General features: G+C 41.2%; 4 protein-coding genes across 4 annotated transcripts; 2 read left to right on the top strand and 2 right to left on the bottom strand.

Annotated features, from left to right (window-relative positions):
* Positions 1 to 16,082: 16,082 nt before the first annotated feature.
* On the bottom strand, positions 16,083 to 18,891 carry cysltr1 (cysteinyl leukotriene receptor 1). The gene is made up of 2 exons (XM_054792392.1): positions 18,785 to 18,891; positions 16,083 to 18,119 (listed from the first exon to the last, which is right to left on the bottom strand). Exon 2 carries the CDS (start codon positions 18,082 to 18,084, stop codon positions 17,074 to 17,076), a length of 1,011 nt encoding a protein of 336 aa, XP_054648367.1. The 5' UTR covers positions 18,085 to 18,119; positions 18,785 to 18,891; the 3' UTR covers positions 16,083 to 17,073.
* A 10,285-nt stretch (positions 18,892 to 29,176) lies between these two features.
* lpar4 (lysophosphatidic acid receptor 4) lies at positions 29,177 to 50,408 on the top strand. The gene is made up of 4 exons (XM_054791887.1): positions 29,177 to 29,282; positions 40,051 to 40,364; positions 47,567 to 48,313; positions 49,510 to 50,408. Exons 3-4 carry the CDS (start codon positions 47,738 to 47,740, stop codon positions 49,996 to 49,998), a joined length of 1,065 nt encoding a protein of 354 aa, XP_054647862.1. The 5' UTR covers positions 29,177 to 29,282; positions 40,051 to 40,364; positions 47,567 to 47,737; the 3' UTR covers positions 49,999 to 50,408.
* A 177-nt stretch (positions 50,409 to 50,585) lies between these two features.
* On the top strand, positions 50,586 to 66,060 carry LOC129190333 (uncharacterized). Its single transcript, XM_054792927.1, has 5 exons — positions 50,586 to 53,995; positions 54,067 to 54,247; positions 54,557 to 55,392; positions 62,944 to 63,220; positions 63,294 to 66,060. Exons 1-5 carry the CDS (start codon positions 53,817 to 53,819, stop codon positions 64,092 to 64,094), a joined length of 2,274 nt encoding a protein of 757 aa, XP_054648902.1. The 5' UTR covers positions 50,586 to 53,816; the 3' UTR covers positions 64,095 to 66,060.
* On the bottom strand, positions 64,577 to 70,331 carry LOC129189795 (integral membrane protein 2A-like). The gene is made up of 6 exons (XM_054791888.1): positions 70,120 to 70,331; positions 69,756 to 69,893; positions 68,483 to 68,668; positions 68,295 to 68,405; positions 66,076 to 66,220; positions 64,577 to 65,675 (listed from the first exon to the last, which is right to left on the bottom strand). Exons 1-6 carry the CDS (start codon positions 70,186 to 70,188, stop codon positions 65,581 to 65,583), a joined length of 744 nt encoding a protein of 247 aa, XP_054647863.1. The 5' UTR covers positions 70,189 to 70,331; the 3' UTR covers positions 64,577 to 65,580.
* Between the last annotated feature and the right edge of the window lie 1,758 nt (positions 70,332 to 72,089).

Below are 72,089 nucleotides of genomic sequence, written 5' to 3'. Positions count from 1 at the left end.
TGCTGTTTTGTGGTTGAATTCGTCCTATTAGGAAAAAATATATATGCATATTTAGTAGACACCGCTATCTGTATCTGTATCTGTTCACCCATCTAAATGACCTGTATCTGTGCTCGGAATGGGCGGGGCACAAACCGAAAGTGGGCGTTGTTTAACCCGGAGATGGGCGGGGCTTAAATCAGTACATTATTTTTAGTCATTAAGTCTGAAATTGACATATATTGATCAGAAGTTGCTATATTTATTGTTTATTATTCAGCTATATGTGTACTATGCATGTGTATAAGTGACCAGTAACACATTCGTTTTTAATTAAATTACATTTTTTTGCGGATTTAACTCATACGCATCATGGCAAGCTACTGCCCTACATAATCACAGTGTGACTATGTTTTCTGAGATGTTAATTGTGTTGGTTAATGTGGATGTGCACTGCATTACCCAAAAGGCTTAGCGCTCGTGGGAAGTATACACTAGGTCCCCAACTTACGAACATCCGACTAGCGAACACTCGTGGATACGAACACAAGCTGACTGGTCTATATTTTATTTTATTTTGCCTTGTAGTCAGTCGCTCAATCAGTATTTATACTGCTACTGTACATGCTTGACCAGTAGAGGGCACTGTGACACTGCTAATGGGACCAACAGAGGAAGAGTTAGATGTTGGGGAGATACAGTGTAAAGCTACATGGAAAGCTAAATTGTACAACCCGGACAGAGCGTGTGATTAAAGTTTATGAAGAGTTAATAGGCCTGCTTAATTCTACACCACCCACAGAACACTACCTCTTTTAGAAGAGTCTAACCACGACAACGACTTGTCCTTTTTTTCAATATCCCCTCCTCCTCCACCACAACGGCGTATGCTCAACCACTCCTCTTCAAAGGTAAATAACATTTATCATTAAATATTATTATATCACTTTTATTATTATTTTTTTCATTAATTATCCTTGTTTAATATTACTACTGCATCCAAACTCATATTTACATACATACGCATATATGTATATATGTATACACGTACATGTAGTACCTATATCATTGGTAATATTACCTTTTCCCCTACTTAAGAACGATTCGACATAAGAACGGTCGTCGGGAACCAATTGTGTTCGTTAGTTGGGGACTTAGTGTACATGCTGTTGAAGCTATGAGTGAGTAATGGTGATCTGATAAAGCAATAAAGAGTTCATAGATATTACTGTACACCACTGTTCCTGATTTGTTAAACAAGCAACAAATTATAACATAATTAACTATTTGGATTTTAATTATGATGGTTTCAGCGGAGCAGTGTGTGTGTATTGGTGCAATACTCAGACACAAAGTATTGCAGAGCGCCTCTTGTCACAAGTGTTCCATGACACTGTCGATCCAGGGAAAGACCTCAGAGAGGAAACCAACAACAACAACACGACTTTTGTTCACAGATGGAGGAGATGAGGGTAATCACAAAAGTCACTGCACTTTCTGAGAGTGAATATAACATATTCATTGATATTGCGGCTCATGGTGCATGAGGAACTTGGCACAGAATAGGGGTTGCTCTTGTTGGGGATTAAAGGAAATCAGTGCTGTTTCAACAACTAAAGAACATATGGGATCACAGAAGGACACCAAGAGGGTCATACCAGCTTCATGACCAGCTTCAACCCAAATAGGAAGAGTGAAAGCAACAAGCATGCCATTGTGTGTATCTGAGTGATGTTCTGTGTGTGTCTTGGATGGAGGCCGTAGTTGAAGACAACCCTGATGAGGAGACTGTGACCATGAGGTGTCATGTGATGGTGGAAGGCAACACAATGCCCACTTTATTGTGATGGCTCTTTAAGAAAAATGAGTGTATAATTCTGCATGAAAGGTTTTCTTAAAACACAAAAAGGTTAGCAGACTGTTTCCACATTGTCAGGTGGTATGATAGCCCGAAATGAAGTTTCTTGCAGGACAATGCATGTTTTTACTGCTTGTTTTCTTTTTTCAGAATTTAAAGTTGTATAGGTTAATTTGAATGGCATTCAGCATAAAAATAAATTGATTAAACTATTTAATTTCTTTAAGTTACATGTAAGGATTATAATGTCGACTAGAAATTTGGTCTGAGATTAGCACATGTACAGCATAATTTTCCACCGTTAAAAAAAGCACACAATTTTAATTTTGTCCTGTCTCATACATTAACAGTTGGGGGAAGTGGAGGGCCGTGTGCCTGGCGATTCCTCCCATTGAGTACATCGAAGTCATCTGCGTACTCGAAACCATGAAGGGGTGGGGGGTGTTGGTGATCTGGAGATGAAGCTAATGTAATAATTACTAATGTAAAAATTGGAGGAGAACGTCAAGTAAGTAGGAGGGTTTGAAGAGGGGGTGCAAGCTATGTGCCAAAAATAGACATTTTTATGGGCGTCTCGACTACTCAAAGATTTTTGCCATTTGCTGATGGTCCCGAAGTCCAGGGTGTACCCCGCCTTTTGCCCAAAGTCAGCTGGGATAGGCTCCTCATGAGGATGAAGTAGCACTGAAAATGAATGAATGAATGGTGGTCCGGAGAGGTAAGCCCCATCAAAAGCAGGGATCTACTGTATATACACGGCTGAACCAAATTATATGACTAGGGGAAGAAACAAGTACAGTCATCCTTCGCCACATTGCTGTTCCGTGCCTTCACGCTATCACAGGTTTTCGTGGTTCAATATGGCCGAGGATTACTAAAAAAACATGCACATGTAAGCAAATTGTACGTATTTGTTGCCTAAATTAAGCATTTTCAAACATAAAACTGACTAAATAAACAAAATATCCAAATATAAGCCATTATAAAAGTCAATTCAAATTGTGAATGTATTCTACATTTTTTTAAATATTTATGTTATCTGACAACAGGCACAATAATAATAATAATATAATAATCATAATAATAACACGGGCTACTGTTGTGGCCATAACCAACAACAAGCTAAAACTCAACTCTGAGCCCCAGACACCACTTCCTGTCCGCCACCCATTCTTCTCCCCTACCTAGCACCGGAACACATTAACTGCAACACACTTGAGCGCGAGTTTTATTTATTTTCTCTGATTGTATATGCTATATTAAGTAGTACGAGTAACGGAGATTGTAAACAAGTTTTCTCTGCCATAACTCCGAAAATATTATTTTTATAAAGAAGAAATCTTACTTCGCGGAAATTCACTTATCACAGTTAGGTCTGGAACCAATTAACTACAATAAACAAGGCATTACTATATTCACATTTTATGCAGGTGGATTGTAACCAAACTGCAAGTAGGGCATTAAAATGCAAAAAGAAGAAACAGAAGCAAGAGACAAAAAAGTCTGTAATTGATTGAAAACTGCATTTAAACTCAATGAGGCTGTTCTTGAGCTGATCAAAAGTCACTTCCCTGAAAAAGTCAAAATCTGCACTCAAATCTTGCTTTCATGTCATGGCGCTCACACCGTCATCACTTGCTGATGGGGAAAGCTAAAAAGACTTTCTGTCTTTGACAAAGACAAAGGCCGATCCTCGACCCAAATTAAGTTAATTAATTAAGTTAAGTCCTTTACTGATTCTGTCTGCAGCCCAGTAAACCACGAAACCACATCTGCGAGAGAAGGGCTTAAAGACGGAGCTTCAAGTTGTGCGGTGGCATCATTTGACCGCTTGCTATGTGGAGATGTTGTAGCATGTGGTGATGACTGGACTTTCAACAGAACAAATCATTATTACTTTGCATTGACCATGAAGGAAATTGTCTTGGTGTTGATATTTTTTAATCAGTCAATATTTAATCAACATGGGGCTATTTCTTAAATCAACCATTTGAACGTATAAAATTACAGAGATAAAGAACTTGGTTTTATTGAACCACACTATCGTTCTGTGTCTCAATGTGCTTGCATCCTGAGGAACATCCTGCATGTAAAGATAACAAAAACACTTTACACTACACTACACTTTACTGTAGATATAATAAATCTTGTCACAGATAGACAAAGAGGTAATACAGTAAACGCCCCACAACGTAAATAATCTGTTCCGAGAACGTTTACGTTATAAGGTTTTTACGTTATACGCAGCGTAAAATACTTGTAAATAGCCTAATCCGTTCCAAGATCTTTCCAAATTCACCCCTTTGGCCCTTCAAAATATTCAAAGTCCACCAGATATGGTGGGAAAATATAAGAAAACGTTAGCATAAACATAGTACAGTAACATTCCAATATAAAATAAGGTAATAAATAAGATTACTGTCAATGAATAAAACTGAAAAACAAAAACAATCAACTCATTTAAGGGCGACTACGATGAGGATGGGAGGTTGAAGGGAGAAGCCTGTCTCTCACACAAACTCACGTACGCGCTGTATAAGTCAGCCAATGAGATGAGAGCGTAGGCGGTGCCCCGATAATCAGCCAATGAGATGGGAGTGTAGGCGGTTCCCCGATAGTCAGCCAATGAGAGCGTGAAGCGTCAGAAGGCGTCACCAAGTGTACTCTGTTAGTCATGGAAAATGTTTCCTTCTCTCTGTCGCGCGAGCCATTCAAATCGAATTTCTGAACTTGCACCGACTTGACGCTTTACGTTATATGGAATTTCTTACGTAATACGATGCAAAAACTTTACATAAATTTTTTACGTTCAGTGGAATTTATGTAAAAGGAGGTTTACGTTATGCGAGGTACTACTGTACATGCTTACCAGAGAATCTTCAAGTGGCTTTAGGATCAAGCATTTACATCTCCAATCTTCTTGTTATCTAACCAATGATATGCTGTTAGGCACATTCATACACAAACTACTCCATTTGATACATCAACAATAAGTCCCATCGTGGTGAAGAAAGAGGAAATCAAGGAAACTAATGTTACGAAAGGGGTAAAGGTGTTATCGAAATAGAGGTTGCAAACAATCTAGAAGTGGATCCCCTCCTCTCTCTCCCCTCGCCTCTTCCCCCTCCTCTTCTTGCTGTCATCGCAGAGTCTTCAATGGAGGTAAAAATGATGTTAAATGTTCTTTTATCCATTACCTTCATCATTTATAATCATTTCACTTTGTTTTCTGCATATAAAATTGTAAATGCAGTAATAATGAGGTGACAAATAGAAGTGATCTGCAATTTATTTGACTTTTATTTACAGGCGCAACAATATTCTGGCCGTTGTTACCTCCTGTTTTGTGGGCTTTGTGTATTTACCGATTACAGTGTTCCCTCGTTTATAGGTTCCCAAAATAGCCCTCAATAAGTGAAATCCGCAAAGGAGCCAACTTCATTTTTTTACAATTATTATATATGTTTTAAGGCTGCCCGTTACAGCGGTCGCTGTAATAAAAAAAAAAAAAGAAGCACAAAAGAATCCATGAAACAGCGAATCTGCAAAAGGTGAACCGTGATACAACGAGGGAACACTGTATTTTTTTGGTATTTTTATTCAATGTCCAAACCGATACCACTGTCCATTTAACAACTTTAATGTGTATTTATCATAACATTAGTCATGATACAATACATATTTTTACACAATGTAACCAAAATAGCCGCACGGTGGTCTAGTGGTTAGCATGTTGGCCAACACAGCAACAGCCTGGATATCGGGAAGACCTTGGTTCGATTCTCCCTTGGGCATTTCTGTGTGGAGTTTGCATGTTCTCCCCGTGGTTGTTTGTCTATATGTGCCCTGCGATTGGCTCACAACCAGTCCAGGGGGTACCCCGCCTGTCGCCCGAAGTCAGCTGGGATAGGCTCCAGCATACCCCCGCGATCCTAATGAGGATGAAGCGGAATAGAAAATGGATGGATGGTCACCAAAATAGTTTTATTGCTACCATTAGGGGACAAAGGTGCCCTTTTCAAAAATCCTAATAATCGTAATATTTTTCATATCTTTTGATCAACATCAGTCTTGATCATAAAGGTGACAATTCTGAAATCAATATCTGATATTTATGATCAAAACTAAAGTTGATTAAAAGATGCCTAAAAAAGTAGGCTGCACATTTCTTCTGCTGAGTGGTCACGTGACATGAATGGATCAGTTCAGTTTAAGTCACCCTAAAAGAAGTGAAAGTGACACATGCGCTTTTTTCATGTTTTAATTAGTATCAATACTTTATGTGAGTAATCGATAATCAATACTTGTTTGAACATATGTCGATAACACGGAATCAATACTCCTGTCACTGCGGGATAGGAGAGATGTTTGATATGTGGCTGACTCCGCAGCCATCCGTCTTTGTTGTTTTATGGAAAACATTATCTGTAAGTAATATCGATGTTAAACGCCTCTTTGAGTGATATTATTATTGTTTTGAATGTAGAAATGTCAGAAAAATTGGAAAAATGCTCTCTCTTAGTAAGTCTGTGGCTACAAACCTTCATTCAAGATACGCGCTATGTGTGGGGCAACCCTAAAAAGTGGGCGTTCCCTGTCAAATGACTGATGACTTCATTTTTCACAGACAACTGATTGGGCAGTAGTTGGTGCTTTTATCGGCTCCAATCCCTTATTACCGAACACAACCTGCTCTGGAGCAGGTTAGCTCTCCAGCACAAGTTACCACGGCAACAAATCAAGGATGTCAACCAGCTTCATAGTACGGTGAATACATATTCACCATTTAATTGTAGTTTTTGCTTTTGATCATAGTATTTGTCTTGTGTTGATAGCATCACGAGCGTGTTTAATTTACCAGCAACAAGAAACAAGTTGGTGTTCGATGGAGCTGAACAGTCATTCATGTCACAGCTTTCATGTTGTTAAAGCTGTGTATGTACTTGGTGAAGTTGGTCAGACCCTGAAGGAAAATCACAGACTACATCAAAACAACGTGATGTTTCGCATTACTGCTGTTTCAAACTAAAGGTCACGGTGCTCTACTTACAGTTCCCCCACTGGGCCTCGACAAGTGTGTCTACACAATAACAGAAGGGAATCTCCAAGGGAGAATTAAGGCTTTTAAAGACGTAGAATTTTAAATTATCTAGCTAAATATGCCTTAAAAGTCACTCCAAAATGTGGATGTCAAAGAAGCCATGAGTAACATGGCTCAAGACATCAGCACATCTTCAGCTTCACTGAACATCAATGAACATCTAAAGCAGGGGTGTCAAACTCGTGCCATGGAGGGCCGAGACAATGCAGGTTTTCTTTCCAGCCGGTCACTAAAGCAGGTGATGTTAATGAGCAACACCTTCAATTTGAGAGAAGGAGCTCATCAATTAAATCACCTGCTGAAGAAACCGGTTGGAGAGAAAACATGCAGCGTCTCGGCCCTGCATGGCACGAGTTTCACACATGTGATCTAAAGGATTGACTCCGCGACCGTTTTGTGCTTTTTCTGCAGCTGATGTCACCACAGAGGGTACCACTGTGTCAAAAGAGGCAAAGTGTAATGATGGCAATAGAACCGGAATGTACGAGTATGTAGAAAAGCTCAGTATGATGCTGCATGACAAAAGCAGTAAGAAAAAAAAAAGTGTAAAAAAAAAAAAACAGTAAGTAAACATCAATAAGCTTTATAAAGGAAGACCCGCTAAATGATCTGTCATGTTTTTGGAATGTGGGAGGAAATCGGAGTACCCGGAGAAAACCCACGCACGGGGAGAACATGCAAACTCCACACAGAAATGCCCAATGGAGATTCAAACCCACATCTTCCTGATCTCTTGACTGTGTGGCCAACATGCTAACCAGCCACCGTGCGGCCCACTGTGTTCCAAATTATTATGCAAATGATATTTTTCTTTGATTTTGCTAGATAGTCAATATAAATTAAAGGCATCATAATTTTGACGTCATCAGCCTTTAGAGTACAATTTGAATTTTATTGAACAAACCTCCCAATGATAAGAGTATTTTTTTCAAAAATAAAAACTTAAAATGCACGGTTCCACATTATTATGCAAAACAGAGTTTCAAAGCATTTCACTCGTTGTTAAGAACGAGAATGGTCATTTGTTGAATTTGCAGAATTAGTTCATATTTACTGAAAGCAAAAGCTATTTCAATCACATTTTACCAGGCTAAGTTACATATTAACACAAGATCCCTTCTCTGATATAATTGTTAGTTTTTCTCATACTATCTCGTTTTCTCGTTTTAGTTTTTCTTGATATCAGAATAGCCTCCCACGGCTGCTGTTTTGTTGTGATCTGCCTCCCACCCTCATAGATTTTTTGCTTGACGATGCTCAATCGGTTCTCAATTGGGTTGAGGGGAAACCAGGGGAAAAAAGGGGGCCAAACCATGTTTCTCCTTTTATGCCAATAACAGCCAATGACAGAGAGGTAGGTATTCTTTGCATCATGAGATGGTGCATTGTCATGCATGAAGGCGACAAAAGGTACGGTTCTTCATATTGTACCGTGGAAGAAAGTGCTCAGTCAGAAACTCTACATACTTTGCTGAGGTCATTTTCACACCTTCAATGACGATAAAGGGCCTACCAGCTCTCTCCTAATGATTCCGATCCGAAGCATGACTCAGCCACCTCCTTGCTGACATCACAGCCTTGTTGTGATATGCTGGCGATACTCTACTTCCGGACCACCCAAGGTTGCACGGCCCTCATCAGTAAACAGGACTGTTTGAAAATTAATCTTCATGTATTTGTGGGCCCACCTCAACCGTTTCTGCTTATGAGTATTGGTTAGGGGTGGCCAAATAGTAGGTTTATGCATAAGTGCAAGCCTCTGGAGGATCAAGATTGATCAAGGTTATGTACAATTTGGAAACATCTTTCCAAGTCAAACCTCAGCTTTATGAGGCTACATGACAGTGTACAGTGGGACATGTGACCCTTGATGAAATACATGCACTTAAAAAATGTACATGTGCAGAAGCTGATCAAATACAACAATATTGAAAATAACTACAAATTGCACTGGAAACACAGTAAGTAAACAAGACACAGCGTGAGTGAAGAATGCCTCAGATGACCCAGACTCAGCGCACATGACTACATTACTTCCAGTGAGCTCACTTCTACCATTTCCCTTTTTTTTCAAAGACCTTAATCCTAGCAAAGCTTAGCACGCACACACACACACACCTGTAGGCTTTTATTTATTTTGGACCTGAACAAAGAGTTTGCATAACTGCTCAGGTTTGTTGTGCAGAAACATCTATTGGCAGTTCCGCTTCTATGCTATTAAACACGAAACACCTTTCTGCAGGTTTTGCATCTGGGATAAGCACACTCTCTTTCCCCATCTTGCATTCTTGTGTGTGTGATTAGATGGGTTGTCAAAGGACCATTGTTAACAGAATGGGGAAAAAGTTTGTGAAACCTCTGCAGAGTATTTATTGGCTGTTGTGTACACTTTTAGGCTTGGCACCTGCACAATTTCATGTTGTTTGTGTCCAGATGAGTCTAATTGCTTCTGCTCCAGAAACCTACAAACCTAGTAAGACTATATCTACTATATTTGCAGTTTAATCCATAATGGTTAAATTCCTGACAAAGTTCCCTAAGGGAATTTAGGGACGTCCCGATTGGCATCTTTGGCCTCCGATCCCGATCAGATTTTTTGGTTTCAGCTCTCTTTCGAGTCGCGATCCAATACTTTGACAATGTTGTTATTGATTATCCGATCGATCGGCCACCGATCAAAATCGTCCGATTTCCGTGAGAAAAGCATGTGATCAGCATATGCCGATAAATGCCTTTTAATTGCCGATCACAAAAGTCTATCACCTGTGGCTTGTACTATTGCAGCATGCGGCCTGTAGTGAGCATCTCCCGCCACTTTCCCTCACACAGCGATGACTCAGGAGACATGACAGGGCAGCATGAAGGAGATTGATTGACAATGGTCTACAGCCAATCAGGATGCAGAAAACAATGGCTAGTGCAGACAGACGAGAACGGGAAGAGAGAGACACTCAACTTCCCACAATGCATTTTTTTAATGGGCCGGGCTCAGCCTGTAACAGTGTTCATAGCTGTAATAAAAAAAAAAAGCACAAAAAAAGCTTGTTAGCTCACTAGCTTGAGGGCTATAGCAGCCGTCTAGAGTCCCTGTACCATAATTCAAGATTCAAGAGAGTTTTATTGTCATATGCACAGTAAAACAGGCAGTTATACTATGCAATGAAATTGTTATTCTGTTCATTCTCCCAAGAAAAGAAGAGAAAGAAAACACAAGAAAGAATAAGAACATAAGAAACATAAACATATATACCAATAAATTATAATAATAATATATTATTTATATATATACATATATATATAAATATATAATAATAATAGTTGTGCAATCTGGTGTTAACAATGAATAATAGGAGTGTAATGGTGACTTTGGTGGCTAAAGCTTGTTATTTCATGTCTACAGGGCTATAATAATGTTAAAAAACGTATTTAGAAAGTCATGAACAGGTTTTCTTTTTTTCTGTTTTCATTTATTAACATTGAATCCTATATCGTGGAAAATTCATCTATTGCGTTCGGGTCTGGAACCAATTAACCGCTATAAACGAGAGACAATTGTACGTGTGTTTTAGTTTATTTAAAGATTCCCTTTATTAACCTATTTCAATATTCATTTTTTTGTAGTTGTCAAAGTCACAGACACAGTGACAAGCTTGACAGTTTGACGAGGTTCGGCTAAAATTTTGGATAAGTAACGCAATAAGTAAGGTCAGCAGGCTTTGAATTAAATCATCATGTGCCAATGTCGTGCAAAGCAACAACTGTGCAGGCAGTCTCAGAGGTTGGCTCACTAATTGAAGTCTGCCCTACCTTAGATGTCGTGACTTATTATTCTTCAACCAGCTCCAGGTGTCAATAGGCATTTTGTCTACATCACCTTCCTTCATCCTGAACTCAACAATGACCACCAAATCTCATTACGGCCTTGCAAGGTAAAATAATGAAGCTACATGTGGTCTTTTATGTTGGTTAAGTGGCTATATGTAGTGTATGTTACGCATGTAGATACGCTCGAACAGTCCCCGCGAGTACTCATTAGAACAAGCAGCGCTCAGCTTGTGGCTTTCATCTTCATTCTTTGGAGGTGACTTAATGAATGTGAGAGCTGTGTCTGAAATGTGGTTAGAAAAAAAAATACACTGACAAATAAAATAGACGAGGTGACGCGACGGCACACATTTCAGACACAATGTGTGATGAAAATAACAAAAAAACATGAATCCATATGTAGTTGCAACATAAAAATACTTTTCCTTCAGCTCACGTCCTTCAGTAGGGACTTAACTGACCAGAATGTTTCTCAACAGACACTGTCAGGGCTATTGTTGCTAAATTAATTCGACTTTCTTCCCCACTCCGTTTGAAACCCTTTCTTAAGTTTAGTATAAGTAAATTGGAGAAGCTAACTAGTTAGCTCGGTAGCTTGCTATGCTAGCGGTGGCCTACTGTTATGTCCCTGCAGTGATCCCGTAGCCTCTGGAATGTGGTGTAAACAAAGAATAATAGGCGTGTAAAGGTGACAGTAGGCGAGTTATTAACATGTTTTCTATGAAACTATGAAACTATGAAAATATTCGGGATTAATATTGAATCCCGGAAATTCACTTATCACGGTCGGGTCTGGAACCAATTAACTGTGATAAACACCCCCCGCCCCCATAGTGAACAAAATGTCCATTAATTAAATAAACAAGCATGCCATTGGAACGTGTACACCAAATGCAAATAAACAAGGCATTCACTGACAGCAATGAAATACTTTCCACTTTTTCCATATACACTGTAACTCTGCACTTGTCTAGCGTAGTAAATGCCATGTTTCACATACAGTACTATACTGCAATGTAACATTAAGAAGGGTAGGGGCAGGGATGCTGCTAGGAATTCTGGTCACACCCCCCCGGTCTGCTGTTGTCATCAGAATCTATGTATCTGGGGAGGGAAGCTTGTCAGTCAGGGGTCTTTGGAATTCTCCTAACCTTTCCTCCCCTATACGGCGCCCCTGGGAAGGGCACACAGACGTATGCAACACTAGCATTGTGTTGTGAGCTACAGTGCTAATATTACAGTCACATTTTAACAGCATGCAACATGATGCCAGGTAAGCTGATGATAAATAAATGATCGAACCGACACTTCTTCCATCCGTAGCTGACTGGCAAATATTTGGTACAGTAGCTCTCCAGGCCTCATTTTGAGATGTGTCGTGAATCTAGTCTTCCGTGAAGAGGTGGGCATATGCACGGGATGGGCTCGTTCTAGCTAAGGGCAAGTTGTAGGCGCTATCATGTCCATGAGGAAGGAGGTTTTATCTTCATGAGTTCATAAGAGCCTGGAACTTCAAAAAGTTGAGCCCCTCTCCTCTCAAAAGTGGAGCAAACAAGTGAAGGATTGAAGAACGTTCACAGGCTGTAGGGACACATATTACTGTTATATCATCATGAAAAAGTCAATGCACAATAGGGCACCTTTAAACATTAAATCAGAGTCATCCCTACACCTGTACTCTACACTGCCTTAAAGGAGCAGATAATGCACATTATGCTAATTGCCATAATCAAATAATAAGAACTAAAAAAAAAACAGTAAATGACTATAACAATTATTCTGCATCTTCACATTTTCAAACAACGTTCCCTTGCACATTAGGTCAGGGTATGTATTTTGGATGGGCGCCCTCTACACACGGGATACCGGTGGCCCCTTATGGCTCACATGAAGTGGATAAAACCAGACTGAGTAGTGAGGGGGGTGGGTTCACCGCTGGGCCTCAGCCTTCAGGCTAATTCAAAGGTAAAAAAAAGTAAATTACAACAGAAATTGCTTAATACAACAAATTTCATTCTTAATATTATACATATATTACAGGCCAAGAGTCTCAAACATATGTTATTTTACTATGAAAATGTTAAATAACAAAAAAGAGGGAATTGTGAGTCAATAGGAGTTGGTTTAGCCTAGATGAGAGTGGGGGATGATGATTAAGTTTCAGGAAAACATCATGGAAAAAGGGAAAATCAAAGCCATCGGGTGCACAATTTAGAAAAAAGAGGAAAGAAGAAGAGAAATGGGCCAAAGATAAACGTATGGAGAAACAGTATGTCATCGTATATCACAGTGGTTCCAGACCCCCGGGTCATTTGGTACCAGGCCGCACAGAAAGAAAAAATAATTTGCATTATTTTTTTTTCCACAAAATTTGTAGTCTTAATGCTGTTTTATTTTGAAAAGTGGCCGGATCCTCTCTATTGTGCGTGAGCTAACTTTATCTCATGCCGCACAGATAGACTACTACTGTATTTTTACCATTTTTCTTTCACCTCATATTTGGTGTCAAATGCTGATACTATGTGGGAATGCATGAAGGTAAGTTTTGATGACTTATTGAGTGCTAATGTGCACATTTGTCTCAAGTTCATTCATGCTAGCGCACTGCCTTTTACCACACACGTCAAACAGCGATGTAATAATCTCGCTGGAAAAAAAGCTTGAACTGGTGGATGGTGGGTTGGCATTCATTTTGTGCTTTAATTTGATGTTATTCATGTCTAAGTTTTACACAATACATAATAAATAACATACATTAAACTAGATCGCTATAATGTACCCCGGTCTGCGGGAGATTTGTGGGAACACAAGCCGGTCCGTGGATCAAAAAAGGTTGGGGACCACTGGTGTATCATATTATGGAATGGATGTGTAAAACGTTAGTTGGGAGCTACTGCATGCGATATAACCAGTGGAGGTTTCCGACATGTGCTGAAAGGGGTCTTGCACAGGGCACCATTGAATGTTCCAATCAACTCTTTGTTATCAGTGACATTAGAACATCTATCCCCCCATCCCGCAACCAATTATGACATAATATAATCCACAATGAATGTTTTGTTGAGTGACGTACATGGGAATTATGTGTAGTGAGGATTGTTAGTGATTCAGGGCAGGAGCATGTTTTTCATGGCCAGGCCAACTTTTGGCTTAAGACCTGAGGTCATTAAAGGAATTGGAGCTCAAAGAACCCAATGCTGCTCTGTAAGCCGTTTATATTGTTTTGGCCAAAGAATGTGTATTTAGCATCACTCTGCGTATGCATAAGATTCCACATTTTTAAAATGGTTTTCTTGTCACCCAACTGTGACGTAATGCATTATTTCTTTGGCAGTGCAATGCCATAGCTATTGATGTAAGAAGTTAGGCTGAATCCCAATTCTACCCCTTACCCCTCGTCTTACCCCTTACCTCTAGATTTTGAGCGTTCACGAGAGTCAAGTGGTGTCCCAATTGTCCTTAAACCGATGGAATTGGGATTGTCCCATTACATTTCAAGACCTTTTTGGTGTCCCCCAGAAGTCTCTCCATAAAACTTCAACTGGTCCAGAACTCTGCTGCCTGGATTTTAACCAGAACTGCCTCATTTCATCACAACACCCCCATCCTACAGCAACTTCACTGGCTCCTGGTCAAGCAGGGAATAGAGTACAAACTCCTCTTACATACCAACAAGGCTATACACAACCTCAGCCCTCCGTACCTGACTGACCTCCTCCACGTTGCCAGTCCAGCTCGCTCCCTCACATCCTCCTCCTCTATTTACCTCACTTACCCCTTTTCCACTGTAGCGAACATAAACTGCAGAAACAAGGGCGGTCTAACAATTTTTTCCATGACAGTATTTGTGGATATATCATTTTATATCATTGTAAAGAAGTGTGAAAAACCCAAACTTGTTTGCAAGGTCATGCTGCGAATGTTGCTGCACTGCACAGGGTATTCACACAATAACTTCAGGAATTCTCATGATATGATTTATGGGTTTTTTTGAGAAGCCCTGAAGATAAATACAAATATATGCCCTGGGTTTTTACGTATTTTTCAAAACAGTTTACATGGGACTTTCCTTTGTGTTTTTTTAGTTTTTTATGGAGAGACGCTGGAGTGGCCAAACCACCAGGGCCATCTGAAACAAACATCTTGTTGTGCAAACGGGGGAGGGAGCCAATCATGTGCTCAATATTATCTATTTATGAAGTGCTAAGACAGTGGTATTCTCTGTACTCATGAGCAGCCTCAGCAGGCTGATCTCAGGGTTATGTTATGTCTCTTGTTAACCTGTAAGCTAATAGTATGTCCAAGTACGGTCTTTATGTTGAACTGAAATTAATCTTTTTTTCTAGGAAATACAGCCTTCGTGGGTACAGACACAGCTGCTAAAGTATTGATTTTAGATGCATATTCCACATCACAGGTTAATTGGCAATTTTAAATTGTCCATAGGTATGAATATGTGAGTGTGAATAGACAAATTCAATTGCCGAAAATGATGATGATTGACCAAAATCTGCAGGGAAGTTGCAGTGATTGGAGAAATTTGCGGGGATTGGTTGAATTTGCGAGAATCGGTGCAATCGCAGCACCGCAAAATCCCGGAAGGTCTGATAATGTCCTGACTCTGTGGCTAGTTTAGTCATGCATGGCTGGGGAGATGCAAGTTAAGTGCCCTGAAGCTTTAGGCACTGATCCCCAATAAACTTGAGGATTTGTTTGCTGCAGGATTCATTCTACCAGTGACAACAGAACAAAAATATTGCACATTTTCAATGTGTAAACTTCTTGCTGGAAAATCATGCAGTTTGTCTACTGAATGAAGAGGAAGTGCAATATCTGTGCTGGTGTAACATCTAGTGGACACAGCTTGTAAGTCTAAGAGATAGGACACTACAACACATGCTGCTGCAGCCAAGTGGCCCAGACCCAGACCCTCATATGGTGACGCATGGGGTCCACGCTCTTCCCAACCTCATGGGTGCATGACACAGACATCGGAAAAAAACACATTACAATAATACACTTTCACTTAGCTATAAACTGTTTATATGTGTTTAATTGTGGCACTGTTAGCTCTGGTATAAGTTACATGACATGGAAATAGAAATGACTGGCACAAATACTTAATGTGTTTGGTCAGGTGTCAGCGAAACCCACAGCAAATAGTCATTGATGATATGATGATATAGTGCTGAAAAGTGCATTGGAACAAAAGTCTTAGCATTCTCACATACAGAGTTATGTGATACATATGTGATTCTTCAGGATGGAGGTACTCTGCATAAAATGTCTAACTCACTAAATAGTGAATGCCATCATTTTGTGAAACCTCTTACATTTGAGCCAAAAACTTATAGTTTAATCACGTTTATTGTTTTATTTAAAATCTATTGTGGTGGTGAATGAAGACAAAATCCCCAAAACGCTGGCTACATCTAGATGAAACGTTAGCTGCTGATTAATGTTATTAATGTGTGATTATTGGGAAAAACAGCACACTTCTGTGACACCTGTGGAGAAAATGAAGCAATTTTTCTTCAAATAATAAAGTACACAATTGGGGTGAAGACATACCACAATCAAATGGCATCCCATGAAAATGCTATACTTTACAATCATTCAGCCAGGCTTACGTCATTCATATGTATTTAGCTTTTATTCATTTCACTGACAAAAATTCTCCAAAAGCAGATTAGATTAGATCAGATGCACATTCTCAGTCCATAAAAATATCTATTTAGACACTAAACGCCTCCCTCGCACACGGTGCAACCAAAAATAACAAGTGAGACATGTGGAACATGAAATGTAACCGCACCACACGGACTATGAAATAAATGCTATATAAATGCTTATACACTAATATACATGTAAAACAATACTATTTTATACTCATGTATAACCCACAAGGCTTGCTTGCTGTGGTAGTGTGTACGTGGGCTTCCCAGCATGCCTTGCGAGTTATACATTTTTATTCGTTTGCATGTATATTGGCGTGTAAGAGCCTTTTTCAATCCCCACATTGTCTGTGTGATGCGGTTACATTGCGTGTTCAACATGTGTTACTTGTTATTTTTATTTGCACGCGAGTGAGGTAGGCCTTTGGGTTGATAAGCTCCTATTGATTTGTCATTTGTGAGTAAAGGTAAGTTGAAATTTCCCTTTCACTACTTTTTGTGTAACTGAAGCGTTATCACTACAGGGCAAATAAAATGGGTTTTCTACCAATAAAATGGCCTAATTCTGGGGATTATAAGCCCTCCAAAAAATGTTTTTGTTCCCCGTATTTGACAGTGCTGCTGTTTTGTATAAATTAAGTAGCGCACACCTGTCCGTTGTCGCCAGGCTCTATGCCAGCAGCATTAAGCCTCAATGAGCGTGTCTGTGTGCTGGTTGTCCGTGACAGGCGCATGGAGGACAGGTGCCTGCGGAAACCTTCCCCAGAGAAAAAGTAAAGCAGCGGATCAAAGCATGAATTGGCTGCGGCCAGGCACAGTGTCACCACAACTGACTTCTGCAGGGCAACCCTTTCAGTGCAAGAAATGTCAGCCCGTGACAATGAGTTTATGTGGATGGAGCGTTGCACGTGGTACGGCAGGAAGCTTATTAAGAAAGTCAAAAGGACGATGACAATCATACGAATTGCTTTGGTGCTTGCATCCTGCTGGGACCTGGCCATTGGAGTGCGAGTCAGGAGGGTGCGGATAATGCCAGTGTAGCAGATCAGGATGACCAGGAAGGGCAGGAGAAAACCCAACACCAAAGACAAATTATTCAGTATGACCAGCTTGGACAAGCCTTGACCTTGCGGAGGCTCAAAGCACTTTGTTTTGTTGGTGATTGGGTCAACTTTCTGTCCTGTCATCAAGAAGGGTGAGGAGGCAAGACAGATAAAAATCCAAATGCTCACACACACCAGACGTGCACGGCTCACTGTCACCAGTTGAATGCTCTGCATAGGGAAGACAATGGCAACGAAGCGTGTGATGGACATGGCCGCCATGAAGTAAATGCTGCAGTAGAGGTTGACATAGAGTGTGTAGGAGCTGATGCGACACAGGAAATCGCCCTGGTTCCACTGGCCCTTGTTCACGTAGTAAAGAACCCGCAGAGGCAGAGTGCTAACACACAGCAGGTCGGACACAGCCAGGTTCAGCATGTAGACATTGAAAGGAGAATACTGGTGGTACATTATGATCAGCACCACTAGGGCGAAGCCGTTCCCAGCCAGGCCGAAGACGGTGATGAGGGAGTAGGATGTGGAGTAAACCTGATTACGGAAGTCGTCGATGGATGGACAAACAGTTGAGTTGCTGTGCTCCATCTGTAGTTGTCGGGACAAGGACAGATGATCTGCCGCTGGAAATGGAATTGAAACACATCTTGTTGATTCAACACCAAAAACGGTCACAGTTTGAAAGATATTTTCACAGATTTCCACCTGCTGAATATTAGTTCTACCGCAAAGACTACTTTTGCTTACATTGTTCATTGTCAGCGCACTTTATAAATTGGGGAATAAAACATAAACAGCACTTTTTAGGGTGGATGGATTACAGTACAAACTCTTCTTAACTGAAGCTCCCCAGAACAAAATCAAGGCTGTTGAAACATATGTCACTAATAAAATATGTTGTGCAATGATGGATAATGGAGGAAATCAATGTAAATAAAACCATAAGATGACCATCAAAGGGTAATTCATTGACCTTGACGTCTCCACTCACTATACCTCATGCACGTAATGAGATCCATAAGCACAGTATACAGGTTTATATACTGTATGTACTGTGTACTTTGTAGTGCTGTAGAACTGCACTGAAAAAGAAGATGCTGATGCACAGTACACAGTACAGTATACAGGAGGTATACATGCTATTTTTATTAAAGTTAACAAGATTTAGAGTAGTGCCATTCTAATTCACAATAAGCATGCAGAAAAAAAATGTGGATTTTCTGCCTCTTATTTCCCTGTATCTTTCTTAAGCCAAATTGTATTTTTGTGATAAAATCTCAATGCTTACCAATAAGTTTCCCTTACAAAGCTGATCTCCACTTGGGTCTGACTTGTTATCGCCTGCAGGTGTAACGTCCTCTGTGCCTGATGTCACAACACTTGTTGCAGAAAGACGATGCTGCAGGTGGCTGTCTCTCCGGACTGTCGCTTATTTTGAATATCCTGAAGGTGGGACTTCACTTCGAGCATCGAGCATCATGGTGATGTCATCATCTGCGCAGCCACACAGTAAATAATGTCATGGTAAGGTTAATTATAAAATATCTTTGCTGACCTCCAGTGGTTTAACTTAACCAACTTAATACATTGGCTGGTACATTTTATTTTCATTGGCTGGCATATGCGATGATGATTTCTGACAAGTCAATTACTAATCACAATCCTCCACTCCTACACGAGGGATACAGTGGATCTCCACAGACTCATGAATTATCATTCACAGCAGAAAAAATATTATTTTAAACATTTTTTCTCCAATAAGAGGCCCTTTTTTCTGCAACAAAACACGTCATGTGCTGTAGGTAAATGTGATAATACTGGTAATATGTACGGCATGCATATATCACTGTTAAAAAATGTTTATGTCTGTACGATTATATTTATGTCAAGTGTTGACATTTCGCACTTTGTTGGGCGGTTCTTGAATGCACCGTAGTTGTGAGATGCAAAAGTCAAATTTATACATAACAGTCTGGCCTCATAACTTGCAGCGAGGTGAACACAAGTTAATATATGATCATGAGTCGTCACTGGAATTACAACAGGCAAAACAGTGTGGATTATCGACAAATACGACCAAATACTGTAGAGAAAGCTGAGATGAGGCTGCAGCGTATCTCTCCCCTCAAGTGCTCAGCCAAGCTACCGTCTGAGTGCAAAGAATTGTGAATGGTACATGCCAGGTTCTATTAGTCAGCATTTTGCCAAAGTCTCCAGAAACATTTGTTAATCACGATGACTTTCTATAGCCTGTGCAATGTCCCCATCATCTATTCCATATCATCCGTTGCCACATTTATTGTTGGTTTTATTAGACCTTGTGTACAAGTTATAACAAAGTAAAAGACAGGCATGCACCCGATGGCTTTGACTTTCCGTTTTCCATTATTATGTATACGCTTAGTTATCATCCCCCACCGTCAACACCTCAACTAGCAGTCAAGGCTAGGCCAACACATATTGTAATTGACTTCTTTACTTTCTAATTAACCTGAGGACTGAACTCACCTCCTTCAATACTCTGGTTTTATCCACCCCATGTGAGCAGTATAGAGGCACCGGTATCCTGGCCATCAGACACACACGTCCTGAGCTAATGAGCAAATAAGCACTGAGCACAAATAAATATGAATCTTTTTTTACTCCTCATCTTTGCGGTGCCTCCTACAGAATGACGCGCTGGGGAATTGCCCACGTGGCCCATAGCTAAAACCACCAGGGCTGCGGGAGACCATTTACGTTGACGCAAATGCATATTCCAATTCTTGATAGTTAGAAGTGCTATTTTCCTCTGTTACCGTCATTATGTCTGATATTTGATTGCTAGTTTTCAACTATTTCATGTCTTTGTGCAACACACTATGCACACTCACACAATCAATTTTACAAAGATACTGATTTTGTACGTGGCCATATTCAATGTGTGCCCCCAAAGCGTCATACCGGAAGTGACACGGGTTGCCTTTAGGTCACGTGGTTGCAACACAGCAATAATGATTAATGGTGAGAAAGACCGTCAGTAGCAATAGAATTATGACCAAAACATTCAACACAGACTGTTCCTCTAACCCCCAAAACATGGAATCTAGTGTTTAAAGTTTATGTTATTTATTTCCGCCGCCTTTACTCAGATGTCTAGAGCTCGAGGACCGGAATTCAGATGGTGTGAAGAGGTGAAGAGCAGGTCAAACAAAGTCATTCTAGTTAAGTGATGACAGAAGAGTTGTTTTTATTCCCCAGCATTTCCTATGTAAGTTGTTAATCAGTTTAGCTTGTGATGCTTGCAAATGAAGTCCGGATGCTGCGGTGGAAATGGACAAGCTCATTTTCACAGTTGAAAGGCCTTTGTGGTGGAAGGGCCGGCGAATTCATCTGTAACTCATTTAGCGACTACACACCAGCACAATCAAACATTTGGGAATCCAGGAATGGTGTGCATGGATGCAGGTAATAATCACAGAACCTTCAACTTTTATCTGGATGATTCCTTTGACATGATGGAAGCCATGTGACTGATGCATCCATGCTGATATCAGTAGATAATTCAGCAACACAAACAAATAGTAGATAATGGGCGGCAAAAATGAAGAATTGTACAGTGGAAAGAAATCAAAACTGTGTGCTGGTTAAATAAAAATAAATAATTAAATCCACACACACAATAACTGAATGTATTGTGAGATTTTTTTTTAAGTGACCTAATAAAATACTTGTGCAACGTGGTATGTGGACGTCTACAATTTGTCTTTCGACATACAGGATGTACCCACCGCCCCCGCAGAATGTTAAACTGGTAATAACTTGTGTAGAACCCTCCCAAAGTGGGAGGATGTGCTACAATCACAACAACTAAAGGGGTGGTTGCACTTCCTGAGCAGTTCCACTTACAGAAATGATCAAAGATAAAAACGCCAAATGCTTGTCATTTTTAATTGAAGAAACACAGGAACATAGTGCTTGGACTTTACAAAAATGCATGGAAAAACTCTTAAAATGTGCTTCACTGTTTTAAAATGCAGTATAACTATCAGAAACACCAGTCCCAGCTGCATGAAGTTCAATCATGTTATCCAGTGAGTCTTGCACAGCTGTTGTTTTGAATGTTGTAACATTCGGTGATTGATGGTGATGAACATACAAAATCCTTTTTTTTAAGTGTCCCAATTTGTTGTAATTTCAACAACAGCAACACTTTTCTCATACAAAAACAGGGCATTCAATTATAATATAAATCCTCTGTCCCAGAGTGAAAACATCACCGTTACAAAAACAGTGCACTCATACCGTAACTGTCATGCACATGTAAATGGCACCGAACAACTTTTAAAAATTAGTCCAAAAAAATGTGTACTGACAGGGGTAGAGTGTCTCCCAAATTAAATTGCATGAGCAAACGAAAAATTTGCACATACTATTTGTGGGCGTGTTGCGGGTGATCTGCTATGATCGCTTGCATAGTTTTTGACCGGGAGTATTTAAATGAGACATCAACTGTCACCATGGAGAATTTGGGAGAGCAGAGTGGCCGTAAACAAAAAATTTGGTTTGAAGGTATGCAATTGGAGGTCTGCAAATAAACACACTGTTGAACTCCTGCAGAGACATTACAACATCATAATAATGCTATACTAGTGTAAGTTGTCATTTAATGTACGTTTTACACTACAGCATGTTGAGTCAATATCCGTGTTTTACAATATGATGATTACATTTGTTAAAAGCCCACCGCGGGTAACCACAGGTTGAGAGCGCTCTCTGGACATGTTGTGTCTCCTTTTTCCTTCCCTCAGCACTAGTTGGTATTTGTTCCGCTCTATGTTGGAGGGTCCTAATAACCATCCACTACAACATAAACTAGGGGTTATTAGGACCCTCCAACATAGAGCGGAACAAATACCAACTAGTGCTGAGGGAAGGAAAAAGGAGACACAACATGTCCAGAGAGCGCTCTCAACCTGTGGGTACCCGCGGTGGGCTTTTAACAAATGTCAAAAGAAGAGAGTAGGGAAAGAAACCCAAAAGCCCACAGAAGCAAAAAGGAGAGGAGTGGTAGTCCCTTATGTAGCGGGGGTCTCCGAAAAACTCCAGAGGATCTTATGGCAACACAAAATTCCTACCTATTTCAAACCAGTAAATACCCTGAGACAAAAATTAGTGCATCCTAAAGACAAGGCTCCAAACCAAAAACAGAGCAATGTGGTCTATTCCATCCACTGTAAAGATGAGGAATGCAAAGAGACTACATTGGGGAAACTAAGCAAATGCTCCAAAAAAGGCTTTATCAACATCTCAGAGACAATTCTAGTGGGCCTCAATCAGCAGTACATCTACACCTTAAGGCAACCAATCACTCTTTTGAGGACAGTGAGGTAAAGATTTTGGCCAAAGAAAACAGATTTTTTGAAAGAGGGGTAAAGGAAGCTATTTTTGTCAAACAACAGAACCCATCATTGAATCGGAATGGTGGTTTGAGGTTTAATTTGGACCCTGTGTTCAGCAGGTTACTGAGACCAAAACCCACAGCTCTTAGTCTTGCAAATGAGGTGAAGCCAGGGCCGAGCCAGAACAATAGATGCTAACGACCCAGTATCAGAGTCGTTCATACCCAACTCAGGGAGCGATACTTCCCTTTTTTCGGAGGTGCTAATAGCAGGAGAGGATTATACCACTACTCCGCCCAGGCTTAGTGTAAGGAACCAATAGAAGGAGGGTGTTGGCACACCAATTCCGCCCACTCTTACTGTATTTAAGGCCTAGGCTACCAGCACTTAGTTCGCTGACGAAGCTCTTCGGATGAGGAGCGAAACGTCCGACACCTTCTTCACAGAAGTACAGATGACGTCTCAAGAAGCCTTTCCCTCGATGGACAACTCCTGTATGACTGAGAGCCTGCACAGACTACAGTTAAGTGGTGCCCTGTACTTCTTTGATATGAGCCATATTGTCCTGAAAAGCAAGGAAAAAGACACGTGCAATGCTTTTCTACGTTGTGGAGTTATTTCTTTTAAATGCTCAATGAGCTCAAGTCTGCAGTGGTGTCCATATTTTTCTGGAATATTTTGGTTGGATACTACATTGTATTCCACTGGACAGTAATTCTGTACTATTGGCATTGAGTTGCAAATTGAGCATGCACTGACAACAGCGTTAATTGACAGTGGAACGGCGATCATTCCTGCAGTCCAGCCATGCAGATGTTGGGGCTCGAACCCACGACCACAAATCCCCACCGATTTACATTTAAGACGAGCAGTGCTAGCCAATGACGTCATGGGCTGTCAACTCATTGTCCAGCTCAGCTCTTAAGGTGCCAGGGAGTGATGTTTACACAATTTACTTTTGCACACTAGCTGGCATCTGTTACACTAGTCTCTTTTGGGTTACTTTTAGATACGGATCGTGACATCAACTACTAGTATATCAGGTTCTCGCTTCACAGGTTTATTTCCATGTCAACAATAAGCCAAACATTTGGAATGCGACCACAGAGGCGGAAAACTTCATTTTGGTCATTCCTTGGCTACAGTGCATCATGATCTTCATGTTACGTTATGTTATTTTACATTTACAGCTTAATGTGATCATTTATCAGCCATATGGCATGCCAAGTTCTATCAAGTTTCAAGTTTTTAACCCACCTGTTTTATGTTGGTGTTAAGGGAGGCCCTTGTTGACTTGTGTTTACTGGATGTTGAGTGTATGCGTATTGGAGCAGCTGTATTCCTTACATGGGAATAAGAAAAACCCACACCAATCTCCTTTTTAACTCTCTGACACGGCTTTTGTCACAAAATGCTTGTACTCCATTAATATATAAAATTTCATTAGGAATAAACAGACAGAAAAGCTTGTTAAAGTGAGGCACTATAAATATCTGGGTGGTCCTACTGAGAATGTTTTGTTTTTTCTGCTCTAACAGATGTTAAGCAATATCCTGCAGACAAAGATGTTTATATAGGTCACGTTATCTCTGAAATTTGCTCTTGTGTCAGCAGTTTGTTAAAGTTAAATAAAGCAAATTGACAGGACTGTGAAAAATGTGGATTGGAACATGCGATTTTCAAGTCGTTAACCTTGTCTGCCGGACTATAGAGCGTGACTAGACACAGACGGCTGTTTCAGGAAAGGTGGTTTATGCAGTGCTGTACACTTCCCCAACTGAAAACGGCATAATGATACAAACCAATCCTGACACATCATCTTCATATGTGGGAAGAATATATCATAAGTGCCGTCCCCTTCCTCAGCAGTGTCCAAACTTTTTCCACAGAGGGCCACAAACTGCAGGATGCAAGAGCTGCAAGAGCACATGTAGATATGCTAAAAGGTTCTATATATTTTAAGAAAAAACAGCATCTTAGCTTTGTGATATAGGTGAAAAAGCGTATTATTGGTATGAACTTCGGTTTTTGGTCTTTTTTTTCCATTTTTGCTGTTGTTTTTTGTTTTTTTTTCAAATATTTCAAATTTCTTCTTAAATAATCTTGCTAAATTTTCTTCCCGTAATATTTTGACTTTATTCCCATTGTATTGTAACTTTTTCCCCAACTTAATTCTCCAAAAATTACAACTTCATTTTCTTTTGTTTGTTTGTCACAATAGTACAGCGTGTAAAAACATCCATCCATCCATTTTCTATGCAGCTTCTCCTCATTAGGGTCACAGGGGTATGCTGGAGCCTATCCCAGCTGACTTCGGGCGACAGGTGGGGTACACCCTGGACTGGCCGCAAGCCAATCGCAGGGCACATATAGACAAACAACCATTCACTCTCACATTCATACCTATGGACAATTTAGAGTCGCCAATTAACCTAACATGCATGTTTTTGGGTGTGGGAGGAAACTGGAGTACCCGGAGAAAACCCACGCATGCACGGGGAGAACACAGAGATGTACCCCGCCTCTCGCCCAAAGTCAGCTGGGATGGGCTCCAGCATACCCCCGCGACCGTAATGAGGATAAGCGGCATAGAAAGTGGATGGATGGATAGTACGATGTTATTCTTGTGAAGTTACAGTACCTTTTGGCATTAGATTACAACTTTTTTTCTTTTAATATTTTGACTTTATTCTTGTAAAATTACTGCGGATTTTTCCATTTTTGCTGTCGATCTGCTGTGTTTTGAAGATCGGATAATACTGAATACTGGCTTCTGTGTAAAGTTCGTGTCATACTCACCAACAACAGATTTAGGCCAAGGTCACGTATCACCTCTCAACCGCTGTAGACATCCTGTACACAAGCACAGTCTCATCAAAAAAGTGTACAAAGTAGTGCATCTACAGAAAATGTGTTAGAACTACTGATGTGGTTATACGAAGCGTAAGTGAACTATTTCATGTAACCACAAAACAAACAAATGTAGCCGAATACTCAGACAGAACATGTCTGGGTTATGACTTCACGTCTTTGAGTCATGAAGCAAGGCTAGTTTGACTAGCAATGACAACAGTTATCTTGGCTGGTTAGCTGGTTTAGCTTGTTAGCGTCCTTCATTGTGAGCAAACAATAGTAATAAAGACAGAATGAGAGTGTTATTGCAGCATGAAGTAATCGATGTGTCGCTTTTATAGCTAATGAAATTAGAGGAGAAGGCGTTCAGGAAGGCTGAATGAGTCGTACACACAGAAAATAATGTTCTACAGTCGCAGCCCTTACTTTCTTAGTTTTTTATGTTTTATGTGCAAGCTGTAGAAAGTCATGGAGTAGAATAAATGTTGGAGAAATCAATCGCTGCAGTGCAGTGCACTCAAATGGTAGGCTCAGAACCGAACCAAAGACTTGGGACTGAAATATCCCAATTCCAATACATGTGCAGTTACCAGTGACATGCGGTGAGGTTCATGGCTGGTGAGGCAATGACTCTTTTGGAGAGTCATTGTCTTCAAATTGTTTTCAAATACTTCTTAGTCCCATTTTTTAAATAAACTGGAAAACACTTGTGTTCTTACCTTTTATCTGTATATGAAGTACATGCAGCCTTTCCTTTTTCAGGAAAAGTTCTGATACTTTACTGCAAAAGTCTAAACACCTCCTGGTGAGTTTGGGTATATAATCCTACATCTTGACAGTCAAATTTATTCAGTAGAGCATAAAAATACCTTGAATGCAAATGACTTTCTGCTAGCTTCAGCTTCTGCTGTAAAAAAAAAACTGAAAAAAAAACATTGGCTTTTCCTCTTAGGAAGAACGTCAGTGACAAGCCAGGGTGTACCCCGCCTGTCGCCCGAAGTCAGCTGGGATAGGCTCCAGCATGCCCCCGCGACCCTAATGAGGAAAAGCGGTATAGAAAATGGATGGATGGATGGATGGATGGTTGGATGGAGCATCAAACGATGCATCCCGTCCGTAATCGTGATGAAAGAAAATCATCATTATGTATTCATTCTTTCTGTATTCACTCCGCTAAGTGATTGGCCAGTCACACGCGGCGACCGCCCCTCCCGGTGCCTAAATACATGTTGCAACTGGCACGTTGAAAACGGCTTGTGTGGCATTGACCACTGCCTCCACTTTATTAGTTTTTCGCCTCTATTTCGGTTTGTAGCTAAAGTTACTTGGTAAACTTGTTTCGTAACATTTGACAAGACAGCGCTGTGCAGGCTTGTGTTACACTTATGTAACACAATTGGGGTAGCATGACCGCTTTTGCCCTTGAAATGTATTTTTGTCTTATTCCAGGAAGTCATCGTAAAACAGGAGTGCTGCCTACAATATACACATTTTGTTAATTTTCAGTTGGCAGTACACAGACAGTGGTAACGTGCATTGACTGGCCACAACATTAAGTACACCTGCACTGTACAAGAGCTGCATCAAACATTCTGCCTGTATGGCTATCATACTACATCATATACATAAACGAGGTCAAATATTACACCCCTCTCAGTATGTTGCAGTATGCACGTTGTAATCTTTAAACTTGTTTTGTAACGTACGAGGTGCATTTCACAAGACGCCTTCATTCGGCTCGTGCGTCAGTCACTGCCAGGTTTTTTTTCGTCTCCTTGCTTGTAATTTGGCTGGTGATGTAAAGGTGGAAAACTGTGCTTGTAGTACTGAACGCGGGGCTTTTGAGAAAACTACAGTGAACAAGGCTGACAGATTTTTTTTTGTCCCTCATTGCCATCCGTGGATGTTTGCATAAATCACCAAATTTACACAGATCATTAAAAAAAATAATTAAATAATAAAGCCTTACAGATCGCTTACACATATACACAGTACACATATGGCTGAATAAGAAACAATAAATTTAGCAACTTCTGATTAATCTATGTCAATTTCAGTTTCATGTTTATGCCCCGCCCACTCCGAGTACAGATACGGATACACATAATTTATATGGGTGAACAGATACAGATACAGATAGTGGTGTACTTGCTCCTGGCCCAAATAAGCACCTTTCAGCTCACACACGCCTGACCCCTTCTGGATGCAGCGGTGGTGCAAGTGTCTCCCGTATGACATTCCTATTTATTTTATCATCTGACACTTACAATAAACACATTACACGGGCTGGAGAAAGTCACGGTGTATAAAAAAATGTTTCCGCAACATGATGTTATTGGCGACATGCTGACAAACAGAAACTGACAAACACCAACTGGCAGGCGCCATGATCCAACTCATTGTGCAGTGTGACCGTAGGCATGAGGCACGCTCACGGCAGCCTCGGGATCTGGAAATGAGCAAATTCATCGATTTTTTTTACTTTAGAAAATGTTAAGAACGATTGGAATCATACAGAAAATACATTTGGAAGTTCAATGGACAAATATCAATGTTTGTTTTATGTTATCATTATTTATTATTTTTCATCGTGACTGCCTCCCATGACTGTATGTCACTGACAGTTACACCCCTAATCATGAATACAATATATTACAATAAAGAGTATTCAGTAAGACAAGAACACTGCTTGGAATGCCACAACATATATACAACAGTGCGTAAACAATAGAATTTACACAAAGATGTTTCTAATATATTTGACATGTGTGCCTGGAGACTGCATAAGAACCATTTGTTGTGGTTACTTTGAAGTTTGTTTTTTTTTAAAGATACTATACTGCCTAGCGTTATTCTTGATGCTTGCATTTGGAGACTTTCTGGATCTGTGTTAAAGAGCCTGCGCATGCACGCTGTGTGATTGATACGCACGTATTCGAAAGCGACCACCCTAAAACTAAAACCACCTGTTTTCTGTTGACCATCAACAGGAACAACCGAAGCGAGGAGCGCCAGATGAGTGATCAGTCAGGAAGCAGACAGTCGTACTGATTCACACTGGAATATCAACACACGTGTACCATGTGTGTTACAGTGGGTGCACACCCCGAGATGTTAAAACTTTCAAAAATTTACAAGCTCCCACGCAAATGCTCAAACAAGTTCATAAATTATGATACAACAAGCTGTCTTTGTAGTTTACAATTTAATATGGAGCTGAAGTTATCGGAATCAGATTACTCACTAGCAGATAAATCCTCATCTGCGTGTTTGCTCGGCGCCTTGGCAACACACTCCAGTTCCTTTTTTGGCTGTGGGAAGATATAGAGGTATAAACTGATGTCTGTGGTAAAAGGCAAACCCCTCAGGGTCTGATTCCCCTCCAACATGACTCAGATGGAGTGTGGCTCTTTTCCACGTGCCACCTGTCGGAACAAGCAGCAGTTATGTAGAGACCAAAGTTTGGCTTCAGCCTCTCGGACACACACGAGGAGCTGGCATTCGCTGAAACAAGATGATGACTCCCCATCTCAACTTTCTGACGGTTCTAAGGTGAGTCATTGAAAACAATTGTTGGTTTCTTGTGAAATGTAGCACACATGCTCATAAAAACAGGAAACCTAGTCGTGGGATTTCAATCATACCTCAAATATTTGTTTTAATAAAACAGATGTCAGGGCCAAGGGGCCTGGGTCGAGAAAATATAAACACAGTTTAGATGTACTGTTTTTGTTTGTGTCCGGCATGTTGTGTTATCAGCCTCTGTGCTTTATTTTGAACTGTTGAAGTAATATAATACCAGTGAATATATTACCCATGTCTCTTCCTACATGGACACAGCCATAAACAACAATGACTAATGGTGTGAAAAAGAGCACGTGTAAATAACATAAAGTCTTTGTGTGGGATTGGAACTTTGAATGTTCAGCACACTCGGAGGAAAAAAGAACTAGGACAGTATGGTACCACTACAGGAAGTGACAATAGAAGAGCGTATAGCGCTACAACAGTTTGAACTCTTCTTAAAATCTATTTTTTTGGCATTCTGGAGTCGTGATGCTGGACCTAGGAGATGGTGGATCAGAAAACCAGTCAGTATCATGTGTGACTACCATTTGCCTCACGCAGTGCAACACATCTCCTTCGTAGAGTTGATCAGGTTGTTGATTGTGGCACGCTGAAACAAGCTAAACATTATCCAAAGCATCCCAAACATGCTCAGTGGGCGACATGTCCAGTGAGTGAGTCTGCTGGCCATGCATGAACTAGGATGTTTTCAGCTTCCAGGAATTGTGCACAGATCCTGGCCACATGGGGCTGTGCATTATCATGCTGCAACATGAGGTGATGGTTATGGATGAATGACACAACAATGGGCCTCGGGATCCTGTCAAGGTATCTCTGTGCATTGTGCACTGCGCACAATGCCAACAATAAAATGCACCTGTGTTTGTTGTTCATAACATACATAATAGAGGATGCACAACAACGACATGAATGAGATGTGGCAGGGAATGAAGACCATCACAGGCTGCACTCAACCTGAGCTTGGGGTTGGGGAGGGTTCCACAGCTGTGGAAGACGTCCTGCACCGTTCCAGTCCCAAAGAGACCACATCTTGGGAATCTGAACGACTTATGGCCGGTAGCCCTGACATCACATGTGATGAAGACCATGGAACATCTGCTGCTCTACCACCTGAGGCCACAGACCCACCCTGCACTTGACCCTCTGCGGTTTGCATACCAGAAGAAAGTGGGAGTTGAGGGCCCCATCATCCTCTTGCTCCTCCGATCTCTCGATCACCTGGACAGAGGCAGTGGTGCCGTGAGGATTACATTTTTGGACTTCTCCAGTGCCTTTAACACCATACAGCCTCAGCTCCTCAGGAACAAACTGACACTGATGGGCGTAGGATCACACCCGGTGGCATAGATGACAGACTACCTGACAGGCAGACCTCAGTACGTGCGACTGGGGAACAGCAGGTTCGCCACTCTGACCAGCAGCACGGCAGCGCCGCAGGGAACTGTGCTCTCCCCTGTTCTGTCTACCCGGACCAACTTTCAGTACAACTCTGAGTTCTGCCACGTACAGAAGCACCATCTGCCATCTGCCCGGTACAGTAAAAAACGTGATTCATCACCTCTCCAAAGCGCCATACGCCATCCAATGTCAGCATTTGTTTACCGGTACTCATGTCGGTTACGACAAACTGTAGTCAGGTCAAAACCTTGATGAGGACTATGAGCATGCAGATGAGCTTTCCCGAGGCATAAATTTCTTACAATTTGTGCATAAATTATTTGGAGAAGGGCTCACTAACACGGATTTTGACAGATTTGTGAGCAATATTTGAGAGAAATAAACTTTTTGTGTACATCGAAAAAGTTTTAGATCGTTGACTTCTGCTTGTGAAAGACAGAGTGTTGAGTTCATGTATTGTATATTGTGTGAATGTATATTGTTTGCAAACTCAGGAAATAAGTCCTCGGATACAAAAGGGGGCAAAAATGATTTAAGTGAGAGCCAATAGTAGTTTTTGTTTTTTAATAACTTATTCTGAACTATTGGCTTAGGCACTGTATTTACTTGGTATCGGATCAATACCAAAATTTGCAGTCTCACCCAACCCTACAAGGTTGTCATGTCGTCAAACGACTGTGGTGGGACTTATCTCCCACAACGACAAAGCGGAATGTACAACTGGAGTACTCTTTGCATAAGTGTTAAGACCAACACATGTGGTCTGCAGCTTTAAGTACCTGGGGCTGCAACTTATGGACAATTTTACCCGACAGCACATTCGGACCTTTTAAGAATCCCCACCACTGCACTGGCCTAAACCAGCTGAAGCATGCTGGCACTTATATCCTTGTCACTGTTTAAATATTGTTTGCTAGCCAGTGTTCTGACCCAGTCCATTATTGTGTGGTACAGCAATGCTAGTGGACCGGAAAGCACTGTAGTGGGTGGTAGAAGTGAATGGGTGTAGCCTGCCATTCATCTGTCAGTGATATTTACACCAGAAGCAGGGCCTCCAATATCATGCAGAACTCCACCCAGCCAATACAAGGACTATTTCCTCATCAGTCTTCAGGCAGGAGTTTGCACAGCATCAAGGCCAGAACATCTTGGCTAAAGTCCAACTTCTTTTGTGTGTATATATATATATATATATATATATATATATATATATATATATATATATATATATATATATATATATATATATATATATATATATATATATATATATATAATATTCAGCAACAGATGTGTTCTTAAATACAAACACAAATTAATATATTCAATTTAACAATGATGTTTTGTTTTTTTTTACAGTCTGCCGCTCTCTGTTAAAGTAAAACTACCATTCTGTGCTGTTCAAAGGTTTGCAAGGGGTGAACTTACAAAATCAGCGGTGGGTCAAAAGCAAAAAGTTCCAGGACCACCAGCGAGTAGCGGAAAACAAGTAATTGATCCGTGCATAAAAATGTCTATTTTTGAAACACCACCCTCCTGCAAGCTTGACGCTGATGTTCTCCTCCAATTCTGGGTCAACATTTGCAGAACCCTCACCTTCTCTCTTCAATTGCCGTTGTTCACTCTACAACACATTCCGGGTTTAAACACTAAATACGCCCCCTGATTAATTCATATATGAATCACATTCAATTCATGAGTTGTCAACTCTTGTCTTCTTGAATTTAAAGTGTTATTGAAACTTTTGCAGATTAAAGCAAGTTGCAAAGTGTGTTTTAAGTAAACGCTCTTGGTGCCGGCCGGTTCTTGAGGACAGAGATTGCTGCGGTGCTTCCTGCATCTGAAGCTGGTGATGGTGCTGCTGTTACCTCACAGAGCAGGCCTCCCTCTGCTGGTGAGCTTCATGTTCAGCCTGCGGGCCTTCTGGCTGCCTCACTCCCGTCACATCTCCACTAACCACTCTTGCGGCTCTGCACTGGCTTATTGAAATCGCAGGAGGTATGCTGGCCTGGTGGTTTGTGAAAAAGGACGATGATGTGGTATCACTCCAGTGGGTGAAGGTTGTAGGTGTGCTGTGTCACCAGCTGCTTGGTACTCACCACTTGGCCTCTCTGTTCCTGTTGGGGCTCCTGGGACTGGAGGCTATGCTGGTGCCATGCTGGCCTCAGCAGACTCAGAGATTCCGATCTTCTCAGTGGGCTGAGCTCAGCTGCGCCCTTGTTTGGATACTTGTTCTACTGGAATCAAACCCTGACATCAATCCCCCTGCAGCATGATGGTCTCCAGACCCTGCATAGCTCCAAAAGTGTCTCTCACGATTTGGTGCCTCCCCTCTCCCTGCACGCTTTGTCCTTCTGTCTGAGGAAGACATCATGGCTGGGTAATTTATGGCTGCATTATGTTCTGCTCCATAGCAAGCCCCAAAAGCGAAAAAGCTGCTTTCATTAAACATGTGGTTGTTAATGTTCATCTCAGACAGACAAGCACATTGATGCAATTTTAATTGAAATGAAATGCACTTTTTATTAACTGATCATGCCTCAAAATTTGTAAATATGTCATATAAATTGCTGATGTATTTTTTCTAAGTTATAACATCATTCATTTATTTATGTGACATGCTCATATGCACTGTATAAAAGGAACACACGCAGAGAAACACGTAAAAGCCACTGAAGCGACCAAATACTGCCAAATAAATCCAAATCATGTGTTTACACTTTACAACATGACTGTGTTCTGTGTAATTAGCTTTCATATGCAATGCTTGTGAACTCTGTTACCCTTCCACTTTAACAGTGGGAGATAGATCTGCTGTGTATTGTAAACATTATTTTTCTCATCCTGCCGTCTCACTTGTTTAATGTGGCAGACAGCCCATAAAAACATGTACAAATAATAAAATTCTTCCAAGAAATTTATGTGGTAATAAATATGACATACGGTGAAGGGATCCAGTATGTAGTCATTCTTTTCAGCTGCATTGTTTTTTTTCTTCCAGACACTCATTTAACGGCCTTTAATGATCAGACGGTTCACGTATATAAAGACATATTTGCTGATGGTATGAGTCAAACACGGGTCAAGCTGATAATACAAAAAAAAGAGGGCCTTAGACCCGATTTGTGACCCTGCAATCATTCCTGAATTACACAAAACATGTCTCTGAAGATATGACACACCAACACGATGAGGCTAAACAGTGTGGATGATTGAAGGCAAGGGTCAAACATCACACAGTCATAATACATAACGTCAGAAGCCAATGCACTTCCATTTTATTTGAATTAATGTAATTTTTACTTTCTAATGAATTTGCTTCCGTGCATATTAACGGAAATGGTAGCGGTTTCATTTATTAACCTTTAGTACCCTTATTGAAACATTTATGATGCTGTACACTTAGTAGCAGTTAGTAGTTGCAATATTGAATGTGACCAGCAGATGGTGGCAGAGAGGTGCCACATTTGTGAGTGAAGTGAAGCATGTTCTGTGGTGTCAATTTCAAATCTGCCTGGAACGAATCAATTAGTACTCAAAACAATAAACAAGTGGATGAAGAAGAGTAAGAAGCACCAACGCAAGTTTCCTTCACACAATTAGAGCGACTCTTCGTCACTTACCCAGTTTGTCAAGGTTTGTGCAGCTTCAGAGTGCTTGATACACTGCAATGACCAGGGCATTGATGGGAAAAATATACATTATATACTGCGCATCAAAATCACTTTCAGATGAGTGGCTTAGCCACTACTCTGTATCAAATTAAAAAGCATATATTAAAAAGAAGGAAAAACAGCTGTGTTATGTAGTGGGATACTGCCCATACTGATTACAGTGTATAAATCCTTGAACGCAATCATACAGTAATCACACACATTACCAGACACTTTTTCAGGTCCCTACAGTATGTTCTAAAATCTTGTGAAAAGGTTATTTTGAAGACAAAAATATATAAAAAGCTTTTAAGCAATGTTTCATAAACTTTCTTTGTCCATATTTAATGTATATAATCATACAATAATGTTCTAATAGTAATGCAGTGATAATTATTGTTATTAATTATTATGTTTCAGTAATAAATGCACATAATGCACGTTCATTTCACTTTCACCTTGCGTTTTTGTTATATTTATTTTGAATGTACTTTTTGCTTCCATCCATCCATTTTCTATGCCGCTCATCCTCTCTAGGGTCGCGGGGGTATGCTGGAGCCAATTAACCTAACATGCATGTTTTTGGTATTTGGGAGGAAACCGGAGTACCCGGAGTAAACCCACGCACGTACGCACGGGGAGAACATGCAAAGTCCACACAGAGATGCTCAAGCAACGATTGGAACCCAGGTCTTCCCAATCTGCTGACTGTGTGGCCAACATGCTAACCATTTGACTACTTACTACTTTTTGCTTATTTATTATTATTTATTTATTAGTATTTTATTGCTTTATGCTTGCTCATTTTTTATATTACCTGAGACCTATGATGTACATAGCACATGCTTGCTTGCTGCGGTACTTAATTTTCGTGATTTGTATTTATTTATTTTTGTCATTGGGAAATGGAAAGTTTTTAAGGTGAAATATAAAGGTAAACACAAAAGTACTTATAACCGCTAACCTACTACCGCTAACCGCTGGACTGAATAAATAAAATCCACTAATATAAAAGATTAAGCTGAAGTAAACTATCTCTTCAAGTTGTGTTTGTTTTCTTATCAAGAGGAGGCGATGGACTTTTGAAATCTTTACCAAATCTTTAACAGACAGGTACTTGTTTATGCCTATTATGTCATTGTGTAAGCTGGGGTCAGTCTGGTCAGTGTCTCAGTCTGGAGGACGAGCACTCAACCATGGGTGTTCATGCTTCAGCTATCAGTTCTGTGGGGTAAACACCTCCCGCTCAATCTTGGGCTACAGCAGAAAGCGCCTCCTTCTTTATGGCCTCAGTCACCATTGCGCCGAGCCTGCAGGCACCCTTGAGGGTCAGAGTTGATCGGGAGCTCAGGAGGTCAGCTGTGGACGTATACACGCATGCAAATTCAAAAACCCCTTTGCAGTCATGTTAACATCAGTCCATAAAGCCTGTAAAGCTCAAGTCTCCTGTGTTGTACTGCCCCGCTGCCTTTGTCTGGCTCTGTTGTCAGGGCAGAGGTATGTATGGCATGATGGGGCTGCTCCTAAAGCCTCCTGAAGCACATGAATGAGAGGATGGACGTAGGCAAGGGGAGAAAAAAAGTAAAGGAAGTACACTCATCATTGCATTAAAGGAGGACAGGACCCAGGGGTCGAAGAAGAAGGGAGGCTGAGGGAGAGTACTGAGCAGGCTGCTGTAATGGGGTCTTTGTTCTTGTTGGTGTGACACACAAAGCCTTGGTCAGGGCAGCAGAGCTTGGTTACCGTTAGCAAACAGAGAGAAAGACAGGGGAACGGGGGGAGTGCTTTTGTGCAGGGGGGCGATGTTGTAGCCCAGTCACATTAAACCCTTCTTGTCAAATCATTCATCCAATCATGACATTTCAACACATGACGTTAACTGGCACCACCACCCAGTGTATTTAGAAATAATCAATGTCATTGTGAAAGTCAATGTACAGTAGTAGTCCTCAACAGGCGATTCTCGTTCACGCAGTACTTCCTCCTCTTTGCAGGGGGCAACACTGAGGCGTATGCATATCAATGAAGCAGCAGTAGAAACAATGGAAATGACTCACATTTAAACAAATCAACTCTAAAACAGGAAGAATACAGAAAGAATACAGCCTGCGGAGGCACTTTCGGACAAAACAGCCAAACTTTGACATAGCCCATCACCACATACCCACTGGATTTTTAAATTTCGAGCCGTGCAAGGCTGGCTTGCTGCAGTGAGGTAATCTAGTAGTACGGTATTTTCCAGACTAAAAGTCGCTCCAGAGTATAAGACACATCAGTCATAAAATGGGTCACGAAGAGGAAAAAAAATCATATATAAGTCACATTTATTTAGAAATGTATTTCACAAATTCTAAAACCAAGAACAGACATTTAATTGGGAAAGGCAAGTTATTCAACTACACAACATCACACAGGCTGAACAGGTGTCTGGTATGTGTACGTAACACATTAACAGGTATTCAGCTACCCAACAGCATAAGGAACATACCTGTGAGGCTGACTGGGATAAATTAACAGCGATTCCAGCAAGCAAGATACTGGTAAGCAAGTTCACCAAGCTCCCGTTCTCATTCCATGAGTCATCACTGAATCCATTGAACTCTTCATCCTCAGTGTCACTTCTGACAACAACTTCGCCAGCATTTTGTTTGTGTTTAGTCTCAGTTGTCTTTAAGTTGATGTTTCAGTTAATGTTTTCCACGGGCAGTCTACCGAAGCTGCATATAGTTGTCACAATCCTACAGCGCCCTCTCGGGGCTGTCAACGGTAATGTTCACTCTTTGGTTCATGTCAGTCAGTATTACAAAGATGTTAAATTATACAGTAATCCCTTGTTTATCACAGTTAATTGGTTCCAGACCCTACTGCGATGAGTGAATTTCCACAAAATGGGATTCCATATTTATAAATTGAATATTTTCATAGTTAGAGCATAGAAAACCTGTTTACGGCCTTCTAAATAGTCTTTTTAACATTATTAGAGGCATCTAGACCTGAAATAACACCTCTCTAGTCACCTTTACGCAATATATTACCCAATTAGACATACCAACAGAAAATAAGACATATTACACATAAATAAAACACAACATAGACTCACACGTTAGCATTGGGAGAGTTCCTTTTGTTTTTTTCTGGACAGCATACTTCCTACGGTGGCTATTGTCTCATCAATGTACTGTAATGGAGGCTGAATGACACCACATAAGGATGGCTGTAAAAAGTCAGCCTTTTTATTTGAAATAGACACTGGGCACGATGTCTTACAGGTATCTCTCAAAACACAGCATGAACAGTTCAACACTTCCTAGTTCTTTTCTTCGACAGACCTATTTCCTAAAAGCTAGCTCTAATCCAGTATGCAGATCGTCACTGCCCTCTATAACCCACACTTTAAGCAGAACTACACAACACACCCGTCACAACAGTAACATTACCGACACCTAGTGACCAGTGTAGAACAATAGACTGGACATATCACATCTTTAAATGCGTTTTTTTGAATGCCTTATATTTGTATTTTCATTCATTTAGCCTTTCTTATGCTTGAAAATGCTTTATTTAGGCCAAGAATACGTGGTATTTGCCTAAATATGCATATTTTTGGATTAATAATAGGCCGTATTCAACCACAAAACAGCGATAATGTATTAATTTATTTATTTAGAAAGTGAAGTCGCAAAATTCGATCTGCAAATTGGCGAGGTTTTGATATATAAGTCGCACCTGACTATAAGTTGCAGGACCAGCCAAAGTATAAAAAAAAAAGTGGAACTTATAGTCCCGAAAATTGGACAGATGTAACCGAGGACACCGTCTAATCTGGCGGCAAATGAAACGCAAAGACTGCTTTAGATAAATAGAACATTCTGACAAAAGAAAATACTTGTGTTATGAATCTATAACAAAATGTGCCACACACAGTGCTCCCAACTCTCACACCCCTAACCAACTGTTAAAGTGGTTTTTGGCTTATTTTTATTTAACATTTTCCAAACATTTTTTCCTGGAAGCGATTATTTAAAAATAGGTGTTAACACAAATCAAATGAAGGCACACAAGCTTGGGGTTGATGTTATGAAACTTCTCCAAACCCATTTTTATTATAGTGCGTGACTCATGTGGCACAATCAAGTCAACTCCAACAATGGAGGTGTTGAACATCTGATGGTGTGTAATGCACTTTATTAGCGCATGCATGTGAGCGTGGCTTGAGTTTATGCGGTAAGCAGGATATCCTGTCCTCCCTGTTGCTATTGTGGTGTGGCCAGACGCTACCCCCTAAACCATTTCCCCTCTATCAAGTGTCTCTTTTTCTTTGTCTCACACACACACACACGCACACACATACATGCACATGCATTCATTATCACACAAACAACCCCATGCCAGCCTGAACACAATGGGAATGTGTCCAACACCCTTTGAGTTGGCTAAAAATAACTCCTTTGGTCAGTAATGACATGAAAATTTTTTAATAACAATGCAGCGGCAGGACTTTGATCAGTTAAAATGGTACTATTATTAACAACAATGTAAGTCGTCTAAAAAGGATTCACCGACCTCTGCTGATGGAGGCACTGACTTTATATGTTATGTCTTAAAGTCTCTGACATGATATGTTGTTTATAATTATGTTCTACATTCTTTGATTTTTTTAAATTTGCAAAAATTACATTTATAGTTCATGGCATTAGCCTCATTTCCGAAAGTAACGCCTTCAAGGTACTATCACTCAGGTAAACAAACATAGCGGTTTGACACTGAGACACAGGATGTTTACAGTGATTATAATGAAGATTTGAGCGATGTGTCAATAGTTTTTGAGGAGGAAAAAACATTCGGAGATGAAATAGAGAAATTGCAGAGCATGGACTTAAGTCTTAAGACATGGAAATTAAGATTGGTCACCTTGAAAACACAGAATGGTAAGTGTAAATGACTTCAATTATTGTTTTCAATCGGCTTCTTATTGAGCGTAAAGGAGTTTTTATTGCCTGTTTGATAGTACGGTGAAAGCCTCCTTCCTCATTTCTCATTTTTGTGCATGTTTGTCACACTTAGATGTTTCAGACCATCAAACAAATTTAAATATTAGTCAATGGCCACAAAACTTATTAGAAAGTCATTCAAATCTATCCATCTGGACGAGGTTATAAAGCCATTTCTAAAGCTTTGGGACCCCAGCGAACCACAGTGAGAGCCATTATCCACCAAGGGTAAAAACATGGAACAGTGGTGAACCTTCCCAGGAATGGCCATCCAACCAAAATTACCCCAGAGACGACTCATCAAAGAGGTCACAAAAGACCTTAAACATTTACAGTAAGTGACAAAAAAACAAAATCAGGAAAACACTTTTTCACAGCACTGTATTTGCTGCACATTGGACACCCCCTTTAAAAGTAATAAGTAACTTATATTACATTTCAAATCATTTACCTTTTTACTTTTACATGAGCCCGTTATTTAGATGTTTACTTGAATAAAAAATCAAATAAAAAACATTTACACGTAACAGCATTACTGTACAGGGTAAGAGGATTGGTGTGACTATCAGCATTCTCTTATTTATGTAACAATGAATAGCATGAACATGCGCGGTGCTCGCACATGCAATAAAAGTGTTTGTGTGCACTTAAGCTTGGCCACCATCCCTCCCTCTCTCCTCCCCCCTGCAGCTTGGCCAAGGTGCTATTGTGTGCTTTCCTGTGCAGCCCTCCACTCTTTGGCACCCGTGCACACGCACGAGCCCACAAAGCTGAGCTGTTGGCCACAAGCAACGGAGAGGACTCACAGCTGGGGAGGAAGAACTCGAAAAGAAACTGAAGGCAACATCAAAACAGGCTTTTTCTCTTTGGTGGAGTCGCAGACTGAGGCCACTGCAGGGAGAAGTGAAAACAGTACGGGATGGAATTTTAACTTTTTGACAGCTGCTTCACATTGACAAACATCAGCTACCAAAGAAGAGAGCTGTCATCATCCATTCATCACTGTGAGTCTGCACTCTTTACTATTACAATATTTTTTCAAGAATATTCCAATGTTTTTCTGTGTCACGTCATGAACAATTTCAAACTAAACTAACTTGAAACAAAAAGATCAATTACAGTACATGCTGTGTATTACGAGTACCAGGGAAACGTAAACAAATAAGGTTAATCGAGTCAATATCCAATAAAAGTATTTAAATCCCGTTCATTTATCCATTGTCTATACCAGCACATGAAAGCTCATCAGGTGTGCTGAGGGAAATTATCTAATTTCAATTTTTTTTTTCGTAAAATATGCACTTTGACTCTTTTTCTTGTGATGTCACTTCATGTGACGAGGTACTGAAAAGTGCTCTGCACAGATTTTGAAGTTTAGGACTACTTTGACACTTTTCGCGACTACAGAACTCGACCAGAATTTTAGATCTATATTTTTTCTGACACCACTGGCTTGAATACAGTCTGGCGTGAGGAATTATCTCGTCAGAAAAAGTCACGAGTACTGATAATCGCTGACAAGACAAGCAAATTTATGCTAACCTCCGAATTTCAAAGTTGTTAACTACCTGCTAAACAACAAAAGAGAGCATTACGAATCCTTAACAAAACACTTTCAGGAAATGAGAAATGATTATGTGTCACTTCGTAAACAAATGATGGGCTGGAAGAAAATGTGGACACTTTAAAGAATGATGAAAAGGCAATCCCAAAGCATGTGTAAGATTGATGATTTGGAACAGTTCATGCACATGAACAAGGAGATTGCGACTCCGCATTACATGCACGCCTTATGCCAGCACAGCTGATAACAGAGGAGAAAAAGCGATGTCGCTTTAGGAGAGGAATAAGTGGCCAACTTTCTGCAGTCGCAGGGGGTGGATGTGGATATCAACAATACAGATTTATTTTAATGTCTGGCGGGAATAACAACACCCCACCTGTCATAGTCATAAAGTTGACCAACAAAAAAACAAGGTGGCGATGCTGAAACAGAGAAGCTGAAAGGTATAAACATCAACATCAATGAGCATCTGGCAAAACTCAAAGCTGACATCGCCAAGAAAGCACACAACTTAAGAAAGCAGGGGAAAATTCAAGGCACTTGGAGTGTAAACCGCAAAATCCACATCAGGTCAAATGGAGGACTGGAGGCAGCCGAAGACGTCTTGTTGTCAAAGACGTCAAGAAACTGACCAAATACTGAAGATGACATTGACTGCAATAAAAGACACTATTCACAAAGACTTGATGCCACTTGAAGGACCAAAGGAAGTCAAAGTAGTTGTTGTCAAAGACATCAAGGAACTGAAACAAATATTGACAATGACATGTCTGCAAGGAAATTAAAGACACAACTCACAAAGACTTGATGCAGCTGGAAGTCATCAACAATGGACAATAGCAACACTACAATAATAACACAGATTATGCCAAATTTGACAATATTAAGAAACACAGTTCATTTATTGATTATCACCAGTAAGTTATCACTTTATACATAAATTATAGAGCCAAGAAAATACACTGGCAGCAGCCTCATCTGAGGTTTCTGCCCCGTGTTTGATCGTGAAATGTGAAAAATGTGCAAATTCAGCGATTTGGAGAATTTTTTAAATGACTGGAATCCTACAGAAAATATGTGTATAATACAGTTCAATGGCCAAATATTAATATTTATTCTGTCATTTGTATTTATTTATTATTTATTTATTCTATTTTAATTTTTCCTCATGACTCCCCTTAACCGCATGTCACTGGTGCAAATGTAATCATGTGATGTTCCTTAATATATGTTGTTAATAAACCGTACAGTACCAAAGGTGGGAATGACTGGTCTATACCACTTGGCCTCATTAGGGTCACAGGTGGGCAGCTGACTTTGGATGAAAGGCGGAGAACACGCTGGACTGGTTGCCAGTCAATTACAAGACACACATGACAAACAACCATTCACACTCACATTAACACCTCTGGACAATTTAGAGTGTCCAGTTGTCCCAGTGCTTCTCAAATAGTGAGGGGGGCCCGGTGAACTGTCAGAGGGGGCGTGAGGCAAGGAGTACTTTCAGTGTGACTGCAGACCTGCCAACATGTACAAATTGATCCTACTCAGCATGCAATTTGACTCTTGAATACGCTTGTATGCTTGTGTTCCAACAGCAATTCCAACCCAAATTTTTTTACTTGCCTGAGTTGATTTTTAGACCCGTTTGTTTTCTTATACTTGAGTAAAATATTATTAAAGTGATTACTTTTACTCAGATACAATGATGCAGTGCTCTTTCCACCTCTGGTTATTACATGACAACATTATCGCAGCCCCGTATGGGCTGCTGGCAGCATAGGAAAAGACATCAGACTCATCTGATTGGATTCCTAGTCAGTGCTATGGTGTTTACTTCATGCCATGACTTGAGAAAAATTCCAGATTTCACAACTGATACATGACTAAAGAAGAGCTCACCTTTCCTGAACGAGCTACACATTTTGTTCTTTGACGCAGTTTGAAGTACATGTTGAAATGATTGTGCGTGCTTGAACATGCTAGCGAATGATACACTGTTACGGACAGAGATTTTGAAACATTCTCCTCAATCGATTTCTTCATTTGAGGGTTGTGCTAAAACCCCTTTGGTCCCCTTAAAAAATAATTCCTTGTCTTGCCAAAATATCTGTATGCGTTCAGCTTTTGTGGGAACAGTTTGGGGAATGTCCTTTTCTCTTCCAGCGTGACTGTGAAAGGCCAAACAAAGGTCCGTAAAGGCATTTGGTGTGGAAGAACTTGTGTGCCTTGGCCTCAACCCCCATCAAACACCTTTGGGATGAGCTAGAGCAGAGATGGTGATCCAGCTGGCTCCCTCTAAAGTCTCACAAATCTTTTTCTAGGAAGTTATTGTAGCTGCTTGTACTGTTGTGTACAGTGGGACATGCTCACGTCACAGTCCTGCTAATGCCGTCTATGGCGAACAACTCATCAAAACTCGGTCCACTATGTTGAAAATTGTTCCGTATATGTTTGACATGTGCTGTAATGTCATCAACTTTCTCGGGGTAGCAGGCAAACGCCACTGACCCCTATCGCCGAACCCCGGAATCACAACGCAGAACCGCACACGATACTTACACGGTACACGATATCAAAACAGAAGAGTCCAAACGGTGGAAAACAATGTTCCTTTATTATAACCCATTCTTATAGCTCTGGCCAAAGCCACAAGTAAATATGACAGCAATGGTTAGTTTTGGATTCGATTTCCACTATGTTGATGTCAGTCAGCAAGTCAGAGGGCTGTCAAGATAAGCGGGTTCCACTGTGCTCGTCGTCTTAGCCTTTGCTGTACAAGACGACGTTCTTGAACTCAACGCTATTTTCTACTTTGAACCATCCGTGTGTGTGAGGGAAGGCAACAGCTGGATGTACAAAGTGAATTTGATCCACAGGGATCAGCAGGTCCCGGGGGTCTGTTTCTGTCACCACCAAGTGCAGCTGTCCATGACCTGCGCATGAAACCAAACACACATGTCGGAGGCTGTAATCTTTTTGCCAATATAATCCACAGCATGCTGAGATGTCAGTCTGTAGCTCTTTCATGCGCAGCAGCCATTTTCATGTTGTGAGGAAATAAAAAAAGTTGTTGGACTGAGTAAGCTCAATGTGGGTTTTGTGTGTGAACGGGCACATGTAACTGTTTACTTGTTTGTGTGTCGAGGGCCTATGCGAGTGTGTTCTCGCCGCAGATGGGTACAGTGAGGGCATTGTGGAAGTTGGTGGAAGCTTTCTGAGAGGCGTGTGAATACGCAATAAAGATGTCACTTTGCAGCTGGCACCGGACACCGCTGATGGACTGTGCAAGCTCACAGCCTTTCCTTTGTGGTGTGAATTTGTGAATTGCATCCAGACTCACTTAAACATTTTACACGGCAGAGACGAGCCACTACTCGTGCTCAGTATCAGATTTGGAGAGGCTCCAGCTATACTCACGAAAAAGCAGTTACTGATTTTGCGATACTCACCATCCACAGCATTAGGTATAGCTTCATAAATATCATTGAGATCATATACAAGAATTATCTATACCGTATTTTCCGTAGTATACGTCACAGTTGTTTTCATAGTTTGGCTTATATATTGAAATACATACAGTATATAGTTAAACATGTGCTACTTTTAAGTTAAAGTGAGGTGGTGGTTGATTTTTTGGTGACATCCAGTGACCGCAATAATTAATTGAGTTAAGCTTGTGACGCAGTGATGCTTTTTGTGACGGAATACTTTCTAATTCGCTTCTGTCTTGGAGGACATGTGTCAGTACGTCATGTGCATCTATAATTACTGTGTGCATTGAGAATTGGGGTATTTTAGACAGCAGTGTTGTTTAATTAGAAAACTAATTATGTCTAGCTTGGGGTTTGTAGCTGCTGCGTCCGTCACTGGGTAACTAAATACACACGTACAATTTTTAGTCTGTTTTAATTCATTCGTAATTACAAAATTAAGTTTTGGTGTTAGAATACGGCTGTTTGATACGTTTCTACACACCGGCATCATGGCACATATTGAAAGCGTCTTCTTTGAGAACATTTTAAACATTAAACAGGTTTTATTGTACGCATATACTTTGAAAAAATTTATTTCAGCTTCTGTAGCTTTAGTTTGTCCCCTTGTTATTGTAAACATTTCCCCCTCCCTCTGGATTTGTCTTCTTCTCTTGTGAATTTAATCGTTAGGTGCGGCGCCGGGATATTCCTGAAAAGAGCTTGCTGTGATGATAGCTGGATCATAAATATCAGTAAATGCAACTTATAGTTTTCCTCTTCATGACGCATCGGAAAATACTAGAGGTGTGACGAAATGCACATTAAGTGCTTTAAACACACCTGGCAATCCCACCTACCTTGGTGTTCACAGCATCAGCGAGTGACATGTGGCTGTTTTTTACATCCATCCATCCATCCATTCATCTTCTACCGCTTGTCCAAGGTCAGGTCGCGCGGGCAGCAGCCTAAGCAGACATCCCTCTCCCTGGCCACTTCATCCAGCTCCTCCTGGCGGATCCCGAGGCATTCTCAGGCCATCTGAGAGACATCGTTTCTCCAACGTGTCCTGGGTCTTCCTCGAGACCTCCTACCGGTCAGACGTGCCCTGAACACCTCCCCAGGGAGGCATCCGGGAGGCATCCTGACCAGATGCCCAAGTCACCTCGTCTGGCTCCTCTCAATGTGGAAGAGCAACGGTTCTACTCTGAGTTATTCCCGGACGACAGTGCTTTCTTACTTTATCTCTAAGGGAGAGCCCATCCACCCTACGGAGCAAACTCATTCAGCTGCTTGCACCTGCAATCTTGTCCTTTCGGTCACTACAGCTACGTTTTCCATCAGAGTTAAACAGCATGCTTGCTACTTGTTGATGTCCAAGCAGAAGCTGTAGTAATTCTATCATCTATCATTCGATCATTTGTACTTCGATTTGTCAGATCAGCTCACATAGATGTTCGTACTTGTCTGCACCCTTAATCACCGAGCGGTTCTATTGACGGTCAAACAACTTTCAAGCACCGGTTCTGTTTCATAACACACCTCATTCATAGAAGAGAGCCGTGTTGACAATTTAACAACATGGTCGCTATATTTAGCAGGCAAGGGTGCGCATTTAAGTGTTTTTTCCATCATGGAAATTCAATACAAGCGATCAACAAAGGTGAAGTCTCTGCCGAGCAGGCAGGCGGGAGTGTGCTCCACCTCTGTAATGGCGTGCAATGCACATCTAAAAGCTGTAAAAATAATGCAACGCTGCCCCGACAAACATTGCCAAAAAGGCAGAGCTTAGACCTACTCCCCTTCCTCGCAAAACATGTCCAAAGTGTGTAGCAGGGGCCATCTGTGGAAGGTGGCTCATTGCAGAAATAAAATAAACAAAATGCCCCGGCATGCCCCCGCGACCCTAATAAGGTTAAGCGACATAGAAAAAGAATGAATGGATCATAACAGCATTGTTTTTTTGAAAAGCTCGTTTGTCCAGTCGTCTCAGTCTTGTGGACCAAATCTTGTTAGGTGTCTCGTGACGGTAAAAAAATCTGCTCATGTAAAGATGAAACTGCGCAGTTTTGATTGACTGTCAGAGAGATATGTTCATTATTGTGTTATAATGCTAGTTTATTTGACTGGTAAGTGTTTGTTGTGTAACACAATGCCTTTAACGTCTCAAGAACATTTCCTGACTTTTCTTTGGAAAGGCAATGGTCCAAAGACACTGACTCCTTGAGGCCTAACAGTGCAGACTAATATATATCTTTGCTTAAGTCCTGTGTGCCTATACAATACTTAAATGTTTATATGAGCGTATTCGTGTCAGGTACTTCCACTGGCAACCGGCAAAGAAGTAGTGGTGATTTGTTAAATAGATGGTCGTTTCCCTTGTAAGGCACAAAGAGGTAAGGTTATAGCAAGGAAAATGTGTCATATATAGAGTTATATATGTGGTATATAGAGTCAATAAATAAAGTTAAGACAGTTAATACTGACGTATTGTTTAGCATATGATAGGGCGGCTTTTTCCAAACCTTTTCCGCTCAAGATCCAAGTTAGAAATTTTAGTTCCTGTAATTTTAGTACAGCCACGTTCATGATACACAGACAGAACAGACATACAACTAAGAGCACATCCAAGAAACAATTAACAAAACTGCTACAGAACCCATTTTCTCCCCAAGTTTGGAATCTGCATGCTAATTTACGAGAATTCAGTATCTGATCAATTCAGAATATCAGAAAACAAAATGTGTGCATATTCATGCAGAAGGACATTTGTGAGTCACAGTTCCCTGATGCCGAACCTGAAAGAAGTCCTGCTGGCCCACCGTCTCTGTTCTACTTCATTCAAAGGTGTTTGGTTGGGCTTGAGGTCAGGATTCTGTGCAATTTCTTCCCCCCCAAACTCATCCTAGCACAATCTTGCTTTGTGTAATGTGGCAATGGGTCATGCCGAAACAAAATGGAACCTTCCCAAACTACAATTCCAAGTAGGTTGCGGTCCAAACGTTTTTGTTTTGAGTCTACATCTTCTTGTTTTAATGACAGACTTTAGTGCTGCTAGCATGTGTTGTCACACACTTAGAAGCATGCATATAAAGGTGTACTGGCTCAGTAGCTGTTGTTGTTGAGGAAATGAGGAAATGACATGAGCTTCTTCCTCTTCTTTCTACAGGAGTGCTGAGCATCCTGACTGCCTCCATTTATGTGTCCGCCATGGCTTGGAGAAGGATTGCCTGGGGGATTCCCTGCTGACACTTCCCATCCCCACATATTCGCCCCCTCTCCTCCTTACCGCAACATCCTGGTGTGAGCTTGTTCCTCGTAGAACCTCCTCACTGTGACCATGGCTAGTTTGGTGCTTAATGAGACTGGGATGGAGGACTGCGGCATTGACGACTCCTTCAAGTACAACTTGTATTCGGTGGTCTACAGTGTGGTCTTTGTCTTAGGTCTCATTACCAACTGTGCTGCGCTGTTTGTCTTCTGCTTCCGCATGAAGATGCGCAATGAGACGACAATGTTCATGACAAATTTAGCGCTATCTGATTTAGTATTTGTTTTTACGCTGCCGTTCAAGGTCTTCTACAATGTTAATCGCCACTGGCCTTTTGGGGATGGATTGTGCAAGATTTCAGGAACAGCCTTCATCACTAACATCTATGGCAGCATGCTCTTCCTCACCTGCATCAGTGTGGACCGCTTTTTGGCAATAGTCTACCCTTTCCGCTCCCGCGCCATCCGCACTCGCAGAAACGCCGCATTGGTGTGCGCGGCTGTGTGGCTGACTATTGTGGGAGGAGGGATATCAGTCACCTTTTTTTCTACCATCAACAGCACAAACAGAGCCACAACCTGTTTTGAGGGCTTCTCAAAGAGCACATGGAGGACCTACCTTTCCAAAATCACCATCTTCATTGAGGTGAAGGCTCTAATCGCACTGAAGTCATTTTTAACATTTTATTACTAGCAACTATCCATGAAAATACTGAAGATGCTTCAGATATGTTGTAATGATATTGATGAGTGGTTATGGTATGTAAAATACTTTTTACCGTATAGGAAATTTAAATAATCTGTTCCAAGGTCAAACTGCTGTTAAAGAAAAAGCACAGCACACTCAAGAGTCAGTCCTTGCATGTTGGCTGAACTGAGCTCTGCTAAGCAATGCTGAGGTGGTTATGATGGTGGTTTTCAGACTTTGACGTTTTGTGCCACTCTAGAGTCATATTTTTCCACATAAAAATAATATAATATCTGGAATTCTCCGGTTACTTTTTGTTTTAGAGCTGTTCTTGTTTGTTGAAGACGGTTCACCTTTAAACCAAAAGGCTTCTTCAGTTCTGATGTTTTGCGTGTGGACTTTCCCTGCTTACTTCCCTGATGGGTGTGTCCCCTGGGGGTGGTCATAATAGGGTTGTTGCCGGGTGTGGCTGGTGGACAACCATCCTGCATAACAATAGGTGATCCGCCTGTCTGGTGACAAAACAGCTCATTAGCGGCCACTCTTTCTGTGGAATGAGACAGTCTTTGGGGGAGACATTGGTACTCCCTATCCAGAATGTGGACATTGCTGTCTTCGATGGAAGAGAGATGCAAATGAACTGCTGACACTGGGAACAAAGAAATGTTGTGCCATGTGTTTGTGTTGCTTGGTCTCTCCGATGTACAGGTCATTACACTCCTCCCTACACTGCACTGCATAAACAACAGTGCTGCGTTTTGCTTCTCTGGATTTTGTCTTGAGGTTGAACAAGTTTTGTCTGAGGGTGTTGGTGGGTTTGAAATGCATCGTCTGGAGAAAATCCTTTCTCTGACAAAACACCTAAACATTTAGAACTGGATGTTGGATTAAAGGTGGAACGTTTTTAACAAACAAGAAGAGTACGACTTTTACGGATTACCATGACCTGGATGACTGAGAATCCACACAGACAATCCAGCATCTACAAAGTACAGCTGTGCTGCAGGCCTTGTCCCCTTAATTCTCCTGCAGAATTGTAGATTTTTAAGCAGTTTGGGGTAAACTCAACCTATGTTGTGAGAAAAAAAGGTTCTAGTAATGCTATCTAGAAATATAACATTAAATTATGATGACATGTTTGTCTGTCTTTCCAGATTGTGGGCTTCCTACTTCCCCTCCTGGCCAACTTGGTATGTTCCTCACTGGTTCTGAGAACGCTGCGTCGTCCAGTGACTGTTGGCCACGGCTGTGACAACAAAAGACGAGTCTTGAGGATGATTCTGGTCCATCTTGGCATCTTCATCATCTGCTTTGTCCCCTATAACTCTATCCTCTTCCTGTATGCTCTGGTGAGGACCCAGGCCTTGGCTAACTGCTTTGTGGAGCGCTTTGCCCGAACTTTGTACCCCATCACTTTGTGTCTGGCCAGCCTCAACTGCTGCTTAGACCCAGTGGTCTACTACTTCACCTCAGAGAGCTTCCAAAAAAGTTTGACCCTAGGGATCAAAGGGTCCGGCTCTCGGCCTGAGAGTATTCCCCGCAGCGACACTGAGACCCAGGACCCAGCAAACATACTCCCTAGAGACACGCACACTTTGACCAGGAATGGAAAAGACACTAAAGTATCAGAGAGCCTGTTTTGATGAGAAGAAGAAGAAATAAACAAGGACAAGTGGGTTCAAGAGACCTTGGATTTGAAAAATGAAAGTTGTTTGTCCTGTAAGTGACAAATGCATAACTGAGCAGATTAGCTAAATCCGGTGGTAAATCCTGAAGTATGGTCTGGGCTTTACCAACTAATCCACCACTTGGGAACAAAGGAATGTATCTGTTTATTATTAAGAAGGTGCAATCATACAACAGACAAGAAGAACCTTTCAAGATATCTTCGAATGACTCAGGCATAGCGCACACACTCATGCACTGGACTTTTAACTATATTAAACTCACAGAGACCTTACATTTTGTTGTTTCAATGTCAGGATTTGGCAACAAAATATATCAGTGTTAATGCTTAATGTGGCGGGAGCCATTATTAACACAATACAGCAAATATGGTGAGAAACAATGTGTCCTGTGTTGAAGTTTGGGGCCGTTAAATCATTGTTTTGAATTGCTTTCATTGCGGCATTTATTATTTCAGTATCCTGCCGCTCGGTTTGTTAGTTTGGTCAAACCCACTGCGGACTGGCCTCTAACAGCACAGTTGTACGTTTGAACTCAGAGACGGTTTCTCCTTTTTTTTCAGCGGGCAGACAGCGTGTTCTTGTTGTGATCCAGTTGAGAACCTTGGCCTGTTTGCTATGTCATAGGCCAAATGGCTATTACGACCAAAGCAATGGTCCATTGTTCGCTCCTGAATGAGCTCTCTCTCTCCTAATCTGGCCTTAGACTGTAGAGCTGCCCAAAGTCTCACAGCAATGTGTACACACTCCAAAGTACGACTGAACAGCGTTGACTAAATAATCACCAAAAGCACAAATAATAAGGTTAAAAAACAGTGAACGCGTGATTCAGCAGGTCGTTGTGATTGCGTTTCCTGTTGCTGAGACAGCACGGATTCCAATACATTCGGGTTATCAGGATAAATGCACTCCTTCCAGAAAGAGAGAACTTATGGAGAGTACACTTTCATAACATGCCAGCAGACGGGAGCTTTAACAACCTCCAGAGGGAGCAGCGGTTGTTTAGAAGTCAGAAACAAACGTTTTATTGAATGCTGAACTGTTGGCATAGTAACAGTTGGCAAGCTAACAAGCGTTTTATTGGACTGCGCGCGGTAAAAAGTCACAGGTTACAAGAGAGAAGCTGAGGTCTGTCTGGAGAGTCGCCAAATCGTAAGCCTACAGTAGATACAGTATAGGATGTGCACACAAGCTGCGTTGTGGTACTTTGAACTCCACTTGCTAACGATGACATGGCAATGAGCAACTGTAATCTGCTGAAAAGTCAGCTGCATTGACTGAAGAGCATTGCTGGAGAAGGGATTCTATGTGATGCTACATCTGACGCACCCATGCCTGGAACAGAATCATGGCCTTACTTGGGAATGGAAATGGGCCGTCCTAACGCTCCCCTCTGCGTCTGCGCTAAGCAGAAAAAAATACAAAATACAGACACACAAAAGCTTGCATGATTCGTTCCGATAGTGACCATGTGCAAGTGTTGAAAAAGCTACTACAGAGACTTTTTGGAATCCATAGCAACATTGTGTTTTTTAAACCTTCGTTTTCATTGTTTTCAATGACCATGAAACTTTATAATTCTCTGAGGAAGTACACAATAGGTAGAAGGGGCAAAAATGGTAGAAAGACTTTTTGAGAGATTTGGGGAGCAATGGTAGTAGCCAGCTAAAATGTGCTGGAAGACCAGGACGTAAAGAAGAGTGGCGTTAAGGGAAAACAAGCAAGAACGGGGCTTTGCTCCTTGAATGGTCCAGGGTAAGCGTGTTGCTGAAAAAGTGCATCAGAGGACATCCACACGACTTTAAAAGTAGCTCATCATGATGAGGAATGTTGCGCGAGGCTGACCTCTAGCGGAAGGTATATTTATTGCAGAAACACCTTTGCAATATAATGAGATGCGGACAAAATACACTACTATGCACCCCTGCAAACTACAGTAACAACAATGAATACACATTGAAACAAAGATCTCTCTGACATTGTCAATAAAAAAGTGTAGTTTTCATATTTGTAAAGGCATAATGTTTTATACAGTTATTGGATCTTTGCCTTAATGCTGTGGTCGTTCAGTGTTTTTACCAACACGTGCCATGTTTTCTGTACCTACACAGTTTAGTGCAGGCTCTGTCTGGCGTAACATGAAAGTGTGTGGCAATCACTTCCCCTTTCTCGTACCACACACGCTGTGTGTTTACTTGGGCCTGAGAGTGGCAGATGTACAGTACATATGTACACAACTGCCACCTAAACTGCATGCCCATGGTTGCTCTTTGGTTTCCAGCACATTTAAGCGACAGAAGCACAGTCTGATGTTTACAGAAGAGAGTGAAGCCACCACCCTGCTGCAGGGAGCACGTTGCCTGCCGTCCTCATGTACATACTAGGAAGAGGACAAAGCACAAGGTAATGACAATCTTTATAGTTTTTGCTCACCAGAGGGCTACACATTTAAGGCCACATTCGAAAGTCATTAGTTGTAAAATTTACTTTGTTTAAAATATATTTTTTATAACAAGTGTATTGTTTTCTAGATTAGTTGTAATGTCTAATTTTGAATGCAGTGAATACCTGAAAGGAAGATGAGGTTTGTTTACAGCTGACAAATAGGCAAATATGAAACACAACAACGAAATACTGCAAATAAAAAATGCCGCAGTCACAAAAAAAAAGAAGCTAAATAAAAATTCTGCAAATGCCAAAAACATACACCAACACCAAAACAACTGCATGACAGAAATGCTGCAAGTCTACAAAATAATTTCCAACAAAATAGGGAGTACTAAAGTCAAGAGTCACAAGAAATGTGAAGGAAGAGGAGCAGGAAGAAACAAAAACTTATCTGTCCTACATATTTAAATAAACAAACATACTGTATTGCACATGCATGTGACAAACGTGCATGAGTACGGCCCTTGCATTTCCGCAAATACTGTATTATATGTTTTCATGGGACAACACTAAAGACACAACACAATGATACAATCGAAAGTAGTCAGTGTACAGCTTGTATAACCATGTAAACTTAATGTCCCCTCATAGAACGTTTAACATTTTGAATATGTCCATTTGGCTCTTGGATAAGTCGCGTATTGAATTCATTTCCTGACTGATTGTTTGTTTGATTAATGTTATGTGCCTTTGTTTTCATAATTATAATTATGTACCATGCTGTTGCAGACAAACCACAGCAAAAGAGCATAAAGGTCACAGTTCACCACATCTTACCACAGCTTGTCACCATTCAGGATCATCCATCCATCTTCTTTGCCGCTTATCCTCACTCTGGTCTTTTGCATTAGTTTTTGATACTGCAGTGTTTATGTGATTGCTGTATGTTCCCATTGCATATGTTTTATCGTGTTTGTGTGTTTTTGGTTTTGGATCATTTATCTGTTTGGAGTGTCTGCAAGTTTGCCCCCTGTGGGCTACTGTACATTTTTCTTTCTTCTCTCCCCCAAACAGTTGATTATTTCCTCAATTTGAGTATGCCGTTGAACAGGTAGTATCTAACTGTGACACTAGTGTACACTAAACGACAGTTAAGCAGCTGAGCTATAAAATCAGACCACCATCTCCGTGGGTGAAAGTCCTCATGGGCCTCAAGAGGAAGGGAGCGGCCTTGTTTCGATGGCAGGAGGAAGACAGATTACTGTTACGCTGTGCTATTTATGCTGTAACCACTGCTGTGAAAAAGAATCATTTATGGAATGAATGTTTTGGGCATCAAAAACACTCGAAAAAACTGTTGATTTATCTATTTTTATGCGACAGCAGGAATGGCGCTGAGTGAATCCCGATCATGGAGTGGCTCCCTGGCGAACTCGTCATGCGGCCACCGCATGATAGAGTGGGAGGAGCTCATGGACAAAATGTACACATACTTCTACCTGCTGCTCTTCATCCCAGGGTTGCTGCTCAATACCATTGCTCTGTGGGTCCTCTGCAGACACGTCAGGTGCACACACACACACAACACAATTACATGTTGATCATTGCTTACTCTTTTGTATTGTATTTGTGTGACAGAAAGAAGACCAAGACGGTGATCTTCATGATCAACTTGGCCTTGGCAGACCTGATCCACATCCTGTCTCTGCCACTCAGGATTTATTATTACTTGACACATGCGTGGCCTTTCGGACACAGTATCTGCTTGCTCTGCTTCTACTTAAAGTACTTCAACATGTACGCAGCCATTGGATTCTTGGTAAGCAGCAACTGTGAGAATGAACACTCTTTTCATGACTGCTTTTTGAGGATCTCCAAGGTACTTTAACCATACACACAATAATTAACATGGCTGAACGTTAAGCACTAATCCATTACTTACAAGATGAAAATGATTTTAGAAACCTGTCATACAAGTAGTAGGTACACTTTTTATGGTAGATAGTGTGATATAATATAATATCATGTATTTTTGTACAATTTCTTATTAAATTTGTTTAGACGGGCGTGCAGGAAACCTTTAAATTGTCTTTCAAGATGGCTGTTATTGTTTGGGTTTTTTTCTCAGATGTGCATCAGTGTGCAGAGGTGCGTCTTCCTGCTTGACCCCTTCTCCACTCGAAGGTGGAGGAGCCGCTACGACCTTGCCATCAGTGTCCTGGTGTGGGCGCTGGTCGGTGTGGCTTGCTCACCTTTCATCGTCATGAGGGCTAGCAGCACTGCCTCTCACAGCTTTGTAACTTCTCAGCCTGCCTTCAACAAATCCACTTTTCTGGATGCCACCTCCACCCAGCAGCCTGCAGCCCACATGACATCTTTGAACCAATCAACCAGAACCGACCCACAAGTTCGCTGTTTTAAAGACTTGCCTATGCGGCGTGTGCCCCTCTTGCTGGCTGTCACCTTGATGGTGCTCGCTGAGCTGTTTGGTTTCTTGATTCCTTTGGCATGCATTAGTTATAGCTCCATCCGCATCAGCCGCTCTCTGTACCAGAAGAAGGCTTCGGACAGCTCGCTGAGCCGTCTCTCCTCGTTCAACTGCGCTGATAACAACCATGTGAGGCAGCAAACTACAGGGGAGAAGCGGCGTGCCTTGAGGATGGTGCTGAGCTGCTCTGTCGTCTTCCTGTTGTGCTTTGCCCCCTACCACATAAACTTCCTGCTATATCTGATGGTACAGCAGGACCTCGTATCAGACTGTGCCTTCAGGCTGGCTGTGTGCCAGTTCCACCCGTTGTCTCTGTGTCTGGCCAGCCTGAGTTGCTGCCTTAACCCTCTCCTCTACTACTTCCTTACTGCAGAATTCAGGCTGCACCTTAGCAGGCGCTCGTCGTCGTCAGTCAGCTCCCATACGCCGGCAACACGCAGATTGTTGAGTTTTGAGAGCAGCTTTTCAAACAGAGGGTAGAGTGACCCAGCTAAAGTAAAGCATCTTGTGAGGATAAACACATCTTGATGCATTCTATGGGACTGACAAGATAAACATCAAGACAAACTGACCCAAACATGCTTTGACCTTAAATCCTCCCTGGGGAGCCCAGGAAAGGAAATGGCATCGTTGTGTTTCACAGTCCCAGCAGATGTTTTTCTACTAGTGGTCAGTTCATCTGATTTGAACTATATGGAAATCTACAATATGCTTGTCTGGCTACAATCTACAAATAAAGCTTTTTCTTGACTAGTGTAACTGGACAAAGCAACAAATATGATCCAACACGTGAATTATATAAAAAAAATCTACCTTTACAAAGATAATAATGCTCAGTTTTGACCGACGCTGTCATTATTATTCATTATTACTAGTAATAAATGCAATACTAGTCTGTTAGCATCACAATACAGCACGATACAATATGTACATAGTCTTAGCATCTTTTATTTTCTGTTATTTCCTCATAGCATTCAAAAACAAATGCAGGTGCATCTCAATACATTTGAATATGATGGAAAAGTTATATGCTTCAATTCAGACTACGAAACCAGTCAAAGGCTCAGGAAGTTTTGCAGTTCATTTGCGGATTAAGTAAAGCACAAACCAGTAGTTTACAATATTCCACTGTTTCTACAGTTTCTCTAATTTGATTAGAAGTGTGAAATGATTCAAAGTGTGGGAGCATTACAGGCTGAACAGCAAGTTGAACACCGTAACATGCCGCCATTGTCGAACGCAGCATGGCAGCACATTGTCGAGGTTGCAGCATCTCCAAAGACACCCAGAATGGAGCGGAATGTCAAGGTAAAAAAAAAAATAACTGAAATTAATTTTAAATGAACATAGTGCAAATCAATGACGTGACATAACGTTAGCCTGGGTTATGACTACTGTCGATGTGTGGCTACTTCATTACGATGATATGCCTTTAAATGTGACTTCATCAGGGTTTATTTAATCTGCAAAAAGACAATGCTCTGCATTTAGAAAATGGGAAATAAAAACATTTTAGCTCACTAATCAGTAGCTGGTAATTTCTAGCAGACAATGCTGAGTAACGGAACAAGGAAGTGTGTGCCTCACTCTCTTGAATTTGATTGTGAGTAATACGTTCCACGACTCCGGAAGTCTAGACATATTCCGTTTTACACACACGTGTTTCAAATCCCACTTCAAAACACTGCCATTCAAAATGACAAGGCATGAGCTAGTTGGCCAATAAATGTACCATTAGGCCAAACACCTCCATGCTTTAATTGTTAGCATTTAAAACAGGAAGTAAGCGCGACAAAAAGACCAAAGTTCTTTGTGGGCTTGCATATCGTTCAGGGTATGGAAGAGGCATGTTATGAGATTGATGAGGGTGCCATTCAGGGATGTATAAACCACACAAGGCGCTTCTTTACCTCCATGTTTGGCACGGGAAGAGAATGCCTGTGATGTGGATGAGGCTTTGTGGTCAAACACGGCAAGATGCTGCCTAAGTATTTTTCATGCCATTTTTTCTATCCATCCATCCATCCATCCATCTTCTATGCCGCTTATCCTCACTAGGGTCGTGGGTATGCCGGAGCCTATTCCAGCGGACTTTGGGCGAGAGGCGGGGTACACCCTGGAGTGGTCGCCAGCCAATCGCAGGGCACATATAGACAACTAACCAATCACACTCACATTCATACCTATGGACAATTTAGAGTCGCCAGTTAACCTAACATGCATGTTTTTGGAATGTGGGAGGAAACCGGAGTACCCGGAGAAAACCCACGCACACATGGGGAGAACAACTCCACACAGAGATGCCCAACGAAGATTCGAACCCTGGTCTTCCTGATCTCCAGACTGTGTGGCCAACATGCTAACCACCACGACCACCATGTCGCCCAATTTTTTCTTTATAGTGCATATTTTATGCATGTTTTTTTCTGCAATTTTTCATTTTCAGTTGACTTTTTTTGTGAGCATATTTTAGTTCACGCCAATGTAAATATATCTGCTGTCCATATGTTGCACTGACTTGTTTGGTGAAAATGAGAAAAAAAACAATTCCAAAGCAGGTGTGTGTATCTGCAAATAATTGTGTGCTTGTCAGCAATGTGAATCATTTGTACAATTTTAGTATTATGGCATAGCATAATAATTTCATTATTCCCAACAGTGTGTCATTTGGTGCAAAAGTTTGATTTTGATTATACTGCGGCTGTAGAAAGTCATATCTACAACATTGTATTATCGGCAACATGTTCACAAACACAAACTGGCAGGCGCCATGATCCAACTCAGTGCACTTACTTGATGCACTCAGGCTGGGCTTGTGCACTGAGCCAAGAAGAGGCGCTCGCGGGAGCCTCATCTTAGGTTTCCGCCCGGGATTTGATCAGGAAATGTGCAAATTAATTCATACATTCACTATCATTATTCATTTTTCATCATGATAGGTGACGCCTCCAATGACTGCATGCCACTGAATTGATTTAAAATGTTCTTTTTTTTAACTGCAAAACAAAACAGCTGGTGCAGCAATTTCTCAAAACCATCAGCACCACCAGCGATCTGCCACACATCTCATTTCCTCTCCTTGCCTTGAATTGCAGCACAGTTGCATCTTCTGAAATACATTTTTTGTCACTATGTTGTGAAAGAATTACACAATTTGTAACAAAAAAAAAAATCCAATTCATCAATTTCCATTCTTTTTTTTTTTTTTTTACAGTTTTCAAACACAGTATGCAATACAGTAGATATAATCCCATGGAAACATGCCCTTGAAGAGAATAACAGAAGTGTTAAAAAATTCCTGTAAACCCCTCCCCCTTATTCACAGGAAACTCTGGGGGCTGAATAGCTTCTGCAGCAGACAGGCACGTGAAACAAAGACGGAGACGCATAAAGAGGACATGGTGCGGAAATAGTGATATGAGAACAAAAAACAGCTTGAGGGCAAAGCAGGAAGGAGAGAAGCAAACATGGAAAGTGAATGAAAGTGTGGAGAAGAGATGGGATGACTGATGGTTCTCCTTCCTGATGCTACATGGCTTCAAGGTAGAAGGCAGAGGTGAGATATTGTAATTGTTAATTACATCAACTGCTACTGAAGAAAAAGTGTGCGGTTTGGTTTCAACAACAGTTGGATGCTTGGAATGCGGAGGAATGCCTCATGGGAATCTCGAATGGGAGTTATGTGGTGTGTGTGTGTGTGTGTGTGTGTGTGTGTGTGGATGTAAAGTGTGGCCCACTGTCTGTCCACGTTCACGACACGAGTGCTCGTGTCAGTGCAGCTGGTGTGTTGGTGCAGTACACATGCATGGAGATACGTGTTGTGCCCACACTTCCTTCCGCAGACAAATGATAAGAAATGAGCAAGATGTTAATCTGTTCAAGCTGGTTTACACTTCGATGCTCATTTGTAAGCCGGGACTTTGCGGCTTACAATTATCCTGAGCATTTTTTAAACAGTATGTGTACCATTGCACTCAAAATTCTTCAACCTTCATCAGTATTTATTTGCAAAGTTTATGAACACCAGCACACCAAAAACAATTAAAATAGCTCAACACGTAGTATGGTATGGTTTATTATGGTATGGTGTACAGTATGTTCTGTATAAAGGCTATTGCTTCTCTTTAGCCTTTCTTCCTGGTTCTTTGGACCGCGTTGCTATCGGTGAAGTTGTCAAAAGGTTTTCAAATTATATAAAAAAATAAGATAAATATATTTGTTTACAGCGCTGGACTCAATGATGAAACTCAAGGAAGAGCCCAGAACGAAAGTACACAATATAGCAGTTGCCGCGCCACGTCTAGAAAGTGAAATTTAAGTTTGCGTAGAAGTGAAAGTTAAGCTGGTGTGAGTGACATTAGTGCATCTATTGTGTCTCTGAGTATTTTCTATCAATCGTATGTAAGTGTTGTGCAACTCTGTGCTGTGTGTGTGCGTGTATGTGTAATTAGACTGACAATGCACTGAGCTATTAGACTGAATCTGAAAGTGGAACAATAATATCAAACAGCTATTCATTCATTCACTCCTAGGCTGTTTGTAGGGTAGTGGGGGGTATGCTGAAGCCTATCCCAGCTGACTTCGGGATGGATGCTAGTCAATGGCAGGGCATATAAAGACAAACAACCTTTCACACGAGTCACATTCATATCTATGGACAATTTAGAGTCGCTAAGCTACGTTTTTGGAATGTGGGAGGAAGCCAGAGTACCTGCAGAAAAAAATGAATCTTCAGTTTGTACCATACAGAAGGAGGAAAATAACATAAGGACGACAGCAGCAATACATTTGAACAAGGATGCTAAAAGGGCTTTAACTGTCCGCAGTAAGACCACGGAGAGGCCGCCTCTGCAGATGCCGGGGCAGAGGAATACATGAACAAATTTAAAGCCATCATTGAGGAAGGGGGATACGAGCCTGAGCAAGTTTTTAATATGGATGAGACCAGCTTATTTTGGAAACACTACATCGCTGACTCAGCCCATGGACCAAGGCGTGATCCGCGCTTTCAAGGCCCTCTATATGCGCAACACACTGTATATATTTTCTCATGTCTGAGAAAAGTGTGTGGTGAGGGGGTTTTACAGCCTTAAAACAAATATAATAAACGAAAAAAAACATATCCTGTAAAGGAGAAAACACATACTGTCAATGAAAAAAAACATACAAAAAACAAAAATACACATCCTGTAAACAAAAAAATATACAATGAACAAAAAAACATTTAAAAAAAATCAACTTCTACTGCACGGATTTCACTTAACACTGGCATTTTTTGGAACCTAACCCCCGCGTTAAACGAGGGAACACTGTACTGTACTTTTTTTTTTTTTTTTTTTTTTTTTTTTTAAAAGGAAAATGTCACGTCCAAGTCAATCACGCATCCATGATACTGCATTAACCGGTCCAGTTATTATTATTCTCCTCAGAAATAAATTAATTCCTAGAAATTTGACTTGTATGATGAGCTACTGTACCTGAAAAATATTTTTTTTATTCAGTAAGTGCAATGAAAACCCCCCAAATCACATGAAAATTACGACAAAATATGAAACTTGAGGGAAAATAGAGCATGTTCAGTGTGTTCAGTGTGGCTTGTGTGACGTGTTTGTGGTGTGTGTTGAGGCAGGACTCTTCGGAGTGTGTCAGTGTCGGGGGGTTTCACACAGTTGAGTAGCTCATGCAGGTGCAATGGCGTTCAAAATAGCAACTTTCCATATGCTTTTGTAAATTTACATAAGAATAAAAGCAGCAGGGAAAAAACATTTTCTTATTTTTCTTACGCTTACACACTTGCCCATCTAATCCACGAAGATGACACGATATTTTATTCTTTATTGTTGATATTTGTATTAAATACCATGCATGCCATACTGGATCACCCTCACTTACAGTATCTCACAAAAGTGCATACAACCTGAGTGAAATTGAGTCAACACACAGGCACTCGCAGTGAACATGTCCAAATTGTCAATATTTACTGTGAACACCATTGTTATTTAGCACTGCCTTAATCCTCTTGGGCATGGAAATCACCAGAGCTGCACTGGTTGTTAGTGGAACCCTCTTCCAGTCCTCATTAGACACCTTGCACTCCTCCACCTTCCGCTCGAGGATGCCCCACAGGTGCTCAATTTGGTTTGGGTCATATGTGGCCACTCCATCACCTCCACCAGCAAGGCACTTGCCATCTTGGGCCGGGTTGTTCAAAACCGATTAAGTGGCATTAACTGACCGTTAAATTTAACGGCACTGTTATCGTGTCCAAAACTCTGTTAACTCTAACCGGCTGTTAACTTGACGTTAAAGTTAACAGACCTAAGGACCGCCGTTAACCTTTTCGCGGCGAATACTGCCATGCTGCCTTCATGATGCCGTCCTGTCATGTCTCCTTACGTGTCTGGGTTATGCATGACTTGCACATGACACATTATTTATATTTCCAAGACAGAAAAACATGCTTTTAACTGCATAGATTTTAAAGGAAACAATTTTTGTAACAATAACAAATAAAACATACATTTGATAAACATGGCTCATGTGTCGTTTATACATGAATAGCTATTAGACGTATTATCTTGGCACCAATATTAGGTTGAACCCTAAGACACTTACTTTGAAGGCGAGCCGACTTCTGTATTTTTCCAAACTGTAACAGCTTGTGCTGAGAAAAATATTTTGATCCAAAAGCATTTTTATTTAATTGTGTCGTTCATTAATTGCCTGCTTGTTTTAATTCGTAACACATTTAGCTTCATTTGTTGCAGAATCCAATTTGAACATTTTTAAGTTAAGCGCGAGGTGCATTTTGCTGTGAAGCTGGAAACTATGTTAAATATTGCTTACTTTAATTAATAATACGTCTAAGTAAAATATTTGTTTAATTTCTTTTTTTACATTTGTTAAATCGCTTCGCGGTCAATTTCTTGGCTAAAGTCAACAAAATGAGGAATTGTGGGATATATTGCCGCTGAGAAGTGACGTCAACCACACGGTTAACTTCGACGGCGCTGTTAACTAAACGACGTGATTAACCATGTTTTGAACAACGCATATTTAAACAGTCAGTCAGCTAACTGTAAGTTAAGAATTTAACCAGTGGTTAAAATAACCGAGTTTTGAAAAAACAGGCCCTGGTGATCAAGTCTGGTGCTTGTGTATCTCACCGAACATTATAGTAACATTACTGACACCTAGTGACCAGTGTAGACTATTTCATATCATCACAACATCTTTGAATGAGTCTTCTGAATGCCTTATATTTGTATTTTACTTACTTTGTTACTTTTTATGCTTGATAATGCTTTATTTAGGTAAAAAGTATGTCTTTTATGACTAATGATAGGCCATATTCAACCGCGAAACAGCACAATGTATTAATATATATATATATATATATATATATATATATATATATATATATATATATATACACATATACATATATATATATATACACACACACACACACTATATATACTGTATGTGTCAATGTTGAAAGTAACGGAAAGAAATGTTTAAGATTTTATTTTTTTGATGACCAAAACCGAGCTTTTCGGAGGTTATATTCCCGTATTTGCCTGACGCTTTGTGCCGAGATGTTCGTCACTCTCTCATTGTTGGCTGATTTGCATGTGGACGTGCATTACGTTAAAGAGCGCAGCGTCAACATCACTGTGGCTTTGCATATGTGTTGCAAATACCACCGCAAACGCTGTCACCAGATGTGTTTACGACCATGTGCACGATCTGATCAAGTTAGTTTCTGTTTGCATCCTCGGAGCAAAACAGGCTGCCTGATACATACAGAGCTTCCTGTACTGTAAAAGCCGCTGGTGTAGATGTGGGAGGTAGCCCAGATAGAAATGTGTCTTCCTACTTTTAAGTCAATAGAGCTTTTCTCTCCTCTACTTACTTTGAAGTCAATACATTTTGTCTCTCTTCCATTAAGGGAACGCCGACCTTTCCTCTTCACTCACCGGGATGTTGCTGAGCACAAGAGTAAAGGCTACAAGAGTATGACCTCTTCCGCCCCATGATGGACAGCTGCCATGGACATGCATACACACCCATCACTGTATCGTGCCTGTACCATTTAGTGAGTTTAAGATGAATGACAGCTGCAAAAACACGGGGGAGCTGAGGATGTACCAGCACCATGTGTATGCAGTGGTGTACAGTGTCATCCTTGTACCGGGCCTGCTGGGGAACATATTGGCGCTGTGGGTGTTCAGGGTTTACATCCGGGAAACCAAGAAGGCTGTGGTGTTCATGATGAATCTGGCTGTGGCTGACCTGATGCAGGTACAAATGTTCTTAACGCATCGTTGCTGGACTGATGTGATATGAGTCTAACCACTCCTGATACTCCATTCAGGTCCTTTCTCTGCCTCTGAGGATATACTACTACCTGAACAACAGCTGGCCTTTTGGTCACGCCCTCTGCATGATCTGCTTCTATCTGAAGTATGTCAACATGTACGCTTCCATCTTCTTCCTGGTGTGTGTGGCCGTGCGTCGCTGTGAGCTCATCATGCGACCACTGAGGTACAACACCTCCAGGAGAAAGGCGGACGTAGTCATATGCACCTTGGGCTGGCTCTTGGTTTGCCTTGCCTGTCTGGCTTTCCCGCTGCTGAGACACATGGACACCGCCAATGACACCTTGACTTCAGAAGTGGGTGCCACCCTCCCTGGAGCTGACGAGGTGTGCTTCTCAGAGCTGCCCATGCAAACGGTCAGCGCATCAGTAGCCTGGGTTATTTTGATCATAGCTGAGCTCTTAGGTTTCGTCATCCCCTTTATCCTGGTGCTAGGCTGCACCTGCCTAACCGCCGGAAGTCTTCGGAGGCCAAAAGCCGGCGCCATTCCTGACCGAGGGGAGAAGCGCAGGGCGTTGAGTATGACGCTAAGCTGTGCCGCCGTCTTCTTAGTGTGCTTTGCTCCATACCACATCACCATGCCTCTGGATTTCTTGGCCAAAGCCAATGCACTGAGTAGCTGTGCCCTCAGGGTCCTGATTCTGAGATGTCACCCCGTCACGCTCTGCTTGGCCAGCCTCAACTGCTGCCTGGACCCCATCATGTATTACTTCACTACCAATGAATTCTGGAAGCGACTGAGCAAACCGGACATGTTGGTATCGGAAAACGTGACATCCAGCAGGCATGAATCTTGACAAAGTGGAGGACTTCATGACTTGTTGAAGGACCAGTATGCAGATGTACTGTATGCGCATTTCAAGAACCTCATTTTCATGCATGTGATGTCAGACTGCATTTAATTTTTTATTTTATTTTATTTTTTTTTTTTACATGCAATCTGAGTGCACTATTTTCTATTCAATTACGGTAACATTGGAGTTTTGGACATAGGAGGAGGAGCCCGCTGCCTTTGCCAACAGATGTTAGGAAACAGGGGAAAAAAAAAGCTACTTTATGCAATTTAAAAGTTTTCAAATTGTATTAAAACATGAGAGTAATACATTTGGTTACAACGCTGGACTCTAGCATCAAAAAGGAAGATTGCCGAAGAGCCCACAATGAAGGTACAAAGTCTTTAGAGCAGTTGCCACGCCCCTCTACAGAGTGAAAGATACGTTTGTGCGAAAGTGAAAGTGAAAGTAATTCATTTGCACAAAGATGACCACCAAACATGAAATTAAGTCAGTAAATTCTACTTTATTTAAGTGAGATCAGTTAAATATTTACACATTTGTGTCGCGTCTAATATTCATGTATCTGCTTCTGTTACAAAGTTGGGACAAAACAATTTCAAACATACTTCCTGCGTGATTGTCTTTCTGTGTGACGTTGTTGAAAATCCTCTTGGAGTCACGGAAAAGGGCTATTGCAATAAGCATGCCTATTGGCATCTAAATTCATATATTTCTCAATGAAATTCCATTTTAAAATTCATACAGGTAATACTGAATCTACATGAATTTATTTATTACGCCTTTGAGGACTGCGGGGATACGAGAATTCAAATGATCCGACCAAAATAGAACAATATTACACTTTGGAAGCGAGGACTTTGACACAAAGGAAGTTCAACACAAGCACTAAGTCATGTAGGGAGCTATACTTCACCATCAGGTAGGAAATCATTAAATACACATCATACAGCAGGACTTGTGCATCCATGAAAAGACAGTTTACACCGCGACCAACATTTCCAAGGTGATTTGTGCTATTGTACTAGAACATATAAGATAGAACACATCACAGAATTCTGTACATCTCCTTGTGAGTTTACAAAGCTGCTCTGAATGTGTGCAGGCCAACACACACACACACACACGCTCACGCATGCACGTACCCACGCACACAGCTGTAATATTAAATGTTGAAAAACAGAATAACGTAACGAGTTCACTCTGCAGGAAGCTACGGCAACACGACAGAGAAAACTAAACTTAGTAAATCCTCAGTTAACAGGAGGATGCCATTTGTTAGCACAAGACTAGCAAGCTAATACTTGACAGCTAAGACCGATACAGCTTTAAGAGAATGTAGCAGAGGAGGCTAGAACTGAAATCCACACGTCACTGAGAGTTAAAACAGGGAATGCAAATAAAAACAGGAGTCTCGGCTCACCGTCGTTTCCTCCTCAACCTACTCCCGCCAACGCTCTCTCGCTCTCGCAAGAAGATCCTTTTCCCTTCAAGCCTTGCAGATCCGTGTTTCGGTTACAAACTTGTTTTCAAAGTGATGAACGGTGAAACACTCATCTGCGGACCGCTTATGGATCCCTGCGCCTGACAGAGACAAAAGTTGATTGTGTCAAATAGTGGGGACTACAGTGGATCCATGCACATTTACAATTCAGCATCCACGGCGCCGCAAATTCACACATTTTAAAATTGACTTTTTTTCCCCTGCAGTTTTTTTCTTCAGAAAGCACTTGTGATAAAACAGGTAAACTGTGCAGCATGCATGTACCACTGTTAAAAAAGCTCCCAATTTTTACATGTTTACGTCTTTTTGCTTCACCGATTAGGTTTTTTCATCAAGCGTTGAATTTTCACACTTTATTCGGCGGTCATTGAACACACCATAGTTGCTGTGAGACACTAGGGAAAAACTTACGTTTCATACCCATGCTTGTAATTAGCTTAACTGCAAATAAAACTTAAAAGGAAACGGTTACATCCATACCTGGGAGGCTGGCACGGCGCTCCATTCTGTAGGTGTCCTTGCCATTGCACAGGCGGCGAATGTAGAAGCCCAGAGGTTTGATGTCGTCAATACGCTCGGTCACCACCAGGTCCTCGTGCACCAAGTAGCTGCGGTACGAGCCAGACTGGACAGAAGCACAGGAAATTGGATTAACGGCAAATAAACACACTATTAGACAACCACAATGTATCCAACTGATAAACGCATAATGAGAGTATAGTGGCTCTACCGAGTGGTGACGTTGGTAGATAACTTCATCAAACCAAAGACACAAATGCTGAACATTTTTAAACACAAAATGTTACAAAAAAAACCCACTGAATGTGAGAGCAGCGCATATTATGTAACGGACTTGATATCAAGCGTGTTTGCACTGTTCATGTTATGCTCTTCTTGCCGATCTTGGCCAATTCTTGTGTTCTTTTCTGCCTCTTTTGTTGCAGCAAACTGCATATTTGCCCACTGTGCTAAGTTATGTTCTAGAAATATCTCATAAGTATGACTGCAAAAGATAAATCTGCAGCAAGAGGTTTACGCAGAAGAAGATGAAGAAGAATGATACATGCTTTCACTGTAGTCTCCAAAAGTGTCCAAAAAGACCAGAAAAAGTCAAAAAGGGGTCACGGCACAAAACAAAAGTAGAAGTAGGCCTACTCTGAAATGAGATAAACACTTAACTCTGTAAGCCTTACTGAGTGGTTCACTACTACAGTGTTAAAAAAAAGAAGTCACTGCACTCGGTGAAGGGAGCCGCAACAAGGAGACTGAGGAGCCGCGGGTTGCTTACCCCTGCTTACCCCTGCTCTTGCGTACGCCGTTTTCCACGCAAAAGTATGGTACCTATAACAACACAACTTGACGTCAGAATGTGCGCACCGCTACGGCACCTTTGTCGTCGGCGTACGCACCTTTTGGAGACATGGCACATGGTTTCTCGCTTTTTTGTGGGCAATTTACCACAAAAATAAGACAGTTTTTCGTTGCATATGTCAAGTATGTCATTATTAGCTTGCACGGCCTTTATTTGTGTGGGTAGTGTCAGGGCCATGTGCGTAAACTTCCTCTTTCCTTTTCCACAAATAATCGGCTTTTTTTTTGTCATACTTTGAAATAACACACATTAGTCCCTCATGAAGTAATTATAACATACCTAATAGTTTGATGGTGTTAAAGTCATTGTTAAGTTCAATAATTTTAAAATACCCGTCTGGAATTACAGCAATTAATTTTTGATATAACTTCTTCATTCCCATTTTGAAAGAGACTTTTGTTAAGCTCGCAGTCATCTAAAATGTGGTATCGATTAGGAAAAATGTACAAACACGCTCACTGAAAATGGAAACGTGTGCCTTGACATCCGACCACTTTTTTCTTGTTTATTTTTTCTTATTTGCCTCGGTCGGCCCCGCTCCATTCACGCAGAAGACAGCGGACGTGCTGCCACGCAAGCTTTGTTTTGTTACGCCACTGCTGTGTCTTCCGAATACGATACTTTTCCCAGTATTTCCACCTCCATTTCCGTGAAATCCCGCTTCTTCGTCCTCGTCGTCTTCCCACCTGCCGTGATTCCAACGCAATCAAGGCTCTTTAAATATGGACGCCACATTCATGAGTCACTTTGCGTTGACCTTCTATGGTGAAGCGGAAGCGTGAAAAGGGCGTAACTTGAGGCGGAGCTGCGTACGGTCACTTCTCCTCAAGGTGGAATCTATGAACCACAAATTGCGTGAACGTGTGCGTACGCCACTTTATTTTTTAAGGTCTGAATATTTTTGTCCATACACACACTTTGGATGAGGCTCCAGGTGGTATGAGGGTTGTTAAAAAGCAGTTATGCCATCTACTGTACGGAGTTGGAACGACAAGCCGCATTATGTGTTTATGAGCGAAGGCAAACTGGTAGCGCCAAATCCATTTGTGGTGGTCCTACTTTCAAATATCACAAATAATGATATACATGTCCATGATGGGTAAACTTCTGAATTCAAGTGTACATCCAAAACTACATTTGGAGAAATAAATCCAGCCTCTACATAAAAAGATGCCATTTGGACTTCATTTGAATTTGGTTGAAGACAGACCTGCTGGGATTAAAGCACAAATAATCTCTGGGATGACTCTAAATCCCTGGATTACACCTGGTGAAATGTAGTTGTTGTTGTCAGGTCTTCTGGGCTTTTTGGGCGCTGTGCACTCACTATCAGCTGTGAGAAGAGGTCGATGAGATCCTGAGGGGGCAGCACCACTGAAGTGTTGAGTGGAATCACAAAGCAGGTCCTCAGAGTCAGGTCCAGATATGCTGTCAGCTTCTACTCAATCAAACACACACACACACACACATCAGAACAAAACTGAAGCATAGCACTTTAAATGGTAAAAAATTCACCCTGTTGAAGTCATGCAGGATGTAAGCGGGGTCTCCGGGCCTGAAGCGGGGCGGAGGGACACTGATGACGGCCATGCTGTCAGAAATCTCCACCTCCTCCTCCACTCTAGGGAGATAATAGGGCCGGCTCTCAGCATCGCCCATAGCTGACACGTCACTGAACTGCATTGCGCCGTGATACAGCCTCTGGACGACACAGACGAGAAAAAAATGAAATCTCTCAGGTGCACAAAAGGCGACTGGGTTGGGGTAAAAGGATTCATCAAAAACTGATAGAGATCTTTAAGTGTGTGTCAGTACGTATGCACAGTGGCAGGAAGTAGACACCTACACCAAGAGTGTATGTATTGTTATTTTTAGACAAAGCTTGAAACTAGGCGCAGACAGACTGCATAAATAATGCCACCAGGGGGAGTCAGAGTACCCTAAATGTAGCTCAACTGACCCTAATGTGGTCATTTGGGTGATAGCTTTCTAAATTGTTACACTGTGGATACCAGGTATCACTATTCGATCAATACCACCGTGATGAGATCGATATTTCTGAGTTCCCTTCTACTTTATTTTCACAAATATGTGTTTTTTAATTGTTGTGTTGTTCTTATTGTTACATTGTTCACTAAAAAGGGAATAACTATCATTCTGTTGCTATTGTTACTTTGTTCACAAATACGTTTGCTGATAGGTTTTGTTCTGCTAAAATGTGTGCCCTGTGTTTTATTTTGATTACAGTCATGATCAACAAAAATCAGAAAAAGATTCAAGTAAACATATCAGTATCGGTAATACTGGTCCTGGGTTTACTTGGTATCAGATCGCTATCAAAATATACAGTATCATTCAACTCTTTAAGAGACACTATTTCAAAATGCTAATTCCACAAGTAATAACAAACATCGTTGCATGCTGCTGTTTAAATAACTTTAATAACCATGTATGTCACACTGACTACTTCCTCAGGCAACATTAAATACGTTTACGTTGGCAAATTCATTAGATAATACACTGACATAACTTCATTTGAACACTTTTATGGACCAAAACACAAACACAACACACATTTAATTGATATTAACCACTAATCAGTGGCGGAGCTAAGTGGTGGGCAGTAGATATTTCAGGTATCAACTTATTGCCACCCCCATGGGAGTAATGGTCTCGTCTTGGCCACCACTCCAATGGAAAATGTCTGGCTCCGCCGCTGCCATTAATCTAAGGGAGTTAGGTATGCGATACATAAAATATACAGTATATATAACAGCAATAAATTTACCTTGGGGGTGAAATAACGATAGAGACAGGCTCCCCCCACGATGAGTCCACTGAGGATGAAGGCGATGCCCAGCAGTGTGACCAGACAGCGACCTGTGGAACCCGCCATACTCACTGGAGCTGTAGCAAGCTCAGGGTCCTGCACGCGCGCACACACACACAAACAAACACACAGTCATATACGCGTTATATTCATGCATTCATCCATTCACAACTATCAGGTGCATTTGCAGTTTAAGGCCCACGAATATTTGCACCGATGTGCACACTGCACGGTGGGGAAAGCCCACACCGAGTGCATAGGGTGCGTGCAGCCCGTGCAGGCCCGCTAGCGGAATTAATATGAACCGTCCACAGTGGCTCACCTTCACAGGGACAAGCTCTTTGCCGAGAGCTTTCTGCGCCAAAGCCGGGTTGAAAGCGATCTTCACCATATTGCTGCAAAAAAGGGTTTAATTCCAAACGTAGAAACACAAAAGCGTTGGTGCAGGACGACAGGCTCGGTTTACTCTCTGCAGCTCTGCGCTGTGACGCACTTTGCAGCCTCGGTTTATCGAGCACTTCCGGTGGTCAAGGCGGATTAAAGTTGGCAGGCAAAGCAACACACTCCAATTTCTGAATGCATACGCACAATTAGTATAGAGATGTATTTTTAAACAACTGGAATGACATGCATAAATCCTGTCAAATTTGTTGTTACGTTCGTTGCGTTTAATATGGTTTTAAAGGGGCTTGTTGTTTTTTTAGTAGTGTTGTATTTAGCGCCATCTGGTGGCTACCAGTGGAAACTGCTGCCCCCAAAAATGGATGAACAGTAGGGGTATCCATCCAATACCAATACTGTAAATACAGGTCCAGTATTGCCGATATCGATACGTTTTACTTGAACATTTTCAAGATGATTGAATGATTTTAATGACTGAATGAATGTGATTTTGTTAATCATGATTATGATCACAATATAAAACACAGGACAAAGGTTTTTACCAACTTATCTTAAAAACATAAGCCAATGTAATAATATCAACAAACTAATATCATTACTCAATTATACCTTTTATTTCATATAATTGTTTGGGCAAAATAAACTAAAGAAAGAAAAGCAAACCTTACTATTGATTCTCATTCAAATCTTTTGGATTAACACTATATATAAATATAAAATTATATTTGAACAAAACAGAGATCTAAAATGAAAAAAAATAGAAGCGAACTGAACAATATTGGGGCCGCACGGTGGTCTAGTGGTTAGCACGTTGGCCAACACAGTAACCTTGGAGATCGGGAAGACCTGGGTTCGATTCTCCCCTGGGCATTTCTGTGTGGAGTTTGCATGTTTGCATGTGCGCGTGGGTTTTCTCCGGGTACTCCGGCTTCCTCCCACATTCCAAAAACATGCAGTGAGGTTAATTGACGACTCTAAATTGTCCATAGGTATAAATGTGAGCGTGAATGGTTGTTTGTCTGGTTGTTTGTGTGATTGACTGGCGACCAGTCCAGGGTGTACCCCGCCTGTCGCCCGAAGTCAGCTGGGATAGGCTCCAGCATACCCCCGCGACCCTAATGAGGAAGAAGCGGTATAGAAAATGGATGGATGAACAATATTGATTTCATCGCACCAGTATCGATGTGATGCTGATACTACCCTTGGTATTGATGCTATCAATATTTGGATTGGTCACACCTGGACTGTTCAGGTTTTTACAGGAGACTTTTCGCCTCTCACCCGAGCAGGCTTCACCAGTTCATGTTCAGGGACTAGATAGGACAGCTCTAGTCTGTGTTCAAACCAGTCTAGACAAGAGCTGTCCTATCTCGTCTGTTATACTTAAAGACGAGATAGTACAGCTCCAGTCCGTCTTCAAACAAGGGCTGCAACAATTAATCAATGATTAATCAATTATCCAATTAATCGACAACTATTGTGGTATTCGATAAAACATTTTCTGATTTTAAAATGTAAATATCGTCTGAGTTCAGCCTCTCAAATGTGAATATTTTTAAATTTCCTCAGTCATCCATGTAAGCAGACCAATTATCTTTGTGTTTTAGGCAAAACCAGATATTAAAACACATCAGCTTTGACTTTGGAAAACAGCGATCATCATTTTTGCTTCTTCTCTAGTATGTTGCAGACCAAACATTGATTTCGTCCGTCTGGGATCAATCGAAACAACAAGCTTCAGGTTAATCAACTCAAAAAATAATCATTAGTTGCAGCTTTACTTCAAACTAGTCTAGACGAGGTGTCCTATCCAGTCTTTGAGGAAAACAGCCCAGTTGTAACTGAGCGAATGCCCTGAGAATCCATTGGCCTGGATGACTTGGAATATCC

Source organism: Dunckerocampus dactyliophorus, chromosome 11, assembly GCF_027744805.1.
Source record: "Dunckerocampus dactyliophorus isolate RoL2022-P2 chromosome 11, RoL_Ddac_1.1, whole genome shotgun sequence".
Lineage (NCBI taxonomy): Eukaryota > Metazoa > Chordata > Actinopteri > Syngnathiformes > Syngnathidae > Dunckerocampus > Dunckerocampus dactyliophorus.
This window is presented reverse-complemented; position numbering and strand designations above follow the sequence as displayed.

Excerpts from the sequence above, each read along its gene's own strand:
- lpar4 (XM_054791887.1), top strand. The coding sequence starts at position 47,738 with ATGGCTAGTTTGGTGCTTAATGAGACTGGGATGGAGGACTGCGGCATT. Across the intron at positions 48,314-49,509 it reads AAATCACCATCTTCATTGAG|ATTGTGGGCTTCCTACTTCC; the intron begins GTGAAGGCTCTA and ends CTGTCTTTCCAG.
- LOC129189795 (XM_054791888.1), bottom strand. The coding sequence starts at position 70,188 with ATGGTGAAGATCGCTTTCAACCCGGCTTTGGCGCAGAAAGCTCTCGGC. Across the intron at positions 68,669-69,755 it reads ATCGTTATTTCACCCCCAAG|AGGCTGTATCACGGCGCAAT; the intron begins GTAAATTTATTG and ends TGTGTCGTCCAG. Across the intron at positions 65,676-66,075 it reads GCGCCGTGCCAGCCTCCCAG|GCGCAGGGATCCATAAGCGG; the intron begins GTATGGATGTAA and ends TGTCTCTGTCAG.
- LOC129190333 (XM_054792927.1), top strand. The coding sequence starts at position 53,817 with ATGGCGCTGAGTGAATCCCGATCATGGAGTGGCTCCCTGGCGAACTCG. Across the intron at positions 53,996-54,066 it reads GTCCTCTGCAGACACGTCAG|AAAGAAGACCAAGACGGTGA; the intron begins GTGCACACACAC and ends TTTGTGTGACAG. Across the intron at positions 55,393-62,943 it reads AGCAGCTTTTCAAACAGAGG|TCCGCCCCATGATGGACAGC; the intron begins GTAGAGTGACCC and ends AGTATGACCTCT.
- cysltr1 (XM_054792392.1), bottom strand. The coding sequence starts at position 18,084 with ATGGAGCACAGCAACTCAACTGTTTGTCCATCCATCGACGACTTCCGT.